General features: G+C 40.7%; 1 protein-coding gene across 1 annotated transcript; it reads left to right on the top strand.

Moving 5' to 3' along the window:
* Positions 1 to 33,715: 33,715 nt before the first annotated feature.
* On the top strand, positions 33,716 to 34,642 carry LOC108712285 (olfactory receptor 1C1). Its single transcript, XM_018254532.1, has one exon. It carries the CDS (start codon positions 33,716 to 33,718, stop codon positions 34,640 to 34,642), a length of 927 nt encoding a protein of 308 aa, XP_018110021.1.
* The last annotated feature ends 37,447 nt before the right edge of the window (positions 34,643 to 72,089 follow it).

The raw sequence follows: 72,089 nt of genomic DNA, 5'->3' as shown, positions 1-72,089 counted from the left end.
TCAGAAAGAGCCAGCAATTCACAATAAGAGGGTTCACAGTAAGAGGGTTATTTATCAAAGTCAGATTTCTTATGGTCAGACTTTTAAAGGGGAAAACCACAATTTTTTTCGTAGAAAAAAAAAACCCTATAACTTTTCGTGATTTATTAAACCCTGATAGTGTTAAGAGTCCGAATAAAAAAGTACAGGTATGGGACCTGTTATCCAGAGTTCTCGGGACCTGGGGTTTTCTGGATAATGGATCTTTCCCTTATTTGGATCTACATATCATGTAAACAATAAATACACCCAATAGGCTGGTTTTGCTTCCAAAAGGGATTAATTATATCTTAGTTTGTATTAAGTGCAAGGTACTGTTTTATTATCACAGAGAAAAAGGAAGTAATTTTTTAAAAATTGGATTATTTGGATAAAATGGAGTCTATGGGAGACGGCCATTCTGATAATGGCTTTCCAGATAACAGTTCCCAAACCTGTACTCCAACACAGACCTGCCGAGTTCATGTACAGTAGAAGTCAATGGCAGATGGCACATTTATACACACCTTTATATACACATTTGTGTAACTTGAGGCCACATGAATCAAGTACCCTCTGTACTCCCCTGAAGGCAGCCCTGTCTTTATAACTCTGTGTAATGGATGGTGCCAGTTCATGTGTAATGACTTCAGCTGGACTGTATTTCATCACTTGTTTTTTGCAGCCTTAATATGTGAATGCTTTCTTCTTGGTCTGTTTTATATGTATATTTTTTTTTCATTATTTGAGTAAAAATAGAATAAACTGCCTTGCTGTAATGCTAAACTCTTAGGGACTCCTAGGGTGAAAACAAAACTCATTAAAGTTCACCAGTGGGAAATGTCACTTTCACAAGAATTTTAGGGGAGAGTTTATGAAACAGTAAACTGTCACTTTCACCCCTTGATAAATATGTCTTTAAAAAGATTCTATTTATATATATGAGAGTGTGAAAATTCCCACTGGTGATCTCTGGCAAATACTATTTTTAGCCTTTGCAAAATTATACCCCTTAAAAGCCTATTTTTCGTTCCACTCCAGAGGTTTTGCTCATGTGGACCAGAATCTTTCTCATTGTTTTTACCCAAGTGATTCTGTAAAAGTTCAGCTTCCAACATTGCCTTGCGAAGTTTCAAAACTGTTCCTCAGGCTTCAGGGGGAAAAAGTTTGTGAGAATAATGGCAAAAATCCAACCAGAAGAATTAATAAATGCACTACAAAACGTGTTCCATTTTTTGTTTTCTTCCCCTTTTTCTTTCATTTGAAATTTTCCATTTTGCTTTGGTGGCATATCTGTAAAAAAGAAATATAAAAATCTAAACCGTAGGATGGACACAGTGACAGGCTCCGTTTCAAGACCTCCTGCCCGTGGTAAATTGGCCCCCATGAAGCGTCCCTGTAAGTGGTAACTTACAGTTCTCAGAGACTGAGATGCCCGAAAAAAACTCCCTTCTCCTGCCCTTTGTACTGTGTGTGGAGCAGGGAAACAACCCTTAATGCAGCCACGCTGTCTCCTGTACTTTCCTAACAATCAGCTCTGGGCTGGCAGGCTGCAAACAGCAGACATGATCAGTACATACCTCCCAGCTGTCCCGTTTTCGGAGGGACAGTCCCTCTTTTGACAGCTCAACCTGCAGTCCCTCATTTGTACTGGAAAGTCCCTATTTCTCTGGCGTCTCTGGGGGACACAGGAGACCAGTGGGGTTAAGCTCCATCCTCCTGGAGGCAGGACACTTGATTGAATAATCAAAAAGGGGGCGTGCCTGGATGTTCCAGCTTTACCCCTAGCACTTCCCTGTTCAACTCAGTTTTTCAAGTGTCCTGTCCACAGGAGGTTTGACCTTAGGTCTCTAGGAGACCCATCTCAAGGATTTCATCAGTCAGTGGTTAGCATTGACACCAGGGGCTAAACAAAGGACAGGTACACCTGTATCCTAAAAGTTACCCCCCTACACTGGACTTATGGCACCCGAGGTCACCACTCCCCTTAGGTGGACAGACCACCCAGACTTCCACCCACCGAAGATTGTTTGAGGTACTCTGGCCGGGATGTCAGGCACAAATGTGAGTATAGCTCTTTGATTTGGCTATTCTGCTGTCTGTTTTCTCCCCCCTTGCCGTATCACACAGACTAGTGGATACGTGGAACGGGACAGAGGACAGTACCTCACGGTAACTTTCCAGGCATGCAGTGTAGGCGTGCGGGAGTGACGTCAAGCTGCTTCCATAGCTCTCTGGTGCACCCGCACTTCCTGGCGTGAAACTGAACAGTGCGCATAGCAGAGAGCTCGCGGAAGTGACGTCTTCCTCCTCACCAAGGTTCCTATACAGCGCATTTCCACATTGGCGCCAAACACTGCACGGTCCCCTCTCCATACACACGCACCATTGGCACCGTTGCGTTCAGGACAGCAGGAGACCAGAGGAGGCGCAGCCCATTTTTTTCCTCTCAGCAGGAAATTATCCACAACGGGGCATCAGCTTCCAAGATCCTACACATGGTTGGAAGGTAGGACAGGGGTCCTATTTTCCCAAAGGGCTCAGGTGAAATATTTTGCATGCACAAAATGCAACATTAAATTTCCCTCTGAGAAACCAGACCCTCTCTGCCGCTCTTGCTCTACAGAGGAAGAAGGGCAACTAGCACATATTGCCAACACTGCTGCAGAGCCAATAATTAATGCCGTAGAAGGCACATCACAGGGCCCTGCTGCAGGCACACACACCGATCCTGGGGCTCCCCATTGGGCTCTTCAACTGTCCCAATCCCTGGCATCCCTACAGAATATTGCTTCCTTAGCAGACACTATCGCTGGCACTATTGCTAGTTCTATCGAGAAGGCTATGTCTAAGACTCAAGGGGCCCCTGTAGAGAATCACAAGTGCTCTCTACCTAGGCGTAATGATTCTCTCTAGGTATTTTCTTCACCAGGTCATTCAGAAGATAGAAGATAGAACTGGCCATTAGGGTTCTGGGGTGCATGGTACCGATAGAAGCACTTCACGCTTCTGTTACCGCTGCATAGCGCTGTTCAAAGCATTCTCGGAGTCTGGCAAGTTAGTATCAAATTGTTGGCTTTATTGAGCGCTTTAAAATTGCTGGGGAGGGGTACTCTGATGAAGTGTCAGGTCTTCTGACACGAAAAGCGTTAGATGTGAATCCCCCTCCCCAGCAATTTTAAAGCGCTCAATAAAGCCAACAATTTGATACTAACTTGCCAGACTCCGAGAATGCTTTGAACAGCGCTATGCAGCGGTAACAGAAGCGTGAAGTGGAAGCCGGCTAGAAGGAGCCGATCTATCGTGAGAGCTGCAGTTCAGCAGGAGCTGGCGTACAAGGGAAGAGCTCCGCCATTAGCCACATCGTATTTTTTAGTTAGCGAAAGAAGCAGTACCCTTCTCTCAAATACACTGTACATCTACGACCATTACAGTCAAAAATCCTACAAAGCTGGAAGATCGCTACTTCAGACATTTCTGCTGTCCACTCAAAATAGAGATTCTCTCCGGTGGTGGCTAGTTCCAACGACATTATCGGCGGGTCAGTCCTGGGTGACCCCAGATTGGACAGTCATGAGCACAAACGCTAGCCTCTCTGGATGGGGAGCAACTTGGAATGGTAAGACAACACACGGCGTTTGGACTCTTCAAGAGTCACAGCTTAAAATAAACGTCCTTGAGCTAAGGGCAATTCGTCAAGCGTTATACTACTGGGCGACTCCACTGCAAAGCCAGGCAGACAAAGTCCAATGCCACAGCAGTGGCCTTCATCAACCGGCAAGCAGGCACACTAAGCCAGGGGGCCCTCACAGAAGCACAACTGATTATTCAGTTGGCAGAACAGAATTCAGTACAGCTGTCAGCAATCCACATTCCGGAAGTATCCAATGTACAGGCGGACTTCTAATTAGTCGTCACCAATTAGACCCAGGAGAATCGGAACTTCATCACGAGGTGTTTCAGGATTTGGTACATGTATGCGGCTGACCACAGATAGATCTCATGGCGTCAAGACGCAACCGAAAGTTTCCAAGGTTCTTCGCACGCTGTCGAGACCCACTGGCAGACGGAAACGATGCGACGATGCAACCTTGGAACTTCAAACTGGCATACATCTTCCCTCCTCTTCCCATGATCCCAAGAGTGTTAAAAAAGATCAGGCGATCACAACTCTCCATGATTATCGTAGCACCCTTTTGGCCACGAAGAACGTGGTTTCACGATCTACAAGAGCTGTCAGCCCAAGCAATTCCTCTGCCTCACAGAACAGACCTACTATGTCAAGGTCCAATCAGTCACCACAATCCCGGCCTCTTCAATTTGAGGGCCTGGCGGATGAGGAATCCATCTGGAGACGGAAGGGTTTTTCAGAAGAAGTAAGAGCCACATTATTACAAGCCAGAAAACCGGTATCTTCCAAGGCCTCTCATAGAGTCTGGAAGACATACTGGACGTGGTGTCAGGACCATGAGGTCCAAATTCAAAGAGGCTACCTTCCAGATATTCTCTCTTTTCTACAAAGGGGAATGGAGGTTCATTGACGGTTCAAGTTTCGGCACTATCTCTACTTTTTTTAGCGCAGATTGGCCATGGAGGATACACAACCAACTTGGATCTTTTACAGGAGCCAGACATAGAAATAGAGACAATCAGTGTGAGAGCAGTAGGAATGAAGATTTGGTGTTGATATTCTGTTTGTGCAAGTCTAGGCAAGGTAATGCATTCAATCTATCCATTTCTGTATTGATCTTACTGGCAGGTCAGGAGTTAATGGAGTGCTCGTTGGCCATTTTTTAGTGATCTTACTCGCTTGTCTGGGGCTAAGGAAATGTTTGTTGGCTATTTCTGCAGTGATTATACTGGCATGTCTGGGGTTAGTATGCTGATTATCCATTTTCTGTATTAATACTGGCACATCTAGAGGCAACATGCTGATTTTCAGTTTTTTGTAGTAATTGTACTGGCATGTCTAAAGTTAATATGCCCGTTTTATATTTATATAGTGATTCTACTCGATCATCTTGGATTAATACACCTGTATTAATTTTTGGTAGTAATTAGACTGGCACATCTGGGCTACGTTTTGGTAAAATGGGTGTGGTATTTAGGGGTCAAAATGTAAGTGGCCGAAAAATTTTCACCGAAATGCACATGGCCATCTTAAGAAATTAAGGGTCAGATTTATTAAGAGATGAATAGTAAATATGAATTCAAATGGTCATGGTCAAAACTGTCAAATTCGAATAGGGAGTTATCCAAATTTGATTCGAGTTTTTTTAAAAACTCTAATTCGATTTTCGAGATTTATCATAGTCTGGCCCTTTAAGAATTTGAATTCAATTATTCTCCACCTAAAACTTGCCAAATTTCTGTTTAAGTCAATGGGAGAGGTGCAGGGATCAATTTGGAGATGTTTTTTGGAGAAAATCTCAAATCGAGTTTGATCGAATTTGATTCAAATTTTCGGGTCGTTTAAATTCGTCCGAGTATAAAAAATATTTGATTTTAATAATGAATTTCGACTAGTTGAATTTATGGGAGTTTATGGGAGATTTTAAAAACTCACAAACTCACAAATTCGACTCTTGATACATGTGCCTCTAAGTGAATTTTATATATGCAGTAGGGAGAGCCAGGTAAGCAGCATGGGAGAACTAGCAATGCTAGGTAATGCTTTCAATATACTCATTTTCTGCAGTGATCTCCCTGGTATATACACTGATCCTACTGGCATGTATTGGTAATTATTCCAACTTGGAGAGGGGGGTCCTAGGTTTCATTTTCACTTTAGGCCTCATATTTTGGCAAGACAGTCTTGCTCATCCATGTACATAGCAGGAGTGGGGTACAGTGAAGGCTGTGAGGGGGTTGCAAAGGCAGTAGTGGCAGCAGGTGCATTTATATGCTTGGCAGCCCAATGAGGTTCCTGTGTGAGAAACTGTGTGACATTGTGTTAGAATATGGCTCTGTGTCAGTGTGGAGGGGAGGCAAAATCTGCTTGTGTGTGTGTATATATTTTTACAGAGGGAATTGTGTAATGCAATTTTAGCTTTTATAACCTTCCTCCATACAGTACAGCTAGCTATGTTCAACCCTGTGTTCATTCCAGGAGTCTGATTCTCAACATCTGTTTTATAAAACCTCTATAGATTATACATTCTTACACTAATAAATGGGTGTGATAAAGGCTGCGCAGTGTCAAGTCTAGGGATGTAGCGAACGTCGGAAAAAAAGTTCGCGAACATATTCGCGAACTTGCGTCAAAAATGCGAACGGTTCGCGAACGTCGCGAACCCCATAGACTTCAATGGGAAGGCGAATTTTAAAAGCTAGAAAAGACATTTCTGGCCAGAAAAATGATTTTAAAGTTGTTTAAAGGTTGCAACGACCTGGACAGTGGCATGCCAGAGGGGGATCAAGGGCAAAAATGTATCTGAAAAATCCATTGTTGACACAGCGCTGCGTTTTGTGCTGTAAAGGGCAGAAATCACACTACATTTCTAAACCTGTGTAATAAAATGCTTTAAAACGTCCGGCGTCTACATGCCAATCAAGTCGTGTAAAAGTTACAGCCTGTTCACACGCAAAGACGAAACGCGGTGCTTACTGCAACGCTAAAAGACGCAAAGAGCTTTAATGAATGATACCGTCAAGTGAGCAAATAATAGTTTTTAATTACTAGTTGCTTGTCACCTCCAGGATGTTCGTCCTGTTGGTGGCAATATTTCTGTAGTGGTGTGTTTAGCAGTCACCGTGCTTGTGCGCACGTGCACGGTCAGGCAGAGGTAATTCAATGTACAGTGAAGTGAACCAAAAAACACTGATTCTGCAGTGTGGGCCCAGTTTTGGTCTACTTTATTGATCACCTGCGGTGACCATAAAAGATGCGATTTTGCCACTGTTGCAGAACCCTGAAAAATTAGGCATGTGTACTTTCCTGAAAAATTATGTTTTTTTTGTCGCAGCCACTGAACCAGAAGTCCAGAAACAATATGCCATATAAATGCTGAAAATATTAATTTTTTTTGTGGCAGCCACTGCAGCACAGAGGCCAGAAAAAATATGCCATATAAATGCAAACAATATTAATTTTTTTTGTCGCAGCCACTGCAGCACAGAGGCCAGAAAAAATATGCCATATAAATGCAAACAATATACATTTTTTTTTGTCGCAGCCACTGCAGCACAGAGGCCAGGAAAAATATGCCATATAAATGCTAACAATATAAATTTTTTTTGTCGCAGACACTGAAGCACAGAGGCCAGAAAAAATATGCCATATAAATGCTGAAAATATTCAATTTTTTTGGTCGCAGCCACTGAAGCACAGAGGCCGAAACAATATGCCATATAAATGCTGAAAATATTCATTTTTTTGTCACAGCCACTGAAGCACAGAGGCCAGAAAAAATATGCCATATAAATGCTGAAAATATTAATTTTTTTGTCACAGCCACTGAAGCACAGAGGCCAGAAAAAATATGCCATATAAATGCTGAAAATATTCTGGTTTTTTTGGTCGCAGCCACTGAAGCACAGAGGCCAGAAAAAATATGCCATATAAATGCTGAAAATATTCATTTATTTTTGTCGCAGCCACTGAAGCACAGAGGCCAGAAAAAATATGCCATATAAATGCTGAAAATATTAAATTTTTTTGGTCGCAGCCACTGAAGCACAGAGGCCAGAAAAAATATGCCATATAAATGCTGAAAATATTCATTTTTTTGTCACAGCCACTGAAGCACAGAGGCCAGAAAAAATATGCCATATAAATGCTGAAAATATTCATTTATTTTTGTCGCAGCCACTGAAGCACAGAGGCCGAAACAATATGCCATATAAATGCTGAAAATATTCATTTTTTTTGTCACAGCCACTGAAGCACAGAGGCCAGAAAAAATATGCCATATAAATGCTGAAAATATTCTGTTTTTTTTGGTCGCAGCCACTGAAGCACAGAGGCCAGAAAAACTCAGGATTTACCTGGATTCAAATTAAACCAGTAGGGTTTGCACCCTAGTTTGTAACGGTGGTGGAGGGAGGAGGACGCTAAAGGACAGCTGTATGTGGAGTCATGAGGCGTGCAGAGAAGGACAGCTGCATGGGGAGTCAGAATCAGAAACTCAGAACAAGTCTTCCGGCGTGCAGTAACCCTCCGAGATCCACCCCTCATTCATTTTAATAAAGGTCAGGTAATCCACACTTTTGTGACCTAGGCGAGTTCTCTTCTCAGTTACAATCCCTCCTGCTGCACTGAAGGTCCTTTCTGAGAGGACACTTGAGGCGGGGCAAGACAAGAGGTTCATGGCAAATTGTGACAGCTCTGGCCACAGATCAAGCCTGCGCACCCAGTAGTCCAGGGGTTCATCGCTCCTCAGAGTGTCGATATCTGCAGTTAATGCCAGGTAGTCCGCTACCTGCCGGTCGAGGCGTTCTTTGAGGGTGGATCCCGAAGGGTTCTGCCGCTGCCTTGGACTGAAAAACATTTGCATGTCTGACGTTACAGAGTGGCCAAAGTGCTTTGTCCTTGCAGGTGCGCTCGTGGCAGGATTACTGGCACCTCTGCCCCTGGAATGTTGATGAGTTCCTGAAGTGACATCACCCTTAAAAGCATTGTACAACATGTTTTGCAGGCTGGTTTGTAAATGCAGCATCCTTTCAGACTTGTGGTATGTTGGTAACATTTCTGCCACTTTATGCTTGTACCGAGGGTCTAGTAGAGTCGCGACCCAGTACAGGTCCTTCTCCTTAAGCCTCTTGATACGGGGGTCCTTCAACAGGCATGACAGCATGAAAGACCCCATTCTCACAAGGTTGGATGCAGAGGTATCCATCTCCGCTTCCTCGTTATCAAGGACTGCATCATCCACGGTCTCCTCCCCCCAGCCACGTACAAGACCAGGGGTCCCCAAAAGGTCACCACTAGCCCCCTGGGAAGCCTGCTACTGTTGGTCCTCCTCCTCCACAAAGCCACCTTCCTCCTCTGACTCCACTTCTGACACCTCTCCCTGCGTTGCAGCAGGTGCCTGGGTTCGTTCTGGTGATTCCGACCAGAAATCATGTGCTTCCTGCTCCTCGTCACGCTGGTCTACAGCCTCATCTGTCACTCGTCGCACGGCACGCTCCAGGAAGAAAGCAAAGGGTATTAGGTCGCTGATGGTGCCTTCGGTGCGACTGACCATATTTGTAACCTCTTCAAAAGGGCGCATGAGCCTGCAGGCATCGCGCATAAGCACCCAGTAACGGGGGAAAAAAATCCCCAGCTCTGCAGATCCAGTCCTACCACCCAGTTCAAACAGGTATTCGTTGACGACTCTTTGTTGTTGCAGCAGACGTTCCAACATGAGGAGCGTTGAATTCCAGCAAGTCTGGCTGTCGCAAATCAAACGCCTGACTGGCATGTTGTACCGTTGCTGAATGTCAGCAAGGCGTGCCATGGCTGTATAGGAACGTCTGAAATGGGCCGACACCTTCCTGGACTGCCTGAGAACGTCCTGGAATCCTGGGTACTTTGAGACAAAACGTTGTACTATTAAATTCAGAACATGTGCCATGCAGGGCACATGTGTTAAATTGCCCAGTCTCAGTGCTGCCAACAGATTGCTTCCATTGTCACACACCACTTTTCCGATCTTCAGTTGGTGTGGGGTCAGCCACCGATCGGCCTGTGACTGCAGAGATGACAGGAGTACAGATCCGGTATGGTTTTTGCTTTCCAGGCACGTCATCCCCAAGACAGCATGACAACGGCGTACCTGGCACGTCGAATAGCCTAGGGGGAGCTGGGGGTGCACAGGTGTGGAGGAGGAGGACCCAGCAGCAGAGGACGAAGAAGATGAAGAAGATGAGGTAGAGAGCGAAGGAGGAGTAGAGGTGGTGGCAGAACCGCGTGCAATCCGTGGCGGTGACACCAACTCCACTGTCGTTGTTGAGCCACACATTTCCTGCTTCCCAGCCATGACCAAGTTCACCCAGTGGGCAGTGTAGGTGACATACCTGCCCTGACCATGCTTGGAGGACCATGCGTCAGTAGTCATATGGACCTTTGGCCCAACACTAAGTGACAGAGATGCGGTGACTTGGCTCTGCACATGGTGGTACAGGTGTGGTATTCCCTTTTTTGAAAAAAAATTGCGGCTGGGTACCTTCCACTGCGGTGTCCCAATTGCTACAAATTTGTGGAAGGCCTCAGAGTCCACCAGCTGGTATGGTAAAAGCTGGCGGGCTAAGAGTGCGGACAAGCCAGCTGTCAGACGCCGGGCAAGGGGGTGACTCGCAGACATTGGCTTCTTACGCTCAAACATGGCCCTCACAGAAACTTGGCTGGGGGCAGATGACTGGGAATGGGAACTGGTGGTCAAGGTGGAAGGCGGAGTGGAGGGTGGTTCAGACGGGTCAAGGACAGCAGAGGTAGAGCAGTAAGATGCTGGACCAGAAGGAGGGTGGCTTTAAGTTTGCCTGTTGCCTTTGAGGTGTTGCTCCCAAAGTGCTTTGTGCTTGCCGTTCATGTGCCTTCGCATAGAAGTTGTACCTATGTGGCTGTTGGGCTTCCCAAGACTCAGTTTCTGACTGCACTCATTACAAATTACAACGCTTTTGTCAGAGGCACACACATTAAAAAAATCCCACACTGCTGACCTTTTTGAGGCTGGCAATCTGGCGGTAAAAGTAGAAGTCGGCGGCGTTGGCGGCAATGGCGGGTGCGTTGGCCGGCTGACCACAGGTGCCGATACATGTTGTTGCCCTACTGTTCCCTGCGAGCTGTCCTCCCTGCTTCTTCTAAGTCTTATTCTCCTCCTGCCTCTCTGACTCTCCTTCTCTCCATCTGAACTATCCTCCTCTTGCTCTCTTCTACTGGGCACCCACAAAACATCAATCTCCTCATCATCATTCTCCTCAGATGCATCAATTTCTTCTAACAGCTCACAGAAGGAAGCAGCAGCGGGGACCTCCTCGTCATCACTCATTATGTCCATCTCTGTTGTGTTCTCTGCCAGAATTAAATCTGGTGTAACGTCCTCATCTCCTTCATCTTCTTCTGCCAATAATGGTTGCGCATCACTCAGTTCAAGAAACTCATGTGAAAATAACTCCTCTGACTCCAGTGAAGAAGGGGCGCCGGTGGTGGAGGAAGTGTTACGTGGGGTGCCCATAGCAGTGGAGGATGAGGATGTTGTGGTAAAGTTAGAAACGGTAGAGGATGGGGTGTGCTGTGTAAGCCAGTCAACTACCTCTTCAGCATTTTGGGAGTTCAGGGTCATTGCCTTTTTAAAACTGGGCAATTTCCTAGGGCCACAGGATAGCATAGCAGCACGGCCCCTAGTGCCTCTGCGTGGCGGCCTGCCTTTGCCTGGCATTATTTTTAAAACAAAAACAACAACAACTCAGGTGGTGTTTCTGGAGACGGTATTATTATTGATATTTAGACAGAATGTGAACAAGCTCACACAGCTAGATGGCAGTGGTTTGAAAATGAAGAACACACTGGGCAAATAATGCCTACAAGGTCAACGTATACACTACAGCAGTGGTGGATACGGAATATATTATTGCTGCTTGAAAAACATCACTCAGGTGGTGTTTCTGGAGACGGTATTATTATTGATATTTAGACAGAATGTGAACAAGCTCACACAGCTAAGTGGCAGTGGTTTGAAAAAGAAGAACACACTGGGCAAATAATGCCTACAAGGTCAACGTATACACTACAGCAGTGGTGGATACGGAATATATTATTGCTGCTTGAAAAACGTCACTCAGGTGGTGTTTCTGGAGACGGTATTATTATTGATATTTAGACAGAATGTGAACAAGCTCACACAGCTAAGTGGCAGTGGTTTGAAAAAGAAGAACACACTGGGCAAATAATGCCTACAAGGTCAACGTATACACTACAGCAGTGGTGGATACGGAATATATTATTGCTGCTTGAAAAACGTCACTCAGGTGGTGTTTCTGGAGACGGTATTATTATTGATATTTAGACAGAATGTGAACAAGCTCACACAGCTAAGTGGCAGTGGTTTGAAAAAGAAGAACACACTGGGCAAATAATGCCTACAAGGTCAACGTATACACTACAGCAGTGGTGGATACGGAATATATTATTGCTGCTTGAAAAACGTCACTCAGGTGGTGTTTCTGGAGACGGTATTATTATTGATATTTAGACAGAATGTGAACAAGCTCACACAGCTAAGTGGCAGTGGTTTGAAAATGAAGAACACACTGGGCAAATAATGCCTACAAGGTCAACGTATACACTACAGCAGTGGTGGATACGGAATATATTATTGCTGCTTGAAAAACGTCACTCAGGTGGTGTTTCTGGAGACGGTATTATTATTGATATTTAGACAGAATGTGAACAAGCTCACACAGCTAAGTGGCAGTGGTTTGAAAAAGAAGAACACACTGGGCAAATAATGCCTACAAGGTCAACGTATACACTACAGCAGTGGTGGATACGGAATATATTATTGCTGCTTGAAAAACGTCACTCAGGTGGTGTTTCTGGAGACGGTATTATTATTGATATTTAGACAGAATGTGAACAAGCTCACACAGCTAAGTGGCAGTGGTTTGAAAAAGAAGAACACACTGGGCAAATAATGCCTACAAGGTCAACGTATACACTACAGCAGTGGTGGATACGGAATATATTATTGCTGCTTGAAAAACGTCACTCAGGTGGTGTTTCTGGAGACGGTATTATTATTGATATTTAGACAGAATGTGAACAAGCTCACACAGCTAGATGGCCACTGGGCAAATAATGCCTGCAAGTGCACTACTATTGGTGCACTACTATGAAGAACAGCAAACAGCACTGGACACCTTAAAGAACAGTAAGATAAGTAAAATAAAAAAAAAATTATATGTATATTAAAAAAAAAAATATTCTCGGGTTGGTGCTGCTGAACTACTAGGAGCAGCACAGTAGCACACCAGTCCCACTCCCCAACACAGCTAGACTAATAGCACTTGGCTGTTAAAGTAGCAAAGTAAAACAATAAAAAAGAAAATAAAAGCAGTCCTTACAAGGACTATTGGGTTATTACAGCAGTCAGCAGATGAGATCAGAAGAGATCAGTGCCCACAGCAGGCAGCTACATACAGAGCACTGCAGTAGAAGGTAGATTACTAGCCAGCAAAGCTACCCTAAAATGTCCCTCAAATCCCTGCAGACTTCTGTCCCTTCAATACAGAGCAGTATCAAGTAGATTACTAGCCAGCAAACTTACTATCAACTGTCCCTCAAATCAGTGAAATCACTAGCAGCTCTCTCCCTACACTAGCTCTTGCAAGCACACACAGGCAGAATGAAAAAACGCTGCAGGGCTTCAGTTTATATATGGAAGGGGAGTGGTCCAGGGGGTGTGGGGGTGGTCCAGGAGGGAGAGCTTCCTGATTGGCTGCCATGTATCTGCTGGTCTGGGGTGAGAGGTCAAAAAAAGCGCCAGGTAAGGCGAACCCAAAATGGCGAACGTCGCGCGACGTTCGCGAACATTCGGCGAGCGCGAACAGCCGATGTTCGCCGGCGAACAGTCCGCGACATCCCTAGTCAAGTCTATATAAATATCCCATCTAATCCAGCTGCAACCCAGTATAACTTGTCTTTATCATCTACTGAAGAGGTTAAATTAGTAGATTCCTCCATAATTCCAGGGAATTTTAGACAACTAAGGTAAAAGAGCATGAGATGATGATTCTAAAACAGAATTTGGTTTCAGATCTGCATGTAATTGGTTTTCTCTCTAAATATTCCATTTCCATGGCTTCCTTAAACCAACACAGACTATCAGGGCCCTTCTATACTACAGAGCCGACCCTTTTCCAAAGGCCCAAAGGGAGAAGTTGTCTGAAGGCCAGTTAGGGTGAGATTTGGGAAGGATGTTTATTGGCTCTCAGTATTACATAGGTTCCTAAAAGTCCTAAGGAGGACAGTAGGACTGACAAAGTAGTTTTATATTGTTTCCGTTTCATTGTTAGGAACAAAGGAGAAACATAACCAATGTGACCATTTCCTGCTCTATAAGAGCCTTATCCTAACTTCTCTCCCTCCCCCTCTATATGTTATCCCTGACAAATCCCTAGCCCAATACCCACAATAAAGATAGACACAATGACTTTGTGGTTAATCTGTGTAATTCACAGCTTTATTAATAATTAGATAAACTGCGCTTTTTGATCGCAAGGAAGGCAAAAAACCTCTGAGATGCGAATTTCCTTCACTAGAGGGAAAAATTCCTTCCTGACCCCTTAAAGGCGATCGGATTTGCTCCCACGATCAATGCGCCAAATTGAATCAAGTGAAGCGGGGGGGGGGGAATATGGTAAGGTAAGGGACTGCAATGAAAGGATGAGAAAGAGAAGGGAATATGGCAGCATGAACAAGGGCACATTTAAGCCGCACGATGAATGCTGCATTCCTTTCCATTCCATCATTGAAGGGATGGAATGAAAAGGAATGCAGGGTCTACCAAGTGGCTTAAAGGAGTTCCTGTGTATAACACCATATTTTGGATAAAGGGGAGGAACCACTGGTGGAACTACAGTGGCTGAAAGCACCGCTGGTGAAAGTGCAGTGGATGAAAGGGGGGCATCGCTGGTGGAATTGAGATGTCCCATAGTTACTGCTGTTTCCTGAGGATGTGGTGCCTAGACTGAGGTACATCTGTATTTGGTACCGAGGAAACTGCTGGTGGTACTGGTATCATTTGCCGAGTTGTTCCGAGGACCACCTGTAAAACCAAACAAGATAACTCAGACTACGTATTTTTTACCTTAGCAAGTGATATTCCTGTAAAATCCTTATATGGGTGTGGGACCTGTTATCCAGAATGCTTGGGACCTGGGGTTTTCTGCATAACAGATCTTTCTGCAATTTGGATCTTCATACCTCAAGTCTACTAGAAAATCATGTAAACATTAAATAAACCCAATAGGGTGAATTTGCTTCCAATAACTATATCTTAGTTTGAATTAAGTACATGAAACTGTTTTATTATTACAGAGAAAAAGGAAATCATTTAAAAAAAATTGAATTAGTTGAATAAAATGAAGTCTATGGGAGATGGAAGTCTATGGGAAAATGAAGTCTATGGGAGCTTCTTGGATAATGGGTTTCCGGATAACCGATCCCACACCTGTAATATTTAGGAGCACATTAAGCACAAATCAGGTGATTGAGCAAAATGAAATGATTGACCAAGTGTGGGAAAGAAAAGGATGGATTATATACTGCACCTGAATATCTCTCATTGTTCTTAATCAGTATGGCCTTGTTGATCTTCTCTAGGTCTTTGTAGAGGTGTTTCAGGTGGGCCTTGATGTATCTGTAGTCCTGCCAGAACTCGTTCTTAAGGTGTAATTTCCACCATTTTGTTATCTTCACGCAGTCTTTGGCCATCCACAGATCGTAGAGTGCAAACCTGATGTCAAAGGTGATCTTGTCCCTGATGCACTCGAGATAAGGGCCCGCGAGTGGATCCTCAAAATCCCTGATCTCAAAGATGTCCAGATCAGGCGAGATCCACGGTGAGGGCTAGAAAAATGTAAGAAGCAAGAAAACATTGAGGTCAGGGCACACACTATGCTAAACCTTGTCAAATTTCTGTTTCGTTGTATTTACACAGAAGATATGACATGTTTAGCATTGGGTTAGCCCCTCCTTTAACCCCTTGGATACATTTCTCAGCAGTCAGAAAATAAAATGAGGAAATTAGCTGTGAGCACCTTTACCTTTTCAAAGCGCCACTGGTAGTAAAGCCGGCTACTTGCACTCATGCCCATCTTTGATGTTCCTGTAATATAAAATAGAGATTTGGGAAGGTTAGAGTTAACGTAAAGATGTAAGACCCCAAAATAAACACAATAAAGAGCAGAGGTAAAAACAGCAGCATATTTACACCTTATTTAATAAGAACCCTTTTCATTCAGAAACTATGGTTTTAATATGGTTCCAATTAGAAACAAATGCTTACTTATGTATATAGAATGCCCCTCCCCACCAGCTCCCCATGTCCCCATTTTAAGACAATACCATCCCATTTTATTTGGTCCATAAATCAGTCCATTATTTCTTTCAGGGCCCTACTTTCCTCTGGATCAGCAGTTACACAAAAAGGTAGACCTTGATGGACGTGTGTCTTTTTTCAGGCTTATCTACTGTGTAATACATATTACAGATGGGAACAGGGCCGCCATTAGAAATCACGAGGCCCCATACAACAAAATTTCCGTTGCCCCTGGGCCCTGCCCACACTTGCGCCCGAGCCCCACCCCAGATACAACCCACTCCACATCACAGTTAAAAGACCACACAGACATCAGCGCTAAAAAAGTAACCCCCCCACACACCCAAGTTATAAAACGCTATTATATGTAAAAAAAAAAAATATTGGCGCCAGGGCCCCCCCATAAAAGTTTTTTTTAAAAAGCATTGGTGACAGAGCTCCCCTTACCAGTTAAAAAAATTGGGGCCCCAAAAAATATTTTTAAAAAAAACATTGGTGGCAGGGGCCTATAGAATATTATAATAATACATTGGTGGCCAGGGGATTTTAAAAAATAAAACACAAATTGGTGTTCAGTAAAATTGAACTCATGGCTTCAGGACTTCAACTTTGCCTCTTTTCATGACTTCGGGTCCTTTGGCTGCTCGGCTTTTCGGCACTTCCTCATTTCGGCTGTTCGGAACATGAAAAATGGCCGCATGGCTCGAGCGCTCTCTAGGGGGCCCGGCTCTTTCAAAAGTGCAGCACTGCTGGGCCCCCCTTCATGCCTGGGACACTTGTCCCCCCCTGATGGCGGCCCTGAGTGGGAAAATGCAGGATCCTTACCTTCCTCCAGATAACCCACAATGGGTTGGGCAAGTTGTTCTTCTGCTCCTGATGAACGTTGATAGTCTTTAAAAAGACTTTTGTGTTTCTTCTTTATCTCCTTCTGCTCCTGGGAATCGCTGAGGATCGCTGAGAATCACTGGGAATCACTAGGAATCACTGGGAATCACTAGGAATTGCTCGTATTTCACTTTATGGGAAGAGAAAGAGAGAGAAGAGATTGTGAACTGAACCCTCTCTGCCATATATATCTGTATATACTGGATTTCCCTTAATAGCTCAATACTGCGCTACTGAATATGGTTGTGCCTTATAAATAACTAGTAACACCAATCAGCAGCAACTTTAATAGAATAAAGATTGGGAGAGACAGAATTGATTGGTGCAATCAAGGGCCCTAGACACCCCTGCTAATCAAGGTTGGGTCCTGGTGACGCAATGCACAAACTAATAGTTAAATGAACACTTGGAATCATCCTCATTCATTTCTTTGCCAATTGCTTTCACCAGGGCTCAATTAAATTGGATTTAGAAATGAACGGGAGTGATCATTTGGGAGTGAGCATTTGGTTGGCCATACACTGAACTGGAAATCACATGGGATCAAAACATCCCAAATCCCCCTCTGTGCCATTACTGTAAAGCTGTATGTTACTGACAGGGTGTAATAGGTGAAGAAGACACTGGTTCCCATTAGAGGCCCAGGTGAGTAATGGGCCCACTGGGGCTTTTCATAACCAGTCAAGCTCTGATCATTGCCCCTGCACCCATAACACAAGGCACCCTAATTCTAGACTTGTGCTACTTGTCTTTCTTCTCAGGTCCTCCCTTACCCATCATCTACTCTAATGCTGAGGCCACTAGGATGAGTGATGATTGGGACAGTTGGCCAATGGCAGTTGGAAAAATGGCAGTTGACAGTTACAGCTAAAGAGCAGCAGAGTAAATGGTCTAACACTTCAAAAGCTGTAACAAGTAATCAAGAAATACCAAACATACTATATTCTATAACTACAAGTCAGCCACAAGGGGTGCTGGGAATTGTAGTTAAGGCACAGCTAGATAAGCACAGGTTTAGAGTCGGTGGGACAGCAAGTTCTCATGTTGTCTCACTCCCCTTAGCAACGGCACACAGGCAGATTTTGGGTACTTTGGCACCCACAAGTTTTAGTAGTTTGGGAAGGGGCATTTTCAAGGCCCCATCATTGATTGTCCCCTTCCTTGTAGTTGTACCCCTTTGTACCCCCTGATGGCTAATAACCAAAAATGCCCCCCCCCTTTTCCAATGAAATTGGAAAAGGTGGAACTGGAAAGACAAACTGACATCTCCAATGGACAATTTCATGACAAGCACCTTCCCAGACAATTATAATAGCAGGCAATAGTGGGGCAATTTTGGGAGCTTTGGCTCTAGACTAAAGTCCGGACTGGGATTTTAAAAATGGCCCTGGTATTTGAGACAAACAGAGGCCCTCACAGCCCCCCAGCAGCCCAATAAATAGTGACTGTCTATGGCATCTTACAGCAGCCCCTTTGGCATTTGCCAGATCCCACAGATTGCCAGTCTGGGCCTGGGTCTAGTCCCCGCACTACTATAAATCATGGAAGCCACACCACCCAAACTATACCCGTGTATCATTGACTTTAGCCCTCCCCCCATAAAGTCTGTTCCACTTACCTCTGAATCCAGAAATGAAATACTGGTCACTTGTGCCTGAGCTGTTAAGTCACCTTCCCTGGCAGCTTTCAGCCAATCAGTGCTGAGCTGGGAGTGATGTCATCCTCAAGTAAGGCATGATATACCAGTAATTGGCAGCCAATCACATCAGTCACACACATGTGCATTTATAAAAATACAACAAATAGACATCAAACATAAGCAGTCATAGAACCAGGGCCACCATCAGAACTCACTGGTAGCTGACTGGACTCTCCCATGCCCAATGAAGGAAGGTCCTGCTGAGATCTCCTCTCTTAGCCCACCAGCTACAAATCTGCTACTGGTTCTGGCTTTGAATGCTGGGAATTGTAGTTTAGCTTTGGCTAGAGAGATACAGTTATGGGATCACTGAGGCAGACAGTATTATTCTATTGGGAATATGTTTTTTCACTTTACTCTTTTGCAGCTCTTTATGTTTGAATTGGAATCATTTTCTTGTTTCAAATGTTCTACCTCCCTAGCATCCAGGCAGAGGCTTAAATAGACATAGAAAGGCATAGTATCCCTTGAAGCTTGCAGCCTATTGCCACAGCCTATTGCCACTTGTCTATAGAGACTGAGACTAGAGCTGCACCCAACAAATATGCTTTAGTAGGGTGCATCAGACCCAGCAAGGGCCTAAACATTCCCCCTACGCCATGCACCCTAACCTGTTTTAATTTGAAAAACTAAATTTATAGGCACCCGAGGGCCGCCCCCAAAACCTACCTTGATATAATAATTAATATAATTATAATAATAAACCTGCCTTAATATAATTAAAACCTGTCTTAATATAAATACGCCCCTGTCCTCTCCAAGAGATAACACGGCTCCTACATCAGAAGCAGTTTCTGGAAACCGCAGATATTTTGTATGTACAATACTGTAGCAGGTGCTGAGGAAGGCATCCACCTTCTAATTAAATCTGACAAGTACAGTCAAAGTCAAAGTAAACTTTATTGTAATCTCAGCAGTATACGGATACACAGTGAGACGAGACGACGTGGCTCCAGCTAGTATATATCACAAAAAATCTCATAGAATACACAATAAATATTTAAACATTTGAAATGTGCAATATATTGGCAGAAATTGGATATATACATGTATAAACCTTTAGAATTGTGCAAATAAATTAACAGTTCACAAAGTTCAGTTCACAGTTCAGGTGTGTCTGGAATGTAGTGGGAGGGCAGGCAGTGAGTGGACGAGAAAAAAGCTTTCGCGCAGCCTGGTTGTTCGGGTTTTAATGCTGCGAATGTTTAATGCTGTGAATGCTGCAGTGTTTGCATACAGTGCTTCCTTTAATGAGGACTGAGAGAAAAACACATTGTTTGTTGCATAATATTTCCACACACAAACTCCCTCTCTCACACACACACACGTCATAATAGAGGATATTCTGTTGCCATATGTAAAAAAATGAAAAGTGAAATGTATTATGCATTAAATATTGGTGGGACCACAAAAAGTTGTATAACATATGGAAATACTTAAAATGAGGCATCACTGTATGTATTTAGTTGTAACTAGAACTCTAGAGGGAATAACATGCTACAAACCTCTAACTGGTAATTTTGTTAAGAAAGTACCAAATACCAAGGAGTTTGTGTCACCAATAGAATGGCAAAGACAATGCTCTGGAGTCACCCAAAGCGTTGGATTAACAGCTATATGCGAGGTTTAATATTCAATACAAGTTGTTTTCGGTTTATGTAGTTTAAAAACAGAGGAGTTGGAAGTACTATAAAATGATGAGTTGGAGTCAAAGGATTTATGTACAGACTCCAGCCCCGCAGATAACTAAATAAAGAGGAGCCGCAGCTCCTCTTCACTTCCCGCTGTTCCAATTGTTTAGACCAAATCTGCCATACACAGCCCACCTAAACCCATCTACCCTGTCCCACCTAAATCCCACCACTATATGGCAGTCCAAGTCCCCCGCATAGACAGTGGCTCTAACCCCACTGATGGTAGCCCTGGCTCACACCATCAGCTTCAAAAAGAGAACATAAAAAATGGTTTTTAGGCTATCCATAAGTTCAGTGTGTGAGCCAAGTGGTCAGATGCTGTATTGTATTGGCTAGCGTATGGCTGCTACCACATCCTGCCCACAAGATACAGTAGGATGTGATGTTGCCAACTGCAAGGCAGAGTACAAATTGCTCAAAATGGCGGTGCCATGTTTTTGCGGACTGCCCTGCATGCTATATGAAATCCTGCAGGTCTCTGCCCTCCCTTGTATTCAGCCATGCCTGAGTTTGGCAACACCAGATTCAGGAACAGCAGTAGTGGGGAAACACATGCAAGTTAGAAAGATATTTTATGAAAAGAAATGATTTCATATTAAAAATGCTTATGAAGAAACATTGTTTACAAATAAGATGAGATGGGAGAGTTTACTGAGAATAGCTATAGCAGCCTGCTAGGGTTGCCACCTTTTCTGGAAAAAAATACCGGCCTTCCTATAAATTTCTCTGTTTTCCCCTATTAATAACATTGGGGTCAGCCATCATTTTTACCAGCCAGGCAGCAACCCTACAGCCTGCCTAGGTTGCCCACCCTATAGTAGCCTATACAAGGTTCCCTAGTTTGCCTATCCTATAGCAGCCTACCTAGATATAAGCCTATCTTATACCTGCCTACCTAATACCTGGCTACCCTATACCAGCAATTACTATTTAGAAAAAAAAACATACAGGGCCTTATGAGGCTTAGAAATGTTCATTCAGTGTATCTGTAGCTGAGAATGGTGTCACTCTCAAGTAAGCGGACATTTGTCTCCTATTTGACTGAATTTGGCTTTGTACTTCCTGTGTGAGTGACTAAGTGGGACAGAACAGGACATCGCTTCCACTAAATGACTCCCAAATGATCCGCCACACGAGGCTACAAGGAATATGTGGCCACACAACCAATGAAGAACAGAGGGTTACACATGACTACTACACATTATAGGTATGGGCGAATTCGACCCATTTCGTTTCGCCAAAAATTTGCCACCGGCGAAATGCTGCCGACGCCAATGAAAGTCTATTGGTGTCAAAAAAAATTTTTGCGAGCGGACATCCCTACCACACAAGTTAAAAATGCAATTCCCAGCATTTTCCTATATCATCAACAGGAAGCAACTTACAGAAATCTACAGCATGCTGATGAATGAGTCAGTAACACAGTAATACCAAGCTAGAGAAAGAAAGCAAGAAAGTAAATCATACAATAGCTATTACTATTTCTATCAAACAGGTACAAATAAAAAATACATTTAATAAGTGCAGAGTGGTTATTTATAAAAAGAAAATATTTTAAAAGTTAAAAGTAGGTAAATGCCATGGTATTTTTTTATAAATTAATTATCATATGGAGATACTATAGGTATGTAACTTTTATTCATTATATATATATATATATATATATATATATATATATATATTTATATATATATCTTTTTCAAAACAAATTCTTCTATGAGAATAGTAGGTACACAGATATGGTTTCAACCTGGTTTTAACTTTTTCTAATAATTTACTGAATTTAAGTGATGTAGATGTGTTAAGAAGTTTTTACAAATACATTTGTACAAAAAAAATCTGAAATGTTCTGCAGCTGGTGGTATAAAATCAGACTATAAATCAAATTAATTTGCTTTTGTAGTTATCATAGTCTAAACTATTTTCTGCTTAAGAATATTGGTGTACTTAAACAAGAGAACAATAGCAGTATTTTTCTGGAAAACTCTAGATAAAATTTCATGTGATTTTTCTTTCTATTTGTGTCATTGTCCCATGGACAGTTTCTCTTATCTCTAAAATAGAAGGCTGTTGCAGAGTTGCCTTTGGTCTTTTGGTTTTATTCATAGATTGGGTTTTTTCAGATTTGGACGCTTAGCAGTTTTGGGGCATAATCTCAAAAAAAAAAGTTTTTTATCTAAAAATATGAGAGTTTTTTGTGAAAAAACTAAAATTTTTAGAGAAAAAAGAAAAAATGTATACCTACCGAAAAATTTTTTTTCTTTAGTCCGAAAGGCAGCACATACTTACTGGGTTAAGCCCCGCTCCATCCCTGCAGCAGAGGAAAAAGACAACCAATCTAATTAAGAGAGAACTTACATATTCCATTCCTCCCCACCACCTCAGTAGTATTATTGACAAGCTGACCCATTGAAAACACCACACAAACCATGCTCAACTCTCTTTATTTTTGGGAGGGAATACTTGTGCTGCCTTTCAGACAGAAGAAAAAGAAAATTTCGGTAAGTATAAATATTTTCTTTCAGGCAGCACATACCTCATAAGAACTAGCAAGCTAGACTTAAGGGATAGGGATCTAATAATCTTTGAGAACTGCCTCCAAAACTTGGCTACCAAAGGCTGCATCATTTAAGGCTGCTATGTCCAATCAGTAAAATCTTGCAAAAGTAGAGACCTTACTCCATGTTACTGCCTAACAAATTTCCTCTATATTAAAGGATGTCTTCTCAGCCCAAGATGTGGCCAGTGCTCTAATTGAATGTGCCTTTAATTGAGTAGGAAGATCTTTACCAGAGGAGGTACTGTATATGCAAAGGAAATTGCACCTCTCCCCCAAGATGAAATGGTAGACTTTGCAGCTTTATTTCCTTTTGTTTTGCTTTAAAAAGGTTACAAACAGATGTTCCTGAAATCCTTAGTTCTTTCAATATAAACCTGTAGCCAATTTCTTCAGCTGTTCCTCTATTTAATCAGAAGGGCTTGGGAAAAAAAGATGGATGCACAATTTGAGCATTTTTTGAGTTTTCTGTAGATGAAACCTTAGGTCTAAAGAAAGGAAGTGTTCTAAGCACCACTTTCTCTGGAAAATATGTGTATAAAAAGTGTATGGAGGAGTTGCTGCTAAAGCCTGGACTCCCCCACTCTCCTAGCCGATGTGATGGCTACTAGGAATGCTGATTTCCATACCAAATATCTTTGACTGACTGTCTGCAGAGGTTAAAAAGGATCTTTGCACAAAGCTGACAAAACCAGGTTAAGATCCCACGTAGAAAGCGGTATTCTTACTGATGGTCTCAATCAGATTGAAGCCTAGTGGATCTGCAGACAAACCTCTAGACGAAATGGCAGAGAGATCTGTCAAATGAACTTTTAAAGTGGCCCCTTTTTTAAAGGTAAAGTTTATTGTTTTAACATATAAAATATACATAACATAACAAAACCACTCGTGATCATTATGTGGTGTTTAGCATGATATGCTGGTCATCGTACAGAGCGATTAGGAACTACAGTAACATAAAAAGTATACAAAGGTTAGTACTCTTTTCTGTATACTAAATAAAACACGTTGTACACTCGTTGTTGTATCAGCCTTCTTCTTTTGGGGATCTTTTGTTGAGGGGTACTGCCCAGGTTCTACTATAGTAAATTATGCTAGGAAATTCGACATTGCAGGATGCCTCAGGAGTTATTGTTGTATGCGTAGTGTTTGAGGACAGGACCAGACCATGTGGAAGAAGTCTGCCCAGGGTGGGCTTAAGCCCCTTCAGGTCCAGATTTGTGGAAAAGCCACCAAGGCCCGGGCCTAGGGTGGCAGGATTTTAGGGGGTGGCATGCTGCTCAACCACACCCACATTTTTTCAGAAACACTGGGGATGCACAGGATATATGATAGTTTTTTACATTTCCCATGTGCCAATACCCATTGCTCTGGTCCCAATGACCAAAATTTGCCCGAATAAAGGGAAGGGGTGGGGCGGAACGGCAGTGGGCCTAGGGGTGCCCACTATGTAAATCCAGCCCTGAACCCCTTTTTAAACCCATCTTGCAGTATATCGGACACCAGACAGTCTTTGTACTCAACGTTTTTGTTTGTACAAACACCTTCCAAACTTTATTATAAACTTTGGATGTATATTGCTTTTGCAAATGCAGCAGATTTTTAATTATACCTCTTTATCAAATTCCATGCTGTCAGATTCTACCTGAAAGGGTCTGGGTGGTTCACTTGCCCCTGTATTAGCAGATCTGGTCTCTGCAGAAGCTTCCAGTACCTCCCCTCGTAAAGAATCATTAGATCTGTGAACCATACTCTCCTTGGTCAAAAGGGGGCTATCAGAATGATCAATGCCTGATCAGTACTCTCTGAATCATAGCTATTGGGGGAAACCGAGATGCTATTGTGAACCTCCATGGAATTGACATGGCGTCAAGGAAATTCGGGTTGTCTGCTTTCGACAGCTAGCAAAACTTTTTTACTTTCTTTTTGTACCTGGATGCCTTCAAATCAATTTGGGGATAACCCCAGATCTCCACAATTTGAGGATTCAGTTCCCACTCTTTCAGGTTCAGTTGTTTTCTGATGAGCAGACCTGCAAGATAATTCTCAGTGCCCTTTATATGCACTGCCCTGAGAAGGATCAGATTCTCCTCTGACAGAACATCAGCTTCTGGCACTCTCTCATTAACAAGGGAGCTCTTGTTCCCTCCTGTCGGTTTATATAAGAAACCGTTGTTGTATTGTCTGATTGAACTAGAACTTGATTTTTTACAAGAGGTTTGAAACTCTTCAAAGCTAATCAGCTAACTGCTCTGAGCTCTCTGAAATTTGAGGATTGATTTTGTTCCTATGATCACCACTTCCCTTGGACTATTTTGTTTCCAAGGTGAGCACCCCAACCTTCCAGATGTTGTCAATAATATGGTTCTGGCCCCCAGTTTAAATGACTCTACTGCCACATCACATAGGAAATCAGTGGCTAATTTAATCAGATACATCCTATCCAACAAATCATCTCTTGCAGTACGCGCATCAATGTCTTGCTCTAAGGCATTTAACCAATATTTTAGGGATCTTGATACCGAAATGGTTGCCAAGGAAGGGTTACAGACATTAGCTCCTGCCACATAAGATCTCCACAGGGCACACTCTGCTCTTTTATCCAGGGAATCCTTCAATGCTTATTCTTCTACCGGAATAGCCATCCATTTGGATAGCCTGGCCACTGAAGTATCCACTTTTGGTGGATCTTCACACTCTGCCACATCTGCAGGCTCAAAAGGAAACATTTGCTTGAATCTTTCACTCATCTCTGGATTTTTCCCTGGATTTTTCCACTCTGCCGGAAAAAACTGTTAAAGCGATTCATGAATAGGAAAACATAACTGCTTTTTTTTCTGTAAAAAAGGGAGACTTGTCTTGTCTGTACTTCCTTGACTAGTAGTCTTTGGACATACCTCCTTGAGTTATCTCTACATTTTTTCAACAGGAAATAAGAAAACTTCTTCCTTTTGTTTTACTGAAGATGATGAGGAATGTTCTGAAGAGGAAGATAAGTTCCCCACTTCTATCTCTGACTCAGAGTCAATTTGAGATACAGTCAGGCAGATACAGTCAGGCAAATACAGTATTTAGCCTTTTTGAAATTTTCAAAAGACTTTTCCAATACATCTTTAAACCACAACATAAATTCTTCAGATTTATCAGTAGGGTAGGTACATAAGCTACAAATGGAAGCTCTCCAGTCCTCAAGAAGAGTTTGCTTACAGCTGGAGCAGACATTATGCTTTTCTTTTTCTTTTGCCTTCAGACATCTAAAAGCAAAAAAGAAGAAATGAACCACCTGTTAAACTGTAACAAGTAAATCTCTGTAGCCCAATGAGACACCTTAGCAGCCTTAAGAAACAGACCTACAGCCACAGCCATAGAACTGCAAGGGAGGCAATGATCAGAGTTAATCCGCCAATAAATCCTTTCCTGCAGGCAATTTACCTACCCCCTCCTGCTATAAGAAGCCAGACCCAGTGCTTCCCCTTTTAGGGTAAGGACACACGAGGAGATTCAGGGAGATTTTGTCGCCTGGCTACTAATCGCCTCGTCTTTTGAGCAACTATCTCCCTGAACTGCCTCAGCATTTTTCCCCATAGGCTACAATGAAAAGTTGCCTGCGTTAATGCACACACGGCGATGCGTTTTCAATAGTTGCCTGAAATTGCCTCACTGAGGCAACTTTGGGCAACTATTGAAAACGCATCGCCGTGTGTGCATTAACGCAGGCAACTTTTCATTGTAGCCTATGGGGAAAAATGCTGAGGCAGTTCAGGCAGATAGTTGCTCAAAAGACGAGGCGATTAGTAGCCAGGCGACAAAATCTCCCTGAATCTCCTCGTGTGTCCTTACCCTTAACAATAAAAGAGCAACACCTCCTGGCCATTTACTGAACAGCCAGGAGAATACTTTAACACAGGAAAAGGAAACAGCTTCACCCACTTATCTGTCTAAAACGTAGGGCACTGCCTCAATAAAGAGTAACTAAATCTTGTCACCTACAGTACAAGATTTTACATTGGGGGTGACAAAAGTTAGGCTTTATATTTTGTTTCATTTAGCCTACTTTTATTTTTACAGTGTTTAGAAAATATAATTTCTTGTCAGTTTCAACATCCAATATATGGAAATAATAAATAAACTATTTTTTTAAGAGACGAATGAATACGTTTGCCAGTATATAGTCTTTTACAAAATTATGGATCTAAATACATTTTTCAGAGAAGATGTACCCCATACTTACAAAACAATAAAAAAATTCTCTTTCAAAGCCATAGAAAATAATTTAGCCATCAATACTGGAATGTACATCTTTAAAGCATTTTAATGAGTTTGCCATGTATTTTTTGATGTTTCTTCTTCAAGTCAAGATCATATTTTATTCTATATGAATCTCAGCATGACCCTGTCAGGATCCGAGCTAGTTATTAGAGCCAAAATGATTAAGAATGTCCCAGAATGAGATTCAATGAAGCAAATCAATACTCAGTGCACCCAACTAGATGACTTTCCTCAAGGTATAATGCTCTAATTATGTGGACACTTGACTTACACTCTGCTTCTGAAGGTAAATGTTGCTCATTTCAGTATAAACTTGCTCCAGATTTAGCTCATCATACCTCAACACTCTCCATCCACCCACAGGTGGTGCCAGTGATGTTGCACAGCAATTGTCAATTCAGTTAACATACATCACTCTTGTTAAAAAGTTACATAGTTACATAGTTAAATTGGGTTGAAAAAAGACAAAGTCCATCAAATTCAATCCCTCCAAATGAAAACCCAGCATCCATACACACACACCCCTCTCTACTTTTAATTAAATTCTATATACCCATACCTATACTAACTATAGAGCTTAGTATCACAATAGCCTTTGATATTATGTCTGTCCAAAAAATCATCCAAGCCATTCTTAAAGGCATTAACTGAATCAGCCATCACAACATCACCCGTCAGTGCATTCCACAACCTCACTGTCCTGACTGTGAAGAACCCCCTACGTTGCTTCAAATGAAAGTTCTTTTCTTCTAGTCTAAAGGGGTGGCCTCTGGTACGGTGATCCACTTTATGGGTAAAAAGGTCCCCTGCTATTTTTCTATAATGTCCTCTAATGTACTTGTAAAGTGTAATCATGTCCCCTCGCAAGAGCCTTTTTTCCAGAGAAAACAACCCCAACCTTGTCAGTCTACCCTCAAAATTGAAGTCTTCCATTACTCTAACCAATTTAGTTGCACGTCTCTGCACTTTCTCCAGCTCATTTATATCCCTCTTAAGGACTGGAGTCCAAAACTGCACTGCATACTCCAGCTGAGGCCTCACCAGGGACCTATAAAGAGGCATAACTATGTTTTCATCCCTTGAGTTAATGCCCTTTTTTATGCAAGACAGAACTTTATTTGCTTTAGTAGCCACAGAATGACACTGCCCAGAATTAGACAACTTGTTATCTACAAAGACCCCTAGATCCTTCTCATTTAAGGAAACTCCCAACACACTGCCATTTAATGTATAACTTGCATCTTCATTGTTTTTGCCAAAGTGCATAACCTGCATTTATCAAAATTGAACCTCATTTTCCAGTTTGCTGCCTAGTTTTCCAATTTAGACAAATCACTCTGCAAAGTGGCAGCATCCTGCATGGAACCTATAGTTCTGCACAATTAAGTATCATCTGCAAAAATAGAAACAGTACTTTCAATGCCCACCTCTAGGTCATTAATAAACAAGTTGAAAAGCAAGGGACCTAGTACAGAGCCCCGCGGTACTCCACTAACAACACTGGTCCAATTAGAAAACGTTCCATTTACCACCACTCTTTGTAGTCTATCTTTTAATTAGACATTAAAATACATAGAATAAATTCTCAATGGGAACACATATGGAGCATCTAGTAATAAACACAAAAGCTCCATATTTGTTCCTACAAAAAAAAATTCTACAGTGTATTTGAATGTATCTAATAAGTGCTGCCCTATAACTGAATGGATGATTGCCATGATACAATGTAAAAATTATCTGGGCACCAGTGCTCTCCCTCGTATTGAATTTGTTCATATTTTATCTTGGCAATTCCTCCATGCTTGGTTGCATTTCATGGCATAAGTATCTTTTCCCAAGGTAGCTTTTATAGGAAGAGATCTCCATGTACAACATTCAATGTCAAAGGTATAAGACCATGATGCAATAATAATTAATAATAAGGAGAACAGTCCTCCCATGACATGTAACTGGCTGTATAAAGAGACAAATCTTTGTCTGGTATGGCAATATAAATTAATGCTCATGTCATGTCAAGGGCCTGCTATCAGAGGTCAAAGGGTTAACATCAGTTCTAATGCGAGGTAGAATTTTAGCTACAAACTGCAAATACACACCCTGTCTGCAGGTGGCAGATATTGACCCCAATACTTGCACCAAATACATTTCTCTGTAAATAGTGAAACAGTGTTAGACCTTGTACTCAATCCTATCTATCCCCTTGCTGTTTAACTATAAAGCAAAGGAAGTAATTTATCAAAGTTCGAATTTGAATTTTTGCAGAAATTTGAATCATATTTCCAAAAACTTGAATGTCTGGTATTTATTAAGCAAAAAAACACTTGAATAGAAAAAAATCATAATCTAAAAGCTGGCAAGGTCATGTAGAAGTCAATGGGAGCTGTCCTAGGCAAAATTCAAGCTATTTCTTTTTTTTTTTCCCAAGCCTATAAACTTGAAAAATTTGAGGTATTTTGTTTTTTTTTACAATTGTACTCAATAGATGTTTTACATTTTCCATTTTTTCATAAATAAGCAAACATTGCAGTTATTTTAAATTGACAGTTTATTCTGAGTTTAAAAAAAACCTTAATAAACCTCACAAAATCAATTTCTGATAAATAAGCCCAAAAGTGTTTGCACCATTGTAACACAGAAGCTTTGATAATATATGAAAGTATCCTGTTTTTTGTCCATTTGTCTATAAACTTAGTTAAGTGTAGTTGAACAAACAGCATTTCCCCCCTTGAGGAGTGATCTCTGATTAAATGCATGTCCAAGAAACCATCCAATACAATCTTAAAAGCATAAACTGAATCAGCCATCACAACATCACCCGGCAGTGCATTCCACAACTTCACTGTCTTGACTGTGAAGAACCACCTACTTTGCTTCAAACGAAATTTCTTTTCCTCCAGTTTGAAGGGGTGGCCTTTGATGCAGTGATCCTCTGTATGGATAAAAAATGTCCCCTGCTATTTGTCTATAATGTCAAATGTAAAGTGTAATCATGTTCCCTAGCAAGAGTCTTTTTTCCAGAAAAAACAACCCCAGCCTTCCATCCCCTTAACCAGTTTAGGTGCACATCTCTGCACTCTCTCCAGCTCAATTACATGTATATCTCTCTTAAGGACTGGAGTCCAAAACTGCACTGCATACTCCAGATGAGGCCTCACCAGGGACCTATAAAATTATGTTTCCATCCTTTGAGTTTATGCCCTTTTTTATGCAAGACAGAACTTTATTTGCTTTAGTAGCCACAGAATGACATTGCCTGGAATTAACTTGTTATCTACAAAACCCTAGATCCTTCTCAGTTAAGGAAACTCCCAACATACTGCCATTTAATGTATAACTTGCATCTTCATTGTTTTTGCCAAAGTGCATAACCTTGCATTTATCAACATTGAACCTCATTTTCCAGTTTGTTGCCCAGTTTTCGAATTTAGTCAAATCACTCTGCAAAGTGGCAGCATCCTGCATGGAACCTATAGTTCTGCACAATTTAGTATCATCAGCAAAAATAGAAAAAGTACAGACCCCTGTGCTACTCCACTAACAACACTGATCCAATTAGAAAATGTTCCATTTACCACCACTCTTTGTAATGTATCTTTCAGCCAATTTTTTATCCAGGTACAAATAATATCTTTCAGACCAACATTCCTTAATTTAACCAGAAACCTTCTTACAGTGTGGCACTGTATCAAATGCTTTAGCAATGTCTAAGTAGATCACATCCACTGCCATCCCAGAATCGAGGTCCCTGCTCTCCTTATAATAAAAAGAAATAAAAGGAAATTACGCATACAACCATATATTATGCATAAAACCATGCTGGCACAAACTCATAGTATTATGATTACCAATGAAGTCCAATATCTTATTCCTCAATATGCCTTCGAAAGTTTGATTAAAGGCTCATGCACAAAAAAAACTGTAATTGTAAATAATACACCATTGGGTTTTGAATAAAGACCAATTTTAATTAGTATTTTCTCTTAAAGGGCATGTAAAGGCAAAAAAATAAAATCCCATTTTTACTTTCTTTAATGAAAAAGAAACCTATTTCCAATATACTTTAATTAAAAAATGTGCACCGTTTTTATAAGAAACCAGACTGTATGCAGTGAAATTCTCCCTTCATTTACTGCTGTGGATAGGAATTGTCAGATGGAACTGCTGAGCAGGGAAACAATCATACTTATGAACAGCAGGGGGAGCCCCGTCTTACTTCCCAGCTATGCAGAACTCAAGCAGCTTTGTTTATGACGGTCCCTAAACAGCCCAGACCACACTGAGCCAACTTTGAAAGCATAAATAATTTGTTTGATTAGGCTTGTGGTGCAGTAAGTTCATGTTTATATTTAGTATACAAAATACAGCATTTCTAGCCTTATTCTACTTTCGAATTTACATGCCCTGTAATAAATATTTTGAAAAATGGCATTGAAAGTACAGTTTATTTGCTCATGTCACAAAACTAGTGTAGATGGTAAGTACAGGATCCCCAATGTGACCTGCTTGTAAATGACACATAATACTGTATAGGGGACAGGTAGGGGGAAGGAAGATGTATACTTACTTATTGTACCCTCCCCCCTATAAAAAAAACTAGGCTGAATACAGACAGTGATATATTCATGGTAGTAATCACAGGTGCCAATCAAATAGATCACAGAGACCAACATCAAGTTATTTAGGGAGGAGGGCAGGAATCTATGGCATTTCTGGCATGTTGCACCATGCTTCCAAGTTCATAAATCACCACTAAATAGATTTTACCTGTAAAAAAACAATGCCAGTTTAAAAGAGCAAAAATCAGCAATTTAACTTGTATCGAAATGGTATAGACTAATTGTAAAAGATTATATTCTGGGATTTGAAAACTCTACCCTAGATAGGGTAGCCTAGTTAGTAAAATGTAGTGCAGCTGTGGAAAATTGTGGAATAACAATCACTATTTGTATCTTTCTATAATTTGACAATTTTTTACATAGTCATTGTTGTGACTGTCGACAGGGTACAAGTCAGAACAGGACAGGAACCAGGAACTGGCAAGGCAAGGTGGGGTCAAGGTCAAGGCAGAAATATGAAACAGCAAGGTTAAAAGTAGGACTGGAGCAGAACCGGGAGGGAAAGACAAGGCAGGAACATAACGAGGTAAGGAGGAAAGGTTCAAGGTAAGGCAGGACAAGTCAGGACAGAACAGGACAAGGCAAGGAAAGGAGGCTAGAGCTGGAACCCTTAGTTAGGGACAATGCCACACTGCTAGTTTGGGAAGCCAATGCTCAGGCAAGAAGTATTTGGAGGGCTGGCCTTAAATAGGGCAGAATCAGCCCTAATTGGCTGACTGCAAACCCACCAGGCTGCTACTGGGCTAGGGCTGCAAAGGCCAGGTAACATATAGGGAGCAACCCTACAGGCTGCTCACCTGGCCCAGTGGTTAAATCATTAAGCCAGAACCCCAAAGGTCACTTGCTTGAATCCCAGCAGAACCAGACCTATCAAAATAATAAGTAAAATGCTTATAGAATGATGGTTATTAGCTAGACATTGGTTGGCCATCGTGCATAAACTAAAATCATCAGGAAATTAATTTGGTGAAATTTTATTGGTATGTGTATGGCTAACAACCTGTTAGGAAATGTATGGATCAGTCAGATGCTCCAATAACAAATATGCTATTATCTCCTATCATTTACGGAAAAGTTGCCTTGTGCTATTCCCACAGACAGTGTACTCCCAAAGTAGCAGCGTGTAGCTCATCCAAGTCCCTGTAGATACAGGCCTATAAAGGCAGGGTAAGAATGTGCTGCAGTTGTGTAACATACATTATGCAAGCTCCAGAATGTTTATTGTACATCTTTTAGCATCATCTAAGACTATGGTTTATTGCAACATATTTTGAATGAAATATGGATCAAATGTCCAAGAGTGACTTTAAAAAAATATCACTGAAAGAAAACAGAATTTATTTTTCAGGAAACAGAAGGATTGAAAAAACAATCACATCATATATCATATCATTTTAACAACGATATATATTTTTTTAAAGTCTGACTGCCATTTTTGGAAATAATATTCACAGGCCTCGAAATGTTACAGAAATAAGAATAAGAGAAAAATTATCAGCTTAATATCTTGGTGTATTGCCTAAATCCATTGTAATAAGTGATTGAAGGTTTGAAAAATTGCTCTTAACAGTAATACTATGTTCCAGTAAAGAGTTACACTCCATATGGCCAGTGTGAAAACATGCAGAACCTTGGAGATATCGTAAAGCCAAAAGGCAATGTAATCTTATTACTTCATTAGTTTTGGTTATTTCTTTTGTTACTTACCTTTCTACACTACCAGGATTTTAACAATTTCAAAATCATACAGAAAACTATTTTAATTAAATTTTAATATGTGCAATTTTTGAAACATTTTTTTTCGTAGAATAAAACTGATAATATTCCTTCAGCTGTAACTCAGAACTCTTTAAGACTTAGTAGATGACTTTTACTGTTAGGAAAGTAGCTGATGTTTGGTGGGGAACATCAGTTATGTTTTTGTAAAAAGTAATCATTTTCTCCAACAAGAAAACATGAATGAAAAATGTGAAAACGACACCTTACCAACCCATTTCAAACTCTTGGCATTTCCCAGCTTTGCTGATATGAAGGTTTTACTGTCTGTTGGGGTTTTGGTGATGTATTTGTTGGCAGTGCTGGGTAATTTGATTATTATTGCCCTTATCTGTTTGGTACAGCAGCTGCACACGCCCATGTACTTCTTCTTGTGCAACTTAGCATTTCAGGATATTGTTTATATCAGTGCTATACAACCAAAGCTGATGGCCATCACTATAACAGGAGATCACAGTATATCTTTTCCAGGCTGTATCTCACAGATATTTCTGTTTATTTTCTGTTTAGATGCAGAGTTTTTCCTACTGACCACAATGGCTTATGATCGCTATGTAGCCATTTGTGTTCCACTGCATTATTCTGTCATCATGAATAAAAGTATTTGTGTCTTATTGGCCACTGTAGTTTGGCTATTGGCTGGTATAAATGCAATGGTTCACTCTTTGTTGATATCACATTTATCTTTCTGCAAATCCCATGAACTCAATCATTTCTTCTGTGAGTTGAAAACCATGCTTTCTCTTTCCTGTTGTGACATCACGAACAATCTAATTATAATATTTGTTGAAGGTATTTTAATTGGATTATTTCCATTTTTCCTCATACTTACATCTTATATATTTATCATATCAGCTGTTTTAAAGATTCCATATTCAGCAGGACAGATCAAGGCCTTCTCCAGATGTTCATCACACCTTATAGTTGTAATATTACTGTATGGGACATCTCTCAGCTTCTACATGAAACCAGAATCTGAACACTCCCAGGAGCAAGACAAAGTTCTCTCTATGGTGTATGTGGCAGTGGTTCCAATGCTAAATCCACTAGTTTACAGCTTGAGAAACAAAGAAGTTCTGAAAGCTTTAAGAAAAGTAACTGGATAAAAATAGAACACACTGCTCGTTTTTTAGCAAGGTACAATATGCCAAAAAGGGACAATGGATCTTCTGGATAAGGTAATAAATTGTGCAACTTTTTTCTAGGTCTAGTAATCCATAGCAGCAAATCAGATTGTTGTATTCAATTAGTTAAGGCCATTTGCTGATTGGTTGCTATGAGTTATTATAGACCAGCAGCAAAACTTGCACTCTTTATTACATTATCCCCTCAAATCTTGACTTTGCCTTTTAAGGCACGGATCTTTGTGCTCATGGAATGGAGTGCAAAAAGTTTTGCCAATATTTTTGGCCATTCCAGCATTCAATGCTAGGAGCAGAGCCAATGCATGACGTTGGCTCATAAATGTTTTAGTAGCCTTAAGGTATGGTGGTTCACATATGGAAATATCTCTAATGCTAAAAAAAGACCCTGGGTCCAAAACATTTTGAACAATTTATACATACCTTCATACCGTAGAATATTGTTTTGACCTATTACTGTGTTTTGTTTGTAGTTGGTTGTGCAGCAAAAAGTTGACTGTTGATAAAATTACTTTGTCAGCATTCATACATATTTTTGTTCCCCAGGAGACCCAGATGTAATACCACTGAAGCTAATTTGCTATGGGCATTCCCAGATATCTATCACATTTGCTAATAAGTGATAAACTTTTTGGAAAATGAATTCACTGTGCCTCCCCTTCTTAAAGAAACAGTTCAGTGTAAAAATAAATAGTTGGTAAATAGATTAGGCTGTGCAAAATCGAAAATGTTTTCAATAGCGTTAGTTAGGCAAAAATGTAATGTATAAAGGCTGGAGTGACTGGATGTATAACATAACATAACAGAACACAGCTTACTGCTTTGCAGCTAATTTTGTTTTTCCAGAAAGTAACTAATCAGTGACTTGAGGGGGTGCCACATGAACTTTAAATTCGATCCTTGATACGTAAATCTGCCTCAAGAGCTCCTTTTGAGAGTACAAAGTGCTATAATGGGGGCAACATGTCTTTTCAATAAAATAATAAACTGTTTTTAAAAAGTTTGCTCAGGCCTAGTGACCCATAGCAGCCAATCAGATGTGTTTTCAAACAACTTGACCAGTGACTGCAATCTGCTGAGGGAGCTACACACTACATGAAGTGTATGAAGGCAGGAACATCAACTTTCATTCAGGAAAGGAAGTAGGGGACAGAAGGGTAGGGGGGGCTGGTCCACAGCTTGTCTAAAACAGCAAATTTGCCGTTTTGGCTGAAGATGCTGGGGAGGAAAACTCTGAACTGGTGTGTATGGAGCAGACTGACTCTCCGAGCACCCTGGGAGGCAGTGTCTCTAATACGGGTGGTGGGGGGAGTGCAAGGAAGGAAAGGCAGGTTGTAGTTATAGGGGATTCAATTATTAGAAAGGTGGATAGGGTAATCTATCGTAAGGTCCCTACATGCCGAACAGTCTTCTGCTTGCCTGGTGCTAGGGTTCAGCATGTGGTGGAACGAGTGGACAGATTATTGGGAGGGGAAGACCCAGCTGTCTTGGTACACATAAGTACCAATGACAAAGTTAGAGGAGGTGGTGAAGTCCTCAAGAACGATTTAAAAAAAACTAGGTGTAAAGTTGAGGGCGAGGAATTCCAAGGTAATTTTCTAAGAGATATTACCTGAGCCACGAGCAACGCTTAGGAGACAGCGGGAGCATAGGGAGATTAATGCATGGCAGAGAGATTGGTGTAGGGAGGAGGGTTTTGGGATTTGGAGAACTGGGCTGATTTCTCAGTCGGATACAGGCTCTTTGCTAGGGATGGGCTGCACCTCAATGATGATGGTGCAGCTGTTTTGGGAGAGAAGATGGCTAGAGGGTTGGAGGAGATTTTAAACTAGGTGTGGGGGGAGGGTTCAGTAAAAGATTCAGTGGAAGACAGGTTAGATGAGATAGTGGGCAAAGAAAGGGAAAATGGGGAGGAGATTTGTCTGCGGATACTGTTAAGGATAGGGAGGACCACAAGTCATATGTTCAATATGGTACCAGTATTAAATGTATGTTTGCAAATGCAAGGAGTTTGACTGGTAAAATGGGAGAGCTGGAGGTGCTGGTGCTGGAGGGAAAATATGATGTGATTGGTGTGGCCGAAACATGGCTGAATGAGTCACATGACTGGGCAGTAAATATCAGTGGCTATACTTTGTTTTGGAGGGACAGAGGCAATAGAAAAGGAGGAGGGGTATGTCTGTTTGTTAGGCAGGATTTAAAAGCTTATATAAAGGAGGAGGTTATGTTAGGAAATGAGGGGGCAGAAGTCTTATGGGTAGAGTTCTTCACCAATTGTAAAGAGTCCAGCAAATTAATTGTAGGCGTATGCTATAAACCCCTAATGTAAGTGAGGAGGAGGAGGCATTAAGTTTTCAGCTAAAAACACAGAACAGAAATGGTTGTCATTTAAAATGGTATTAAATCATTACTGTTCTCAATTTATTCCCTTAAGAAGTAAATGTAGAAGTTCTAAAAATCATCCTATGTGGCTTAATACAGAAGTAAAGAAGTTAATAGGGAACAAGAGAATGGCACAACTACAAATCTGTTGGGACAGAAGCTGCATTTAATGAATAAAAAAACTGTAATAAATCAGCAATCCGAAAGGAAATGAGTTTATTGCGATGGAGGTGAAAACTAACCCTAAAAAGTTTTTTTTAAATATATTAATAGTAAAAAGATGCAGGTTGAGAGTGTTGCTCCATTAAATAATGGTACCAGTATGGTTGTAACAGATACAGAAAAGGCAAATGTGTTAAATCAGTTCTTTTCTTCAGTGTATACAATAGAGGAGTCTGAGTTCCCAGGCTCACTTTATAGCTGCAATAATGGCTCAGCTCAATCTAGTCAGTGGCTGACTCAGGATATGATTCAAAAAGCTTTAATAAAAATTAATGTAAACAAGGCTCCAGGGCCTGATGGCATACAACCCCGGGTTCTAAGAGAGCTTAGTTCAGTTTTAGACCAGCCCCTTTTTCTGATTTTCTCAGATTCACTGTCATCTGGTATGGTGCCTATAGATTGGAGAAAAGCTGATGTTATTCCAATATTTAAAAAGGGATTACGATCCTAGCCTGGCAATTATAGGCCAGTAATCTTGACATCTGTGGTGGGCAAATTATTTTGGCTTGTTAAAGGACCAGTAACATAAAAAAAAAATGTTTAAATATTTGTTAGTGCACAACGAAAAATAATCACACGCCGCATCTCTCTCTCTGAGAGGAGGGAAGACAGAGAGGGAGGTGAGGAGAGCGGAGGAAGGAAGCCGATGCACGGGGAAGGAGAGACACTGCTGCTGCTGGACGTCGCGAGGAGGATGCCTGTCAGTGAATAGCCAGGGAGGAGAAATCGATTGCTGCAGTGTGGATGGTCGCCTTATCGCCGTTTCTGAAGAGGACAGAAAGTGGATTTTCTTTAAGTTATTTCTTAATAAAGGCTTTGCTTTTTAAAAGTTTCATTTGTCTTGGTGTTTATTTTTCATTGTGCACTAACGAATTTTTAAACATTATTTTTGAGGTTACTGGTCTTTTAAGGGATCACATTCAAAATTTTGTCCTAGTGAATGGCATTATGAGCAGCAATCAGCATGGCTTTATGAAGGATAGATCATGTCAGACAAATTTGATTGCTTTTTATGATGAGGTAAGTAAGATACTGGACAGTGGGGGGGCAGTAGATGTGATCTATTTGGATTTTGCCAAAGCGTTTGATACTGTGACCCACAAATAACTGCTTTCTAAACTAAGGTCTGTTGGACTTAATGAAGTCATTTGCGCATTGATAGGAAAATGGCTACAGGATCGGGTACAGAGGGTGGTTGTTAATAGTACATTCTCTACTTGGAGTAAGGTTCTTAGTGGGGTCCCCCAGGGCTCGGTATGAGGTCCACTTTTATTTAACTTGTTCATTAATGACTTAGGGGAGGGTGTTGTAAGTAATGTATCAGTGTTTGCAGATGACACAAAACTATCCAACCCAATTAATTCCATCCAGGATGTGGCATCCTTGCAACATGATCTTGACAAACTGGCAATCTGGGCAGCTAAGTGGCAAATGAGATTCAATGTTGATAAATGTAAAGTCATGCACCTGGGATGTAAAAATATCCACTTATACCCTTAATGGGACTGCACTAGGCAAATAAATTATTGAAAAGGACCTTGGAGTCCTTGTAGATGATAAACTTGGCTGTAGCAAGCAATGCCAGTCGGCAGCATCAAGGGCAAATAAGGTCTTGAGTTGTATTAAAGGGGGCATAGAGTCACGGGAGGAGGGGGTCATTCTTCCACTGTATAGAGCACTTGTTAGGCCCCATCTAGAATATGCCGTACAGTTTTGGTCTCCATCACTCAAACAGGACATTATTGTATTAGAGAGGGTACAGAGAAGCTGGTGAAAGGTATGGGAAATCTTAGCTATGAGGAAAGACTGGCCAAATTGGGGATGTTCAAGCTGGAGAAGAGGCGCTTAAGGGGTGATGTGATAACTATGTATAAATATATAAGGGGATCATATAGTAATCTCTCTAATTCTTTATTTACCAGTAGGTCTTTCCAGCTGACACAAGGTCACCCATTCCGATTAGAAGAAAAGAGGTTCCGCCTAAATATTCGGAAGGGTTTTTTTACAGTGAGAGCTGTGAAGATGTGGAATTCTATCCCTGAATCTGAATCAGCTGTACAGGTAGATAGCTTTAAGAAGGGATTGGATGGCTTTTTAGCAAGTGAGGGAATACAGGGTTATGGAAGATAGCTCATAGTACAAGGGACTAGTCCGATTGCCATTTTGGAGTCAGGAAGGAATTTTTTCCCCCTCTGAGGCAAATTGGTGAGGCTTCAGATGGGGTTTTTTTTTTTGCCTTCCTCTGGATCAACTGGCAGTTAGGCAGAAATAATAATAATAATTAAAAAAAAAATGAGGTTGAACTTGATGGAGGTGTGACTTTTTTCAACCTTACTTACTATGTTACTATGTTCGTGTGTTTAATGCGTGGTATAACAGATATAAAAATGTATAGATTGAGTGATACATTATTAAAGCATGTACCAATGACCATACAAGGCAGCTCCTGTTTCCCAAGATTATATTATCCTAAGAGCTGTAACACAGTACAATGCCATAGTGTCCTATTTAAACACATCATTCTTCACCTTGTGCTTGGTAGCAGGTAAGCTATAATAAAGTCACGTGCATGGAAAGATCACTGGCTTTATTAGTGGCATAATGGCATGGTGGTGCACAATATGGAAGATAACTTTACTGGAAACCCCAAGGTTCAAAAACAAATAATAGAAAGAGAACATTAGAGATTAATTCAACAGTGCTCTGGAATGACCCCAAAATTGGTCAAAAGAAAAAACAAAAGCACATTTCATTTGTTAACTAAATATGTTTTTTTAATAAAGAAAAGCATGTAACCAAAATACCACAAACACTATTTCAGCCTAAATAGGTACCGTAACTCCTTAATAAATTAACAAACTGTGCTGGACACAGTACTTTTTCTGGCTATTTTTTTTCTGGCTACAGAGACTGCACAAAACAGCAATAAATCAGATTATACTTAGCTTTATTTGATGTATACATGGTTATAGCAACAGCGCAGCTCTAAACCACATCTGGTGACTTGGAATAAACAGGCTTGAAGGGTTCAGTACTACTCCACGGGAATATGTAGCAATGCAAAAAGACATTCAAAGAAATTTTACTTTACCTGGAATGTTATACCCTCGGATGGTGGTAGGGGGGTTTTGCTAGAGCGCTGCATAAAAAGTGTAAAGAAAACCTAACTACCAAGGCTATCAGCTGCACATTCCTTGCTTGGCAAGCAAATGGTAAGCTATACTCCTACTACTCTTAACCTTGAGATAACTGTAGAATACATAAAAATGAAGCTGTTCTTTGTTACTAAACAGTGTTTTACTCACAGATCAGATTAATAACGTAGATTAAGTGTGACAATAAATCATGAGCAGAGTATTATCCTTGCAGTTCTGTGGAGATGTTTGACAAGCTTTTAGATAGTGGCTACAAGATAGTGGTCCATATTCATTGCTTGAGTAATGTTTAGGGATTAGAATATTAGAATATCAGCTTGAATCATTATTCTTATGTAGGGATCCATAAATTTAATTTCTCCTATGCTCTGAAATCCCACATTGTGGGAAATCCCCTGCCTGGCCAGCTATGGGCTGAACCTAAATTGAGTGGAGGGGGAAGGAGCCCATGTCCCTGTCCAGTGTATTCTGGCAGATACCGGAGGTTGCCAGAAGGTGTCGCTGCTGTGCAACTGCTTCAAATAGCTTAGTTGCCATCTGCTCACAGCTATTGTTAGTTTCAATTCCACTGAGGACAGAGTGAACAGAAATTGCTACAAAGATGTGAAGCCTTTGGAAGGGCTGGAGTACGGGAGCCCCAAGCCTGGGAGCTAGACCAGGAGGGTCTTGAGCTCCAAAGCAAAGGAGGACTTTTTAATGTGTTCAATGTGCTGAGAGCTGTGACATGAGGAGTAAAGGGGGTTTGTTGTGCTCACGCTGTTGATACTGTTGGGAGCTGTACCCCGAAGATTAAAAAGCAAGCTTTGTGTGCTTGGCTGAAGGATTTCATTGCTGTGGATGCCTGTGTGAGGCTGCCCATCTGAGAGAGCCCCTGGGTGATTTGTGCCTGAGGGAGGGTAGTGAAAGGATCCAGCATGTGGCCCTGTTAAAGACACAGGTGTTGTTCATGTGCCTGCCACGTGCAAATAGCTACTTCTGTCCATCTGGAGAGGTATTTGGGCATGTAGCGCTACCTGGAGAAGTTAAGAGCTCTTTGGGAAAAAGGGACTGAGACTCTTTGATCATCAGAAGTGTGGGACTTTGCCTTGCAAGGAAGTGCCAGGATGGGACTGCAAACAGGATTCCCCAGGGTAATGGGCTAGTAATATGTACTAGCATATTTACTTTTTTACTCTTATATAAAGTAATTTGTTTTACTGCAAATTGTGTGTTTAATTCTTGTATCAATTAGGTGAAGGCACTTCCAAGAAAAGAAAAAAAAAATCTGGCTTTTCGGGGAAAAAGGCAGAAAAAATTTAGTGATTCAGAAATTTTTTTTTTTTAGAAAAATCGTAAGATTTGGGTTTTTACTCTATTTTCTCTCCAATCCAATTAAATCATGCTTTTTAAATGATAAATAAGGACGAATGGTGGATTCTAGTTTGGTCAGACTTTTTTATTTAAAAAAAATTAGATTTTGATAAATAACCGCCTAAATATATCTGGTCAGAAAGATGAAAGAACTAGATTAAAATGTGGTAACTATAAAGGGGGATGGTAATCCTAAGCATTCAAATGTTCTTATCTATTGTAAGTAGAGGAGAATGATGGAAGTGGCATTTTGGTAACATCAAATTAACTGGGGTGGTGGGAGTTGTAGTCTGTTACACAACTGTTGCTAAAGATGCGATTGCTTTGAAAGCAACATCTGCTGGTGCCTTTTTATTATGTGCTCTGTTTTTCCTGTCTACATTTACCAATGAAACAAAGTAGCAGTAGTCAGCTTTCCTCCAGCCAAGACTCTAGTCTCACAATGCCTTAGATACAGGCACCCATTCACCGGCAGACCTGCTATCAGCCATCATTTTCATTCATCTTAATATCTAAATTGTGCATTTCCTTGCCCTTATATGTTTGGTACCCCAGCTGCATACACCAATTCTTCATGTGCATTTCAATTAGCATTTCAGGACTTTGTGTATGTTTCTGCTGTCGACCATAACAGAAGATCATAGCATGTCTTTTTCAGGCTGTGGTTTTTTTTAATATTCTGTCTGGATGACTACTGACTGTAGTGGCTTATGATTACTACAGTATGTAGCTATTAGGGGGCTATTTATGAAAGTCGGAATGCCAAAAACTTGAAAAATTCCATGAACTCAATAAATCTTGGGTACTGCATTTGACAAAAAGCCCCTTGTCTCCTTCCCAGTGGTAAAAATGCAAATTTCTGCGCTGCGTATGTTTCCCTATCATCAAAAAGAAAATGTGGTTACTAAAACCTGGAAAGCTTCCATGTAAGTCAATGGGAGATGTATTTTCCCAATTAAGCTATTTTATATTAAATTCATTAATTGGCCTCCTCCTATACTGAATTAGTTTAAAATATAAGCTTGATTGCAAACATAGATTTCTGTTGATATCCTTTAGAATGCTTATTTGTAAAGTGTTATAACAAATGGTATAATAATACTACCACAGCCTTGAAAAAGCAATTTTGCGAAACGCGCGTTGGCTTTCCATTTTCACTGGTTTATACCATTTTTAGATAAAACCTTGGGGGGTTCTTTTTATAAAAAACTTTTTTATAGTGATCTGGGCGCTTCTCTCTGCTCAGATTATAGGAGATTCCTCATCTGTATTCCTGTTTTACTGTTTTCACTATAAGTGCTCTGGAATTTGTGTGTTTTTTAGAAAAGATAGCTTCTCAATCTAGCTAGTTCAAATAGAATTGAGACCACAGTTCCAGAAGCACTGACTTCTCCTCCTTTGTGGGGTCCCACAGTTAGTAAAACAATCAGCTAGACAATACGGGACTTTTCCACCCTTCTACCAATTTCCTTTTCCTACCTTTTCTTGGAATCAGAGATATTTATAATTGCACTTTAAGTAATTTATATGTGAATCGATCACATTTGGTGGCACTTTACCACCCTTATTGGTGTTTTAGCTGGTTGTTAGTAATTCATTAATCAATGTTAAATGAATTGTTTATAAGTTAGAAATGACCAAATACACACAATATTTAAAAGGAAAATTAATTGTGTCTTAGTTTTACCCTATTTAATGTTAACTTATTGAGGTTAAGCACTAGCACTTTGTGGGTTAAATTATTTAAAAAAGGGGGGAACTCATAGATATTGGATCACGTGACCTAATGGTTTAACTGAAAACAAATCACACAGTGATAATATATATTCTTTTGTATTTTTTCTGATTAGGAAGACGGGGATACTTTTCTTCTTTTCTCCTATACAAAATTGAATACTGACAGAAGTCAGATCCCCTCCTTTTAGTCAATTTTATATATCTGAAGATAGATCATTCCTTTTTTATTGGTATAATAATACTAACCATGAGCTAACTATTAATGGCTAGGAGGTCCATTTGGATCCAGATGATTGGAAAACAAATTGTAGATTTTCTTTATGATTAATACCAGAGACAAGCTAATATAATTTAAAGCAATTTTTAAGACCTACCTCTGAAAAAGTTAAATGTCACGGGTAGGTTGGAGGCTCCCAGGAACCCCAGATGCAAGCTACTGAAGTTAACTTACTATGAGCATTCCAAAATTTTATTTTTGGAAGCAGTTCATGGTGCACAAGAACAATATCAGAAAACTTCTATTTCTGAGAAAAATTAGTGCTCCACTGAATAGAACTATTCTCTTCCACGAGTTCTATGTGAAGCCAGAATCTGAACATTCTTAGAAGGATGATGAAGTCTTCCCTATAGTACATGTGTAGTGGTTCCAATGTTAACTTAAGTAACTTGGATAATATGACAAACCTCTATAATATTAATATAATAAAATATCAGGTGGGTGGTGAATTGCCTATTTAAAATTTCGTACAGGTATGGCATCTCTTATCCAAAATACTTTGGACTTTGATTTGGATTACCATACCTTAAGGATACTAAAGATGTAAAATGTCAAGTGTTGAAGTATTTTGTACTGATTTTATTACATCTAAATGTTACTATATGAAAATGCCCTGGAGTAGTCTGAAAATAGGCAGAAGAGAAAAAAAGCACAGTTTGTCTTTAGCCAAAATAGATACAAGAAAAATGCAAAACCAATAAATATCCGATGTCCTACTTCAGCCCATTATAAATAGACACCACAACTCCTGTCCTAAATGAACTAAATAGCATCAAGTTCCACTAATTGGTTTTAAGGCCTATGAACCCCATTCCCCCGATTAAACAGTTAATTTTTCATAATCCAACAAAAATCTGAAAACAGAGAAATTACAAGAAACATTTTGGAAATGATTAAATCCATGCTCAACAAATCTAAATTATAGAGATCTATGGAGGCATAGAATAAAAGCAAATAAATTTTTTTGTAGTGGAGCAGATTAACTGGATTCCAGCAATGTTTAAATGTTCAGTGGTCAGAACTGGGTTATTAAGCTGTTACACTGACATTTTATATGTATATATGTTCAGCAGCCTTACAGAGACAAATGGGCTCATATAAGAATCAGCCTATGACTAGCAATTCGCGCCGGCAAATAAATTTGCAAAACTGCAGTGAAAATTCACCGGCGTAAAAAAAAATAGACGCCGCATTTTTTTCAAAAAACGGACACCAGCATCAAAAACGCCGGCACCATTTCGTGAATTTTTCGCCGTTTCCCGAATTTCGCAGGAAATTTGTGAATTTTTCGCCCCAAATTCGCCCTTCACTACCTACTACTAAAAGCCCCATCATGCATGAAATTACTGCCTTCCTCCACATTACTATGAGGCTCTTATCGTTTGTTGTTGTGACATGTTACACCCATAGACAGGGTTTATTTACTTTTTTGGGGTGGCAAAGACAAGACCATAAAGATGTTTTTGTATAGACTCATATATGAATGATGGGAACATGCAATGGTGTTCCATCAATGAGTTTTTATCATTCACAATGCAAGTGTTTTATCCAAAATTCCAGGGTCAGGGTGTATTCAATGTGGGTTTTATGTAGGAATGAGCAAACTTTTTCACCTGACAGTTTTAGAACAAAATTTGTGTTTTCATCAGCTGTAAAAATCATTTCACCATGTGTTTTGTTTTTCTTGGAAAAAAAACACAGAAAAAATGCAGATATCACTAGAATGTGTCCTTTGATTCCACATCAACCAGTGTGAAATGAACCCTCCCCTGCTCTCCCCCTGTCTGTCTTAGAAGTTTGGCTTTGAAAGAAATTGACAACATGGGAGACTATATATTTTTTTTTTTGAAGAACAGTTGTGGAAAGGTGGAAAGTAGCTTATCTAACAAGGTAAGCAATGCTTGCTATTGTAGAGCTAAAAATACCTTAACTGCAATATACAATACGTTAACTTTCTGGTTGACTCCATTGTGTTTGGCAACATTTTGATAAAGCTTCGCTCATCACTATTATTATGTTCAAAAGGAACACTGTACTGACTGCTTGGTCGGGTAAAGAATATAGAACTGAATGGTGCACCTCAGTCACAGCAATATGCAGGTCCCTTCATAGTAAGTGCAAGGAAGTGTTATACAGTCTGTTCATTTATGGCATTTGACTTGTGCTCTATCATGTGTAGTGATGATCGAAATTATTGGGCAGGTCTCGCCACAAAAAAAATGGCCACAGACTCCAATGGATGAAAAAAATTATCGTCAAAAAAATGTTGTCGTCCCATAGACTTCAATGCATTTGGCAAATTTGTCGCCATTTCGCAAATTTTGGGCGAAGTGAAAGTGGTCAGATTCACCCAACACTAATCATGTGTTTTTCATATAATTCACCTGCTAACATACCCATCATTTTCACATGATTTAAATGGGCAAAAATAACACATTTGGCTGCAATGTGCGTGAGGATCCCTGTACATACTACTTGTTACAACTCTATTATACTGGACACCACAACAACTTCAACCTTGTAAAGGCATCCATACCTCCTTCCAATGGACTTGAGTCTGGTGCTGACCCTGTTGCCTCAACTCACTAGCAGGAACTAGCAGGCACAGGCGCTTTGTGTATTTTAATGAGTGGACCTCTGTGCCAATTCAAGCTCAAGCACTGTCTGTAAATAATATATGAGACCCCATATATTAATCTTACCTTTTATATACACATTACACTATCCCAGTGATGCGCAGCAAATTATATTTTAGAAATTAGATAATACCCTATCATATAGTATATTCAAGCTTAGTCATTTAAGTCAATGTTTTTGTCTTCCCCTCTGGAGTATGGCTTTTTAGTCATCTTCACACCATAATTCTATGCTAGTAAATAGTAAAAGTTATTCATCCCTTCACTGTGTATATTCAATATGAAAATGAGTACCTTGCTTTAATATATTTATAAAATAATGCATCCAAGCAATAATCCAACCAGTGGTCAAAAGCCTCTATGTGCCCCCTTGTTTGAGAATGTACTGATAAATATTAACACAATTAGATAACTTGCAAAAATGCAAAATAAAATAATTGTTAGTTCTGTTTGTATTCAGGGAATGATAAAAAATAAAGACTGATCTCAGGACATGGTTTTGTTGCAGCATATTACTTTTTTTAAGGATCTCAGAATGTCTTTATTTCTCAGACTATAGATTAAGGGGTTAAAAAAAGGAACCAAAATAACAAACATCAAAGAGAAAATCAGGTCTCCTTCTTCAGAATTTCGCATGTACAGGCAGAGAGCTGAGCCGTAATACAAAATAACTAGACATAAATGGGAGCTACAGTTTGAGAAGGCTTTTACTTTTCCTTCTGAAGACTGGATTTTAAGGATGATAGAAATAATAGAAACATATGATGCTACAGTAACTCCAAAGGGAACACCTCCAAAACATGTGCCATCCACAAGAATAAACCTTCTTGCATAGGATGTATCATTGCAAGAAATACTGAGCAGAGCTTTAAGGTCACAAAAAAAATTATTGATATTACTAAAATCACAAAAGAATAAACCAAATATCAGCCAAGAGAGTATCAAGGCATTGACTGCTGCCATGCACCAGGCAGGGGCAACTAATAAAGCACATGTTCTTTTGTTCATGATGAGGGAATAATGCAGGGGTCTACATACAGCCACATAACGATCAATTGCCATAGAAGTAATAAGGAATGATTCGGTATCAGCAAAGAAAAGGAAGAAATACAGTTGGGTTAGACAAGCATTGTAAGAAACAGAGTGATCTCCTGTGTATATAATGTACAGTAGCTTGGGAAGAGTGGAAGAGATGTATAAAATATCCAAGATGGAGAGATTAAATAGAAAGAAATACATAGAAGTTTGAAGCCAGGGCACAAAATAGACAAGGTAAATAATGATGAGGTTTCCGATAACAGCAATCAGGTAGATAGCTAAAAATCCAGTGAAAATAAGGAGTCTTTTTTCTGAAGATGCAGAGAATGCAGTAATATAGAAGACTGTGTGCAAAGTGCTATTCTTTGCATTTTCATTCATATTTCTCTGCTAAAAGAAAACATTTTGGTAAAGAAAAAACTCGAGACATGAAAGAATAATTACACAATTATTAAAAGTTTCTTCATTTATACAGTGCTGGATGACCAGGAAGCCAATGTATTAACAAAGCCACTTAAATTGCACCAATGGCAAAACCAGCAGTATGAAATCAACTCAAGAGTCAGTTATTTTAATAAGTTAAAGTGTGGTTGTTATGATTAATTGCACTGGTACAATTGCACACCTAAATTAGTAAATTAACCCCCATCTCTACTTTCCTGACTCCAAATGGGCTTTGCTAGAGTCGTGCGCGGGTCCATTTTTTGGAACCCGTATCAGACCCCTACCAACCTGCAATCCACAACCTGGACCCGCAACCCGCATTCTTACCCGATTGGACCCGCTACCCGACCCGCAAGTACCTTATCCACAACCCGGACTCGCGACCCGCTGACTATCAAGGATCAGGAAGTGCCGTCATTGTACACTAGAAGTAGACGTGATCAGATAAAAGGAGTAAAAATCGTTATTGATTAGACCCGCGGCCCGACCCGCGGCCCGACCCGCGGCCCGGCCCGCGACCCGCAGAACCTCTGACCTGCTTCTATACCCACACCCGGAACTTCTATCCGCAACCTGCAGGGTACTGCAGGCTTTTGCGGGCAACCCGTGGGTACCTGACCCGCTGCAGGACTCTAGTCTCTGCAATTTGCACAAGTTGTGGTGATCATTCAGTCAGATGGTATTGTGTCATTTCCATGTGCTGGTAGCGGAACCTTGGAATTACCTCCATCTTTAGAGTGGAGGTAATACTAGCTTCCATGAATACAATTCATCATCATGGGCTAGAGAGATGCTCTGATATTACATTTTATTGTCATGTATGGTTTCCCAAACCCAGAACAGATGCCAAGGTTACAATCAATCATGCTTCCTCCTTTATCAGCCGCATTTCGCTTTAGGAGAAGCCCTTCGCTGCTTGGATACCAACAGGTCTTAAAGTAAGAGAACTAGGACAATAGTTCTTGGGTAGGCAAGGGAACAGGAATAGGGCAAAGCTTAGTCATAGGTGGAGGTCAAAACCTGTCAAATGGTGCAGTCTGGAATCTGGGAGTCAAGGACACAAGCCGGGGTCAATATGGGTATATATAAATTATGTGAAAATATGGAGGGGTGTGTGTATGGATGCTGGGTTTTCATTTGGAGGGGTTGAACTTGGGGTCTTTTTTCAACCTGATTTAACTATCTAACTATGTAAACCAATCAGTAAATGAAGTACCAAGTCAGGATCTGGAAGATCTAATGAAGTGCCAATAGGAAGGGCACGAAACGCGTTTGTTTGTACCACTTCAAATACCCTAATTTCGTGCCAACGATGATGTTGGCGCGACAGATACAAAAGGACGAGTGCATGCATGCCATCAGGCCCTGGAGTCTTGTCTACTTTCATTTTTATTACATTTTTGAATCATATCCTGAGTCAGCCACTGACTAGATTGATTTAAACCATCAGTGCAGCTATGAAGTGAGTCTGGGAACTCAGACTACTCTATTGTATACACTGAAGAAAAGCAAGTTTGCCTTTTCTGTATCTGTTACAACCATACATACATACCATTATTTAAGGAAAAAGCACTCTCAACCCGTATCTGTTTAATATTAATATACTTAAAAACTTTTTGGGGTTAGTCATCAGCCGCAATGCACTCTTCATTTCCTTTCTTTGCCTTCTGGATTGCTGATTTAGTAGGTAACAAACAATCTCCTTGCATTGTGTTGAGAAACTCATAATCAGGTAACAGGGTGCTGCTCAAACAGGGCAGCCATCTTGGGATGTACCATGTGCTCTGCAGGGCTTCTCCTAATCTCTAGTGCAAACTCAGTAAAGTTGCTGTACATCACGTAGAGCATATACAATATGATGGAGAGAATAAATTAACTTCTAGAATACAATATTTTAGAATATATAGGGATATAGAATACATATAGTTTTCATCAGCAGAACACTGACAGAGATCTTACCACTCCCATAGATCTAAATGCACTGGGGAGCAGTGTTGCCAGGTCTCCTATTCAAAACCAGCCAAAGTCAGCTACAAAACCAGTCCTTAACTAGCCAAGAGTCACTTCAAAAGTAGCCCAAAATAGCACAATATGTGCAGCGAAAAAACATCTAAAAAATAAATGAATACATGTGAAAATATTCCTTTTTCAAACTTTTTTGCAAATTTTTCGATGAAGCAAAATGGGACAGATTTGCCTGTCACCAGGGGCATAACTACAGAGGGGGGCCTAGAAGGTATAGGGCCCCCATAAGACAGTAATTAATATACAATTTCAATAAAACAGGTCAACCTTTAGACATTTTGGTGGCCAACAGATTTTTCCCAAAATTGTCTAAAATTGAGGAAAGTCAATGGAAAATGACTGTGGTACAGAGCCCAAAAACTGGTAACTTCCGACTTCTACATAAGTCACTCCCACTGCATGCTGGGTATTACATTGAACTTGGTAGTGGGCAAATTGTTAAACAAAAACTACATTACCCAACATGCATTGGGAGATACAGGCTTGGCACATTAGGTACAAACCAGCCAAAGGCCCAAAAAGTAGCCCAAATCTGTACCTGTCTAATTTGTAAAACCTGCCTGGGCTTTAAATTAGTAGCCCAATTTGGATGGAAAACAGGCAACCTGGCAACTCTGCTGGGTAGGGAACAGACCATTTGACTGTATTCGCTAGGGGGTTTAGGGAGGGCCCATTACAGAGAAATAGTCTGGTTAATATTCTCCACTGATTTAACCTATGTTATCAAACAATCAGGTTTAGCTTCTGTCAGAAATCACTTGTAACATGTTTTGGTCCTAATAAAAAGTTGCATTAAAAAGTTTCCATTGCAAATCCTGGTAAGCATGTTGGTACAGCCCAATGGTTTTCTTTCCTGTTATTTTTAGCAAACCAGAAATATTTGGTGAATATTCATATGCATAAATTCACTTTGTTACATGTGCACAAATGCCTACATAGTTAATTATAGATTGTTCATAGGTATGTAGACATGTACATACAGACACCATGAAGTGTGACCCTACCAGAGAATCCAATTCAGTTCCTTCATTCTAAGGTACCTCCTTCCAAGTGCTCTATTATAAGGCTTTGATTGACCCTTGGGTGTTGATCCCTTATGATTTTTTTTCTACAATTACCAACCATTCTAGTTAAAGCAAATTAATATTGCTATACACAGTTGGAGAACAATTCTAGATACATAATTATCATCAGAGAGAAAGATATTTTACTTTATAATTAGAATGAACACAGTCAGGCAAGTGTTTAACAAACTGTTTCATTTATCAAGCTGTTCATCTTCTGCATTACATCTAAATGCTCCTAGACTACATCATCATCAATGCTGTCTGTAAATGACAATGCAAGACAAAAAGAAATTACATCAGATTATGGATATTGTAGTTTAAAGGCATCTGGTCAGACCAAATTCAAATGTGAGAAAATCGTTATTGATTAGACCCGCGGCCCGACCCGCGGCCCGACCCGCGGCCCGGCCCGCGACCCGCAGAACCTCTGACCTGCTTCTATACCCACACCCGGAACTTCTATCCGCAACCTGCAGGGTACTGCAGGCTTTTGCGGGCAACCCGTGGGTACCTGACCCGCTGCAGGACTCTAGTCTCTGCAATTTGCACAAGTTGTGGTGATCATTCAGTCAGATGGTATTGTGTCATTTCCATGTGCTGGTAGCGGAACCTTGGAATTACCTCCATCTTTAGAGTGGAGGTAATACTAGCTTCCATGAATACAATTCATCATCATGGGCTAGAGAGATGCTCTGATATTACATTTTATTGTCATGTATGGTTTCCCAAACCCAGAACAGATGCCAAGGTTACAATCAATCATGCTTCCTCCTTTATCAGCCGCATTTCGCTTTAGGAGAAGCCCTTCGCTGCTTGGATACCAACAGGTCTTAAAGTAAGAGAACTAGGACAATAGTTCTTGGGTAGGCAAGGGAACAGGAATAGGGCAAAGCTTAGTCATAGGTGGAGGTCAAAACCTGTCAAATGGTGCAGTCTGGAATCTGGGAGTCAAGGACACAAGCCGGGGTCAATATGGGTATATATAAATTATGTGAAAATATGGAGGGGTGTGTGTATGGATGCTGGGTTTTCATTTGGAGGGGTTGAACTTGGGGTCTTTTTTCAACCTGATTTAACTATCTAACTATGTAAACCAATCAGTAAATGAAGTACCAAGTCAGGATCTGGAAGATCTAATGAAGTGCCAATAGGAAGGGCACGAAACGCGTTTGTTTGTACCACTTCAAATACCCTAATTTCGTGCCAACGATGATGTTGGCGCGACAGATACAAAAGGACGAGTGCATGCATGCCATCAGGCCCTGGAGTCTTGTCTACTTTCATTTTTATTACATTTTTTGAATCATATCCTGAGTCAGCCACTGACTAGATTGATTTAAACCATCAGTGCAGCTATGAAGTGAGTCTGGGAACTCAGACTACTCTATTGTATACACTGAAGAAAAGCAAGTTTGCCTTTTCTGTATCTGTTACAACCATACATACATACCATTATTTAAGGAAAAAGCACTCTCAACCCGTATCTGTTTAATATTAATATACTTAAAAACTTTTTGGGGTTAGTCATCAGCCGCAATGCACTCTTCATTTCCTTTCTTTGCCTTCTGGATTGCTGATTTAGTAGGTAACAAACAATCTCCTTGCATTGTGTTGAGAAACTCATAATCAGGTAACAGGGTGCTGCTCAAACAGGGCAGCCATCTTGGGATGTACCATGTGCTCTGCAGGGCTTCTCCTAATCTCTAGTGCAAACTCAGTAAAGTTGCTGTACATCACGTAGAGCATATACAATATGATGGAGAGAATAAATTAACTTCTAGAATACAATATTTTAGAATATATAGGGATATAGAATACATATAGTTTTCATCAGCAGAACACTGACAGAGATCTTACCACTCCCATAGATCTAAATGCACTGGGGAGCAGTGTTGCCAGGTCTCCTATTCAAAACCAGCCAAAGTCAGCTACAAAACCAGTCCTTAACTAGCCAAGAGTCACTTCAAAAGTAGCCCAAAATAGCACAATATGTGCAGCGAAAAAACATCTAAAAAATAAATGAATACATGTGAAAATATTCCTTTTTCAAACTTTTTTGCAAATTTTTCGATGAAGCAAAATGGGACAGATTTGCCTGTCACCAGGGGCATAACTACAGAGGGGGGCCTAGAAGGTATAGGGCCCCCATAAGACAGTAATTAATATACAATTTCAATAAAACAGGTCAACCTTTAGACATTTTGGTGGCCAACAGATTTTTCCCAAAATTGTCTAAAATTGAGGAAAGTCAATGGAAAATGACTGTGGTACAGAGCCCAAAAACTGGTAACTTCCGACTTCTACATAAGTCACTCCCACTGCATGCTGGGTATTACATTGAACTTGGTAGTGGGCAAATTGTTAAACAAAAACTACATTACCCAACATGCATTGGGAGATACAGGCTTGGCACATTAGGTACAAACCAGCCAAAGGCCCAAAAAGTAGCCCAAATCTGTACCTGTCTAATTTGTAAAACCTGCCTGGGCTTTAAATTAGTAGCCCAATTTGGATGGAAAACAGGCAACCTGGCAACTCTGCTGGGTAGGGAACAGACCATTTGACTGTATTCGCTAGGGGGTTTAGGGAGGGCCCATTACAGAGAAATAGTCTGGTTAATATTCTCCACTGATTTAACCTATGTTATCAAACAATCAGGTTTAGCTTCTGTCAGAAATCACTTGTAACATGTTTTGGTCCTAATAAAAAGTTGCATTAAAAAGTTTCCATTGCAAATCCTGGTAAGCATGTTGGTACAGCCCAATGGTTTTCTTTCCTGTTATTTTTAGCAAACCAGAAATATTTGGTGAATATTCATATGCATAAATTCACTTTGTTACATGTGCACAAATGCCTACATAGTTAATTATAGATTGTTCATAGGTATGTAGACATGTACATACAGACACCATGAAGTGTGACCCTACCAGAGAATCCAATTCAGTTCCTTCATTCTAAGGTACCTCCTTCCAAGTGCTCTATTATAAGGCTTTGATTGACCCTTGGGTGTTGATCCCTTATGATTTTTTTTCTACAATTACCAACCATTCTAGTTAAAGCAAATTAATATTGCTATACACAGTTGGAGAACAATTCTAGATACATAATTATCATCAGAGAGAAAGATATTTTACTTTATAATTAGAATGAACACAGTCAGGCAAGTGTTTAACAAACTGTTTCATTTATCAAGCTGTTCATCTTCTGCATTACATCTAAATGCTCCTAGACTACATCATCATCAATGCTGTCTGTAAATGACAATGCAAGACAAAAAGAAATTACATCAGATTATGGATATTGTAGTTTAAAGGCATCTGGTCAGACCAAATTCAAATGTGAGAACTATGAATGGGGAACGTAATTCTGAACATTCAAAAGTAGTGTAGAATGATGTAATTTCAGTACCGATAACATTTAATTAAGAGAACTGTAACACCAAAAAATAAAAGTGTTTTAAAGCAATGACAATATAATGTACTGTTACCCTGCACTGGTGAAACTGGTGTGTTTGCCCCATGACATGGGGTAGCTGGGAAATTGACATAATGTCTAGCCCCATGTGAGATTTCAAAATTGAATATAAAAAAATCTGTTTGCTCTTTTGAGAAATGGATTTCAGTGCAGAATTCTGCTGGAGCAGCACTATTAACTGATTCATTTTGAAAAAATAATTTTTCCCATGACAGTATCCCTTTAATAGATGACCTTTACTGCAAAGCAAGCTAGCAAAGTAGCTGATGTTTTGGGGGGCACAACTCCCTTTTACTGTGCACAAGTTCATGACTGTCTAAGGTCTGGAGGGGAGTTCGGATGAATAGGGGTTAACCTTATACTTACCACCTTCACCAAGGCTGAGGCCTTACCCACAGAACCTTCTTTCAAATAAGACAACACCCATTTTCTGTTGGATAATAATGGCCGCAGCTTCCTTATTAATCCTTCTGCTCAAATAACCAAACAACCAAACATCAATAATCCATAATCAATATTATTCATATTTAACAAATATGCAACATTTTTAAACATCCATAACATTACATATTATTTTAACCCTAACTATTTTTTAAACTGTCCTGATGGCCTTGGGCAGATGGTCCTGGGATTACTATCATGTGCATTGTACCTCCGTACCACTGCACCCCCATGAATTATGTTTTTACCCATCAGCCGCAGTACACCTACTCGATGGTATTTGTAATTTTTTGCCACCAAGGGACCCCATGCCCGAGCTTGCGAATTATCCATTATTCCTACTTTTTCCGTAACTCATAATAATCCCTTCTTTAACTCTCTGTTTTTTCCCAGGACCACCGCCAAATGCTGCGACAAAAAACTAAACCCATTACTGCTCACACCGCCGAAAACCCCCCTGAAAATTAGTCCCCTGTATACCATGTATACCAACCAAGTACCCCCGTGTAATCCCGAAACAGGGGAGGGTATGGTGGGCTTGTGTCACCTGTGGATCCCAGGTAGGAAAAGGAAGTGCCCTCTCCCGCCTTTCCTATTTATCCCCCCGTACCCCTAACTCCCCCCCCCCTTTCTACACTTCCTTTTTCCTCTTTTATCTGGCCAAAATTCCTGCCCTGCTCTCTCTCCCCCCATAACCTAACAGTCATGTCCCTCTTCCGCCCATACAGGCTCCATCGTATCTGTTTTTTATATAAATTAAAAACAATACCATCCCAGTACAATTCAGCATTCTGGCATTTTTCAGATTTGCTGGTGTTGATATTTCACAGCTTATTGGGATTTAGCTGTTGCATCTGCTGGCAGTGCTTGATAATTAAATTATCTCTGTACTTATATGTCTGGTGCCTCAGCTGCACACGCCAATGTACTTCTTCTTGTGCATCTTAGCATTTCAAGACATTCTCTATGTTTCCTCTCTACAACCAAAGCTGATGGGCCACCACCATAACAGGGGATTTTTCCTACTGATCACAATGGCTTATGATCATTGTGTTACCATTTGTGTTCCACTGCTCTACTCTGTCATCATGAATAAAAGCATGTATGCCTTCTGGCCACTGTAGTTTAGCTATTGGCTGATTGGCTATTGGCCATGGACTGATGTATGTAGTATTATCATTAGAATGTTTACAAATCCAGTGGTCATTTCTTCTTTGAGATAAAAACCATGTTTTATTTTTCCTGCAGTGACATCAGAACCAATCTTATTATACTACTTGTTGAAGATATATTTATTAGAATACAGTATCTTGTAAAATTAAGTCAAAGGCAACTGGATATGGGGGCCTTATTTATCAAAATCGTAATCAAATTTTTGTGACTATTTAAATAAAAATGTCAGACCAAACTGGAATCCACGATTGGACCTTATTTATAAATAAAAAAAGCACAATTTAATCGGATCGGGAGAAACATGAAAAAAATCTAGCGAAAATCAATTTTTCTGAGTTTTTTCCCCAATTGCTAAATCTTTTCTGGATTTTCTGGGTTTTTGCCCGAAAAGTCTGAAATAGTCGGATTTTTAGGCTAATTCCAGAGCAGACCACAAAAACTTCCAAACAGGATAGGGAAATGTCGGATTGTCGGGTTCTGACTCTTTTCATCCTCGGGTATAATAAAGATTTTAAAAAACCATTCCATTAAAAATACAGATTTTACCGTAAAAAAAAATAAAATTTTCAAGTTTCTGGCATCTTGAAAACGTTTCACCACTCATCCGAGTGGCTTCTTCAGTTCAACTGAACTGTTTGCTCTGACTTAATATTATTGTTGAATTTGGTCCCATGTAGAATACAAAAACTAGAAGATAGAAAAGACAATAATGAGTTGGGAGGCACAAATGGAGAATGCCTTGTATTTTCCCATCGAGGATCGAATCCTCATAACTGTTGATATGATGTGGACGTATGAAGTAAGAGTGAGCAGGAATGATGTCACTACAAGAATAACACATTGTATTAGTATGATATTATGAATAAATATGGCTTCACCACATGATAGCTGTACTAATATCACAAAATATATTTTTGACTATGTTTGAAGCACAGTAATTGAGATTTGAAGTGACAATGCTTAATGCAACTGAGACAAGTATTCCACCTAGCCAGGCACCAGTGGCGCCAAGTTTGCACTTCCGCCTGTTCATAACAAGAGTGTAATGTAAAGGCTTACAAACTGCCACATAGCGATCATAGGACATAACTGTCAATAGGAGATATTCAGTGCTCCCAAAAGCAATGAAAAAGTAAAGCTGAGGGATACATTCCCTGAAAGAAATTCTTCCATTGCTTATCACAAAGATATGGATCTGTTTTGGAGAGGTGACAGATGTATAGACAATATCTAGAGAGTACAAGTTGCCCAAGAAAAAGTACTTGGTGTACAGGGCCGCTCCGGCCATGAGGCAAGGTGAGAATCTTGCCTCAGGCGGCACGGAGCGGCCAGTTACAAGGGGCGGCAAAAAGCTGCCTCTGGTAACTTTAAAAGCCGAATTTCCGTTTTTTAAAACGGAAATTCGGCTCTTCTAGCGCAGCGAGCGCAATAGCGCTCACTGCACTAGTGATGCGGCCCCTCCTCCACCCGCTCCAACGCTGGTAGTTAGAAGAGCGGAGCAGGAGGAGGGGCGGCATTGGGGCTGCTGCCTCAGGCGGCAGCAACCCCTGAAACGTGCCTGTTGGTGTATAAAGTGAGGGACTCCAGCATATCACTAAAATAGGCTTCAGATTTTTTTTTTCTTCCTCTGGATCAACTGGCAGTTTGGCAGGTTAAAAAAAAGTTAAAAGGTTGAACTTGATGTACGTGTGTCTTTTTTCAACCTAACTTACTATATTCTGGATAGCAATTACACAAATAATCCACGTGAGATAAAACTGTATTTACAACAATAGTAATTATTAGTGATGGGCAAATCTGTCCTGTTTCGATTCCCTGAAAAATTTGAAAATGTGCAAAACAATTTTGATTTGCAACAATTTTGATACAAGCGACAATTTTTATACGCGCGACTCTTCTTTGTCCAAATGCATTAAAGTCAATGGGCATCCGAATAATTTTGACGTGTGACAATTTTTATGCGTGCAACAACTTTGACGCATTACAATTTTTTTTTTTGTCGCTGTGAATTTTCAACAGTGAAATGTGTTAAGTCGCATGTGGTAAGTCGCCTCGAATCCATGTCTGGCGAATAAATTCGCCCATCACTACTAATTATATATAACCATTTCTTGCTAGAAAGGCATCCAATATTTCCATAGAATTAAAGGTAAATTCTCCCTCTTCACACCTCACTGGATCTCCACTTTATCCCATTTTATTTTTATTTCAAACAATCCCACATAGTCTCTTGGGGTGAAAAACAGCAATCTTTTTATATACCACTAGGAGTCAGTAGACAACCAAAACTAGTTTTGAATGTGAACATTTATTTAGAGGAGTCTATGGATTAGGTTCATTGAAGTAAAAAATTATAAATATACTTGCTACTTTGTTAATACATTCTTAAACATTTTGACTTGAAAGATACTAAATATTCCGTAATTTCTACAAAGTATGTACAATCTAAACAAATATAGTTCCCCCCCCTCCGATAGCTTTGCTGCCATCTACAGGTCTGTAGCAACATAGATGCCTATTAATGTCATTCTGTAATCTCACTAACCATTTATTATTTTTTTTTACTTCTGTATCCGATTTTTTTGTGGGAAAATATTTTGAGATTTATTATACGTCGAGGATGGCAAAAGTCAGAATCTGAAAATCTGGCATCTCAGACCTGCCGAGGTTGTATATAAGTCATTGGGAGAGGACCCTATCCTATTTGTTTTCTGTGGTCTGCCCTTGAATTAGCCTTAAAATCTGACTATTTCTGACTTTTCTGCCAAAAATCCCAAAAATTCTGGCTTTTTCCGGAAAAAGCCCAAATAAATTAAGTGATTCTGGGAAAAAATTCCAAAAAAACTGTACGATTCGGGTTTTCGCTCTATTTTATTGAGTTTGTCCCCGATCCAAATAATTCATGATTTTTTAGTAATAAATAAGGTCATATGAATGGATGGATTCTAGTTTGGTTTTATTTAAATACTCGGAAACATTAAGGCAGAACAAGAAGCTTACTTCTCCATACACCACAATATATGAATAGGCATCAGCATTCTAATTATCTGAAAAACCGTTATCCAGAAATATCATCCCCCACAGGCTTCATTTTAATATAATAATAAAAAATTTCAAAAACGATTTCCTTTATCTCTGTAATAATAAAACAGTAACTTGTATTTGATCCCAGCTGAGATATAATTCATCTTTATTGGAGAAAAAACTGGCAAAACTATTCTGTTGAATTTGATTAATGTTTAAATTATTTTTAAGTAGACTTACGGTATGGAGATTCAGATTTCTCTTATGTGGAAAGTCCTGTGTATTCTGGATAACAGATCATACACCTGTACCAGCAAAACAAAGGTTTGTAGACCAATTCTAAAAACACCATGGATATTAGTTTGTTGATGACAAATTAAAAATTGAATACATCAAATCAGCATAAGAGGAGATGAACATGAGCCTCAGCTGCTCTTCAATTTCTCTTTCAATCGTTCATGGTGTTTAAGCAGTCTAAATCTCTCCAATTTCTGTGTAAAAAGAGGGCCACTATTTTTCTGACCTATGTGGTGAAGGGCCAATAATTGACTGACCCCGTTTTAGACTCAGTTTAGACTTTAACCCATAATCAGAATAATAGAAAGGTACCAATGCAATGGCAAGTCTGTGGACATAACACTAGGGATGATTGAATTTTTTGCTCCAGTTTTTTTTTCTCAAGTTTTTGACATTCAGACTTTAATAAATAACCTCTTACTTATCTGCTGTATCAATTCTATGGACTTCAAGCAAATTTTAATGCATTACCCACTTTCTTCTCAAACAAAGAAAATATATATATCTTTAGATAAGGCCAAAACTGAGACACACATTATAAATTAGGCACTTGCTTCAACACAGTACAATGGCTTGATAACCCCTCAGCTAAGTGGAGATTATACATATAGTATTTCTAAAGCGCAAATCTACAAAATGTTACATAACATGAGACTGCAGAGGTGCCATCCTAAGCAAAAACATTGCGTGCGACCTTGCCAAGGAAAGGGCAAACAGACTGTATTTATATTTAGCCTGAATACCATTGGGCAAGAGCCCCTGACAGACCATATAGTAGTCAAGTTACGTTTCTTCCTTTTTCCTGGCGAGGCCCCCAAACTTTTCCGCTCTTGGAATCAAAATGCCAGTAGGAAAAGAAGAGATGAATCGCATGCCGGAAATGAATAAAAATAGAAAGGGGCTGTGATCTATCCTAGATATGGGCATTGGTCCCAGTAGGGATTTAACAGTAGGAAGAAAGCAAAAATCAATTGAAGAAAGAAGAGGAAGTGAGCTCTGAAAGTGGCATTGAGTGAAACATCTCCCAGGAGCAGATTTTATTGTTTCTAGCGTGCAGAGCAGAGTTTGTTTACAAGCATTTAAAGGCTTCACTGGAAATTCTTGGAAGGCAATTTACAATGATATTACTAATTAAGGGTTCTTTTTAAGTAAAGTCTGAATGCTAAAAACTCGAAAAATTTGATTTTCTATAAATCCAAAATCTAATTTTTTTTAGATTTATTATACCCAGAGGGCACAAAAAATCTGAATCTGAAAATCCACCATCAGTGGGAGAGATCCCCATACTATTTGGAAGTTTCTGTGGTCTGCTCTGGACTTAGCCTGAAAATTGGACTATTTTGGGCAAAAATCTGAAAAAAATCAGACTTTTCAGGAAAAAGCCTGAAACAAATCAAACAATTCCCGGAAAAAATCCAGGTTTTCGCTCAATTTTATCATGTTTTTTCCTTGATTTAAGTGAGCTTTTTTAATAAATTGTGGATTCTAGTTTGGTCATACTTTTTTATATTCAATAATCAGAAAAATTTAGATTTTTATTAATAACCCCATAAATGTTTACACAGTCTACCAAGCTCAGATAGACTAATGGAAAAGGAAATTTGTGTTACACATTAGATTATCAATAATTTTCCCCAGAATTTTTAAAGATTTGTGTGCTTTTTAATTTCTCATGACATTTGTGATTTGTGCATTTATTCTGGTTTCAAAAACATGTTTAGTATGCTGTAGAAAGTAATAATTTTTTTAGAGTCCAATGGGCTTCAGAATGATACAGGTATGGGACCTGTTATCCAGAATGCTTGGGACCTGGGGTTTTCCAGATAACAGATCTTTTCATAATTTGGATCTTCATACCTTAAGCCTAGAAAATTATGTAAACATTAAATTAATCCAATAGGCTGGTTTTGCCTCCAATAAGTATTAATTATATCTTAGTTGGGATCAAGTACAAGCTACTGTTTTATTATTACAGAAAAAGAGGTAATCCTCATCATTTTTAAAAATTTGGATTATGTGGATAAAATGGAGTATATGGGTGATAACCTTTCTGTAATTTGGAGCTTTCTGGATAATGGGTTTCCGGATAACTGATCCTATACCCGTGTAAGGTTTTGTTCTGCATCTGTCCTGGAATTTAAACAGATCCATAGTTATAAGGATTCCTCTCATCTTAGCAATAGTGATGGGCGAATTTGCGCCGTTCGCAAAACAATGGCGGCGTCTCGTTTTTGACGCCGACGTCCGGTTTTTTTTGGACGCCTGGCACATTCGCCAGCGAAAATGCGCTGGCGTCCATTTTGCCAGGGAATTTTCGTGGCTGTTTCGCTAATTTATTTGCCGGCAGCGAATCACGCAAATTCGCCACAAATTCGCACCTGGCCAATAAATTTGCCCATCACTACTTAGCAACCAGGCATTGGATTGGATAGAAAGTTACATCATAAAAATAATAGTGTATTATTCTTCTTATGCTTTACTTATATAGTACTTTACAGGGATTAGACACCCCTGCTGCAGTGGAGTTTCCAATATAAGGTCCCTATCACATTCACATTGCTTCAAAAGTTACTGGAAATAATGGATGTACAAGATGAGCCCTCCCACCTCTTAAAAAATGCAATGCACTCAGCCCAGAAGCCAGTCTCCCTGATGATTTGTGAAATGTATAGAATACTGGAATGTATGGCTATGGCTCAGGTTTCAATAAATCCTCTTTCCGTTTTGTGCCAACCACCAGTACAGCATGGTTTAGGAAGGTTAGAGTGGGCTGCCTAGTTTAGAAGGAGTTGTGAGGATAGGATGAAACAATGGGACAAAGTGAAAGCAGGAGACAGGGTGGAGAAATATATTTCTAAACTCTCTGTCTTAAACTAGGCATTTGCCACTTAGGTTAGAGACTCCAACAGCACTATAACTTACTTTCTGAATTCCAATGGCAGGACCCTTCATCCAGGAACGGTGCTCTATCGCAAGTTGCACGACTCAAATGTGTTGTGAGTTTTAGTTGCCCTTTAAGGTAGAATTTATGTGCATTTATCATTCCCTCTCAGATGAGCAGAAGGCCTGCACTTAAATAGTAGGATTTCCTATATCACATCCTATGTCATAAATGTGAGGATCCCAAGCTCAGTTCTATGCAGAGACAATTAGCTGCAAGAAGCAGCAACAGGAAACAGTAGAACTGTTATATAACACAACATTTATTCATTTCCCACACTGATTGTTTGCCTGACGTCTCTTAAAAGGCATGTAAAGGCAAAAAACAAAACAAAAAAAACCCCCATTTTTACTTTCGTTAATGAAAAAGAAACCTATCTCCAATATACTTTAATTAAAAAATGTGTACAGTTTTTATAAGAAACCAGACTGTATGCAGTGAAATTCTCCCTTCATTTACCGCTGTGGATAGGAATTGTCAGATGGTCCCTAACTGCTGAGCAGGGAAACAATTATACTTATGAACAGCAGGGGGAGCCCCCGCCTTACTTCCCAGCCATGCAGAACTCAAACAGCTTTGTTTATGACGATCCCTAAGCAGCCCAGACCACACTGAGCATGTGCACAGTCTTAGTCTTGCAAAGATGTTTAACAAAGTTACAAGATGGTGACCAACTGTAGCCAACTTTGAAAGCATAAATAATTTGTTTGATTAGGCTTGTGGTGCAGTAAGTTCATGTTTATATTTAGTATACAAAATACAGCATTTCTAGCCTTATTCTACTTCAGACTTTACATGCCTTTTAAAGGCCTTGGGCATTTGCTTGGGGAGCTGTGAGACTAAGGATTCTGTCTCTGAAATCCTAAAACTGACTAGACAGGGTTATTCCGATTTTTCTTCTACTCCACCAAGCCTCAAAGTTTTCTGGTTGAGTTTTTAAAGGTAAAAAAAACCCCAAATTTTTCAAGATAGGTTATGCTCGGAAGCTGCTAAAAATCCAAATCCGAAAATATAAAAACTGTCCAAAACATGTAGAAGTAAATGGCAGATGGTCCCATTAACAACTGGAACATGTTTTTTACCTTCAGAATTCTCGATATTTTCAGGCTGATTGGTGAGTGCTCAGAGCGACAATTCGAATAAAACATGACTTTTTCTCAGTTTATTTAAAAAAAATCAACTCCAAAACCCGAATTCCCACAAATTTATCAATAAAACTTCGAGAGAAAAAAACGGGGCACAAAAAGTCTCCTTTTTGCCGCATCAATTTTTAAAAATAAGTTTTATTGGTGAATTAAAAGGATTTGGGTTTGGGCGTTTGGTCGATTTTTTTTTTAATTTTAAATAAAGTAAGAAAAGTCGAGTTTTAATAAAATACCCCCTTAATGTTGTGGGGAAATAAGTAACTGATTGTGGCACTTTAAGATACAAGTATAGGATACAGGTACAGGATCCATTATCCAGAAAAGTCCAAATTACAGGAAGGCTGTGTCACATAGATTTAATTTTAAGAAAATAATTCACATATTTAAAAAAAAAAATCATTTTTCTCAGTAATAATAAAACAGTACCATGTACTTAATTAGAACTAAGATATAATTAATCCTTATTGGAAGCAAAACCAGCCTATTTGGTTTATTTAATATTTAAACTATTATTTAGTAGACAAAGTATGGAGATCCAAATTGCGGAAAGACCCCTTCATGGGAAAACCCCTGTTCTCCTAACCTGTATTAGGGATGTCGCGGACTGTTCGCCGGCGAACTTGTTCGCGCGAACATCGGCTGTTCGCGTCCACCGCAAGTTCGCGAACGTCGCGCGACGTTCGCCATTTTGGGTTCGCCTTACCTGGCGCTTTTTTTTGACCTCTCACCCCAGACCAGCAGATACATGGCAGCCAATCAGGAAGCTCTCCCTCCTGGACCACCCCCACACCCCCTGGACCACTCCCCTTCCATATATAAACTGAAGCCCTGCAGCGTTTTTTCATTCTGCCTGTGTGTGCTTGGAAGAGCTAGTGTAGGGAGAGAGCTGCTAGTGATTTCACTGATTTGAGGGACAGTTGATAGTAAGTTTGCTGGCTAGTAATCTACTTGATACTGCTCTGTATTGGAGGGACAGAAGTCTGCAGGGATTTGAGGGACATTTTAGGGTAGCTTTGCTGGCTAGTAATCTACCTTCTACTGCAGTGCTCTGTATGTAGCTGCCTGCTGTGGGCACTGATCTCTTCTGATCTCATCTGCTGACTGCTGTAATAACCCAATAGTCCTTGTAAGGACTGCTTTTATTTTCTTTTTTGTTGTTTTACTTTGCTACTTTAACAGCCAAGTGCTATTAGTCTAGCAGTGTTGGGGAGTGGGACTGGTGTGCTACTGTGCTGCTCCTAGTAGTTCAGCAGCACCAACCCGAGAATATTTTTTTTTTAATATACATATAATTTCTTTTTATTTTACTTATCTTACTGTTCTTTAAGGTGTCCAGTGCTGTTTGCTGTTCTTCATAGTAGTGCACCAATAGTAGTGCACTTGCAGGCATTATTTGCCCAGTGGCCATCTAGCTGTGTGAGCTTGTTCACATTCTGTCTAAATATCAATAATAATACCGTCTCCAGAAACACCACCTGAGTGACGTTTTTCAAGCAGCAATAATATATTCCGTATCCACCACTGCTGTAGTGTATACGTTGACCTTGTAGGCATTATTTGCCCAGTGTGTTCTTCATTTTCAAACCACTGCCACTTAGCTGTGTGAGCTTGTTCACATTCTGTCTAAATATCAATAATAATACCGTCTCCAGAAACACCACCTGAGTGACGTTTTTCAAGCAGCAATAATATATTCCGTATCCACCACTGCTGTAGTGTATACGTTGACCTTGTAGGCATTATTTGCCCAGTGTGTTCTTCATTTTCAAACCACTGCCACTTAGCTGTGTGAGCTTGTTCACATTCTGTCTAAATATCAATAATAATACCGTCTCCAGAAACACCACCTGAGTGACGTTTTTCAAGCAGCAATAATATATTCCGTATCCACCACTGCTGTAGTGTATACGTTGACCTTGTAGGCATTATTTGCCCAGTGTGTTCTTCATTTTCAAACCACTGCCACTTAGCTGTGTGAGCTTGTTCACATTCTGTCTAAATATCAATAATAATACCGTCTCCAGAAACACCACCTGAGTGACGTTTTTCAAGCAGCAATAATATATTCCGTATCCACCACTGCTGTAGTGTATACGTTGACCTTGTAGGCATTATTTGCCCAGTGTGTTCTTCATTTTCAAACCACTGCCACTTAGCTGTGTGAGCTTTTTCACATTCTGTCTAAATATCAATAATAATACCGTCTCCAGAAACACCACCTGAGTGACGTTTTTCAAGCAGCAATAATATATTCCGTATCCACCACTGCTGTAGTGTATACGTTGACCTTGTAGGCATTATTTGCCCAGTGTGTTCTTCATTTTCAAACCACTGCCATCTAGCTCTGTGAGCTTGTTCACATTCTGTCTAAATATCAATAATAATACCGTCTCCAGAAACACCACCCGAGTGACGTTTTTCAGGCAGCAATAATATATTCCGTATCCACTGCTGTAGTAGTGTATACGTTGACCTTGTAGGCCTTGTTTGCCCAGTGTGTTCTTCTTCTTCTTCATTTTCAAACAACTCCCATCTAGCTGTGTGAGCTTGTTCACATTTTGTCTAAATATCAATAATAATACCGTCTCTAGAAACACCACCCGAGTGACGTTTTTCAAGCAGCAATAATATATTCCGTATCCACCACTGCTGTAGTGTATACGTTGACCTTGTAGGCATTATTTGCCCAGTGTGTTCTTCATTTTCAAACCACTGCCACTTAGCTGTGTGAGCTTGTTCACATTCTGTCTAAATATCAATAATAATACCGTCTCCAGAAACACCACCTGAGTGACGTTTTTCAAGCAGCAATAATATATTCCGTATCCACCACTGCTGTAGTGTATACGTTGACCTTGTAGGCATTATTTGCCCAGTGTGTTCTTCATTTTCAAACCACTGCCACTTAGCTGTGTGAGCTTTTTCACATTCTGTCTAAATATCAATAATAATACCGTCTCCAGAAACACCACCCGAGTGACGTTTTTCAGGCAGCAATAATATATTCCGTATCCACTGCTGTAGTAGTGTATACGTTGACCTTGTAGGCCTTGTTTGCCCAGTGTGTTCTTCTTCTTCTTCATTTTCAAACAACTCCCATCTAGCTGTGTGAGCTTGTTCACATTTTGTCTAAATATCAATAATAATACCGTCTCTAGAAACACCACCCGAGTGACGTTTTTCAGGCAGCAATAATATATTCCGTATCCACTGCTGTAGTAGTGTATACGTTGACCTTGTAGGCCTTGTTTGCCCGGTGTGTTCTTCTTCTTCTTCATTTTCAAACAACTCCCATCTAGCTGTGTGAGCTTGTTCACATTCTGTCTAAATATCAATAATAATACCGTTTCTAGAAACACCACCCGAGTGACGTTTTTCAAGCAGCAATAATATATTCCGTATCCACCACTGCTGTAGTGTATACGTTGACCTTGTAGGCATTATTTGCCCAGTGTGTTCTTCATTTTCAAACCACTGCCACTTAGCTGTGTGAGCTTGTTCACATTCTGTCTAAATATCAATAATAATACCGTCTCCAGAAACACCACCTGAGTGACGTTTTTCAAGCAGCAATAATATATTCCGTATCCACCACTGCTGTAGTGTATACGTTGACCTTGTAGGCATTATTTGCCCAGTGTGTTCTTCATTTTCAAACCACTGCCACTTAGCTGTGTGAGCTTGTTCACATTCTGTCTAAATATCAATAATAATACCGTCTCCAGAAACACCACCTGAGTGACGTTTTTCAAGCAGCAATAATATATTCCGTATCCACCACTGCTGTAGTGTATACGTTGACCTTGTAGGCATTATTTGCCCAGTGTGTTCTTCATTTTCAAACCACTGCCACTTAGCTGTGTGAGCTTGTTCACATTCTGTCTAAATATCAATAATAATACCGTCTCCAGAAACACCACCTGAGTGACGTTTTTCAAGCAGCAATAATATATTCCGTATCCACCACTGCTGTAGTGTATACGTTGACCTTGTAGCCATTATTTGCCCAGTGTGTTCTTCATTTTCAAACCACTGCCATCTAGCTCTGTGAGCTTGTTCACATTCTGTCTAAATATCAATAATAATACCGTCTCCAGAAACACCACCCGAGTGACGTTTTTCAGGCAGCAATAATATATTCCGTATCCACTGCTGTAGTAGTGTATACGTTGACCTTGTAGGCCTTGTTTTCCCAGTGTGTTCTTCTTCTTCTTCATTTTCAAACAACTCCCATCTAGCTGTGTGAGCTTGTTCACATTTTGTCTAAATATCAATAATAATACCGTCTCTAGAAACACCACCCGAGTGACGTTTTTCAGGCAGCAATAATATATTCCGTATCCACTGCTGTAGTAGTGTATACGTTGACCTTGTAGGCCTTGTTTGCCCAGTGTGTTCTTCTTCTTCTTCATTTTCAAACAACTCCCATCTAGCTGTGTGAGCTTGTTCACATTTTGTCTAAATATCAATAATAATACCATCTCTAGAAACACCACCCGAGTGACGTTTTTCAGGCAGCAATAATATATTCCGTATCCACTGCTGTAGTAGTGTATACGTTGACCTTGTAGGCCTTGTTTGCCCAGTGTGTTCTTCTTCTTCTTCATTTTCAAACAACTCCCATCTAGCTCTGTGAGCTTGTTCACATTCTGTCTAAATATCAATAATAATACCGTCTCCAGAAACAGCACCTGAGTTGTTGTTGTTGTTTTTGTTTTAAAAATAATGCCAGGCAAAGGCAGGCCGCCACGCAGAGGCACTAGGGGCCGTGCTGCTATGCTATCCTGTGGCCCTAGGAAATTGCCCAGTTTTAAAAAGGCAATGACCCTGAACTCCCAAAATGCTGAAGAGGTAGTTGACTGGCTTACACAGCACACCCCATCCTCTACCGTTTCTAACTTTACCACAACATCCTCATCCTCCACTGCTATGGGCACCCCACGTAACACTTCCTCCACCACCGGCGCCCCTTCTTCACTGGAGTCAGAGGAGTTATTTTCACATGAGTTTCTTGAACTGAGTGATGCGCAACCATTATTGGCAGAAAAAGATGAAGGAGATGAGGACGTTACACCAGATTTAATTCTGGCAGAGAACACAACAGAGATGGACATAATGAGTGATGACGAGGAGGTCCCCGCTGCTGCTTCCTTCTGTGAGCTGTTAGAAGAAATGGATGCATCTGAGGAGAATGATGATGAGGAGATTGATGTTTTGTGGGTGCCCGGTAGAAGAGAGCAAGAGGAGGATAGTTCAGATGGAGAGACGGAGAGTCAGAGAGGCAGGAGGAGAATAAGTCTTAGAAGAAGCAGGGAGGACAGCTCGCAGGGAACAGTAGGGCAACAACATGTATCGGCACCTGTGGTCAGCCGGCCAACGCACCCGCCATTGCCGCCAACGCCGCCGACTTCTACTTTTACCCCCAGATTGCCAGCCTCAAAAAGGTCAGCAGTGTGGGATTTTTTTAATGTGTGTGCCTCTGACAAAAGCGTTGTAATTTGCAATGAGTGCAGTCAGAAACTGAGTCTTGGGAAGCCCAACAGCCACATAGGTACAACTTCTATGCGAAGGCACATGAACGGCAAGCGCAAAGCACTTTGGGAGCAACACCTCAAAGGCAACAGGCAAACTAAAAGCCACCCTCCTTCTGGTCCAGCATCTTACTGCTCTACCTCTGCTGTCCTTGACCCGTCTGAACCACCCTCCACTCCGCCTTCCACCTTGACCACCAGTTCCCATTCCCAGTCATCTGCCCACAGCCAAGTTTCTGTGAGGGCCATGTTTGAGCGTAAGAAGCCAATATCTGCGAGTCACCCCCTTGCCCGGCGTCTGACAGCTGGCTTGTCTGCACTCTTAGCCCGCCAGCTTTTACCATACCAGCTGGTGGACTCTGAGGCCTTCCGCAAATTTGTAGCAATTGGGACACCGCAGTGGAAGGTACCCAGCCGCAATTTTTTTTCAAAAAAGGGAATACCACACCTGTACCACCATGTGCAGAGCCAAGTCACCGCATCTCTGTCACTTAGTGTTGGGCCAAAGGTCCATATGACTACTGACGCATGGTCCTCCAAGCATGGTCAGGGCAGGTATGTCACCTACACTGCCCACTGGGTGAACTTGGTCATGGCTGGGAAGCAGGAAATGTGTGGCTCAACAACGACAGTGGAGTTGGTGTCACCGCCACGGATTGCACGCGGTTCTCCCACCACCTCTACTCCTCCTTCGCTCTCTACCTCGTCTTCTTCCTCTTCTTCGTCCTCTGCTGCTGGGTCCTCCTCCTCCTCCACACCTGTGCACCCCCAGCTCCCCCTAGGCTATTCGACGTGCCAGGTACGCCGTTGTCATGCTGTCTTGGGGATGACGTGCCTGGAAAGCAAAAACCATACCGGATCTGTACTCCTGTCATCTCTGCAGTCACAGGCCGATCGGTGGCTGACCCCACACCAACTGAAGATCGGAAAAGTGGTGTGTGACAATGGAAGCAATCTGTTGGCAGCACTGAGACTGGGCAATTTAACACATGTGCCCTGCATGGCACATGTTCTGAATTTAATAGTACAACGTTTTGTCTCAAAGTACCCAGGATTCCAGGACGTTCTCAGGCAGTCCAGGAAGGTGTCGGCCCATTTCAGACGTTCCTATACAGCCATGGCACGCCTTGCTGACATTCAGCAGCGGTACAACATGCCAGTCAGGCGTTTGATTTGCGACAGCCAGACTCGCTGGAATTCAACACTCCTCATGTTGGAACGTCTGCTGCAACAACAAAGAGCCGTCAACGAATACCTGTTTGAACTGGGTGGTAGGACTGGATCTGCAGAGCTGGGGATTTTTTTCCCCCGTTACTGGGTGCTTATGCGCGATGCCTGCAGGCTCATGCGCCCTTTTGAAGAGGTTACAAATATGGTCAGTCGCACCGAAGGCACCATCAGCGACCTAATACCCTTTGCTTTCTTCCTGGAGCGTGCCGTGCGACGAGTGACAGATGAGGCTGTAGACCAGCGTGACGAGGAGCAGGAAGCGCACGATTTCTGGTCGGAATCACCAGAACGAACCCAGGCACCTGCTGCAACGCAGGGAGAGGTGTCAGAAGTGGAGTCAGAGGAGGAAGGTGGCTTTGTGGAGGAGGAGGACCAACAGGAGCAGGCTTCCCAGGGGGCTGGTGGTGACCTTTTGGGGACCCCTGGTCTTGTACGTGGCTGGGGGGAGGAGACCGTGGATGATGCAGTCCTTGATAACGAGGAAGCGGAGATGGATACCTCTGCATCCAACCTTGTGAGAATGGGGTCTTTCATGCTGTCATGCCTGTTGAAGGACCCCCGTATCAAGAGGCTTAAGGAGAAGGACCTGTACTGGGTCGCGACTCTACTAGACCCTCGGTACAAGCATAAAGTGGCAGAAATGTTACCAACATACCACAAGTCTGAAAGGATGCTGCATTTACAAACCAGCCTGCAAAACATGTTGTACAATGCTTTTAAGGGTGATGTCACTTCAGGAACTCATCAACATTCCAGGGGCAGAGGTGCCAGTAATCCTGCCACGAGCGCACCTGCAAGGACAAAGCACTTTGGCCACTCTGTAACGTCAGACATGCAAATCTTTTTTTGTCCAAGGCAGCGGCAGAACCCTTCTGGATCCACCCTCAAAGAACGCCTCGACCGGCAGGTAGCGGACTACCTGGCATTAACTGCAGATATCGACACTCTGAGGAGCGATGAACCCCTGGACTACTGGGTGCGCAGGCTTGATCTGTGGCCAGAGCTGTCACAATTTGCCATGAACCTCTTGTCTTGCCCCGCCTCAAGTGTCCTCTCAGAAAGGACCTTCAGTGCAGCAGGAGGGATTGTAACTGAGAAGAGAACTCGCCTAGGTCACAAAAGTGTGGATTACCTGACCTTTATTAAAATGAATGAGGGGTGGATCTCGGAGGGTTACTGCACGCCGGAAGACTTGTTCTGAGTTTCTGATTCTGACTCCCCATGCAGCTGTCCTTCTCTGCACGCCTCATGACTCCACATACAGCTGTCCTTTAGCGTCCTCCTCCCTCCACCACCGTTACAAACTAGGGTGCAAACCCTACTGGTTTAATTTGAATCCAGGTAAATCCTGAGTTTTTCTGGCCTCTGTGCTTCAGTGGCTGCGACCAAAAAAAAAAACAGAATATTTTCAGCATTTATATGGCATATTTTTTCTGGCCTCTGTGCTTCAGTGGCTGCGACCAAAAAAAACAGAATATTTTCAGCATTTATATGGCATATTTTTCCTGGCCTCTGTGCTTCAGTGGCTGCGACCAAAAAAATTGAATATTTTCAGCATTTATATGGCATATTTTTTCTGGCCTCTGTGCTTCAGTGGCTGCGACTAAAAAAAACAGAATATTTTCAGCATTTATATGGCATATTTTTCCTGGCCTCTGTGCTTCAGTGGCTGCGACCAAAAAAATTGAATATTTTCAGCATTTATATGGCATATTTTTTCTGGCCTCTGTGCTTCAGTGTCTGCGACAAAATTTTTTTATATTGTTAGCATTTATATGGCATATTTTTCCTGGCCTCTGTGCTGCAGTGGCTGCGACCAAAA

This window comes from Xenopus laevis, chromosome 3S, assembly GCF_017654675.1.
Source record: "Xenopus laevis strain J_2021 chromosome 3S, Xenopus_laevis_v10.1, whole genome shotgun sequence".
In the NCBI taxonomy this organism is placed as follows: domain Eukaryota; kingdom Metazoa; phylum Chordata; class Amphibia; order Anura; family Pipidae; genus Xenopus; species Xenopus laevis.
The sequence above is the reverse complement of the archived record's forward strand: the minus strand, read 5'-3'. Positions and strand labels throughout refer to the sequence as shown.

Excerpts from the sequence above, each read along its gene's own strand:
- LOC108712285 (XM_018254532.1), top strand. The coding sequence starts at position 33,716 with ATGAATGAAAAATGTGAAAACGACACCTTACCAACCCATTTCAAACTC.